General features: G+C 43.6%; 1 protein-coding gene across 1 annotated transcript; it reads left to right on the top strand.

Annotated features, from left to right (window-relative positions):
- The first annotated feature begins 18371 nt into the window (after nt 1-18371).
- Nucleotides 18372-43518, top strand: LOC146062656 (mucin-4-like). Its single transcript, XM_083174727.1, has 7 exons — nt 18372-18481; nt 19516-19685; nt 30651-30804; nt 37991-38173; nt 39898-39941; nt 40347-40456; nt 42883-43518. The coding sequence occupies exons 1-7, from the start codon at nt 18468-18470 to the stop codon at nt 42925-42927; spliced, it is 720 nt and encodes a 239-aa protein (XP_083030853.1). The 5' UTR covers nt 18372-18467; the 3' UTR covers nt 42928-43518.
- Nucleotides 43519-72089: the final 28571 nt, after the last annotated feature.

Below are 72089 nucleotides of genomic sequence, written 5' to 3'. Positions count from 1 at the left end.
TCAAAAACTCATGTCAACCTTTTTCATTGTCGACCATAGCCATGTCAGCGTTTTGCATGTGCCATTTAATCGTGGGGTTGCCGTGAATGGGGGGGGAGGGACACATTGCTCTGTTTCTGGACTTTCTTCTTAATTTATGGATTACCATCACCTGTGCTTAAACACCTTTCTTATCAATTACCCTGTTTAAAACAGGTGATGACAATCATAAATTAAGATGGAAGTCCACAAACAGAGCATTCTGTCCCTCCTGGAGAGGGTCATGTTGGGAGGTATGGAGGTGGGGGGCGCTCACCTGGTGTGTCTGGTGAGTAGCTGTGTCTTTGCTGTGTAACATGGAGAGGCAGAGGGTGTCTGGCACTGTCTGTGGGCTCACTGGGCTGGTTCTCTGTCATGTGAGTCAGTCATGTGAGTCAGAGGCTCCACCCAGCGTTACAGCTTCAGGCACACTTTGAGTGACAGATGTAGCCAAATATATAAGAGATATATATATATATATATATATATATATATATATATATATATATATATATATAAAACACATGTATTGTACTTCACCTGTATCCCGAAGAAGAAGTAATAAACTTTGAAACATTGATCCCGCATCTGCCGACTTAAGTGATTATTATTTGAGTGACGCCTCCATGTATGTTATATGTGTGTGTGTATATATATATATATATATATATATATATGTGATATATATATATATATATATATATATGTGTGTGTGTGTGTATTTGTGTGCTTAAGATTAAAATTCTGCTGAAGCTTTTACCTTCACGGGCAGGAGTTACAGCATTAAGTACTTGGAGAGGGGAGGAGGGACAGAGCCAGGCAGAAACGGTATACGGACTGATCATAGACTGACTCATGATAGACAGTCATATGGTCGACAGTCAAAAGGTCAACAGGGTGTAATGGTCATCAGGCAATAAGTTGACAGGGTTTAAAGGTTGTCAGGCAACAGGTCAACATGGTCAAAAGGTCAACATGTAAAATGTCGACATGAAAAAGGTTGACATGCATTTTTTTTTACTAAATTTTCAGCTGACATGTGCCGACAGGCAGTATTTCATGCCCTACCATCCAGTAGGGCATGCAGGGAGAATAAAATAGTTTGCCGAGGGCACCAAGTCCGAAGCAAGCGAGGGGACGCGGTACACTTAGAGAGGGTCCATGTCAACCTATGTCGACATAGACACCCTATAAACATTAAAAACGCATGTTGACCTTTTTACCATGTCAACCTTTTTACCATGTCGACCTTTTCGCTGTCAACCCTTTATCCATCTCAACTCTTTATCCATGTCAACCTTTTACCCGTCGACCTTTAGACCCTGTTGACCTTTTGATCCTGTTGACCTTGTGACTGTCTATCATGAGTCAGTCTATGTTTTATACCATAACCATCAGAAAGACTGCAGCAGTAGCAGCAGCTGTGTGAGCACAGCAAACAAACATAGATACTGTACTCGTTTTCTGCATGTATTATCCGCGATTCAGGGGTGTTTGAATAGGGGGTGGAGCCAACTTCCAGGGGTGGGGCTTAAACATGGGTCATGAAAGGGGCTGCATTTAAAGATAAAAAATTATCTGGTGTGTCAGGGGGGTTTTCTGGGTACTCAGAAACCCCCCATGTGTGCGCCACTGCCCTCAATTATAATATCCACTACATACTCCTCTCCCTGAAAATGTAATTTAGACTGGGCATTGGATCAGATCCATTTGCTTTAATGGCAAATTTTGGACACTGGGATGCAACATTATTATCTAGATCCAAGCCTCTAAGCTTCTGAGCCCCATAGCAATGGCGCCACTGGCTATAATTGGTGTCAACATTTATATCCAGGGCTGTATTTTTTGCAAAGTAAATATGCAGGGCAATATCTGGCCAAGCATACTCTGGAATGTTAGAGTTTAGATTACAGGAGGCAAAAGTATATATTTGAATGGGATATTACCTGTCTCTTGGCGTATGTTTGTGGTCTTTTCTTTTGGGGGGTATTACACATCTGCTGGAAAGCTCATAATGATGGGCTTTTGTTGATGGTCATGTATTTTGGGGTCCCTGGTCTACCTGCGGTCAATGATTTAGGCTACAGTTTTCCAAACTATGTCATTACAATCCAGCGGATTCGGCTAACCATGCTTGAGTCCAAATGGTTAACTCAAATGGACTTAGGTACTAATTAAGTCACCTGGCTCAAGCACGGATAGCCTTAAAAACTGATGAAACTCTGATTTAGCCAAATTGTTTTGTTGACATTGGCTACTTCTTGACTGAATACGCCATCCTGTTTGGGAACGATAGGCAAGCATAGCATACTGCATACTGTCCATAGCCAGCATTTGGCATTAAGAGGATTATGAGTTGCATCACTGTATGTTGCAGTTTTCTTTTCTCTATCAGTTATAATTGATTAGACCTACAGAACAGGTGGACTTATTGTACTCATTTGTGTTTACAGGTAATGGCACATCATGCTCCTGTCTTGATTGTGAGGCAAATTACTGTAGTAATGGTGGGACCTGCACCAGGATTGGGCCTGATTGCACTCGTACCTGTCACTGCCTCCCAGCATTCTTTGGTGATGAATGTAAAAATACTAAGGACGGATATGCAATTTTTAACTCAGGTTAGTTTTAATGATGAGGTTGACTATTTTTTTCAATTCCTATTTAAGCATGGAAACATACACAAAAATGTATAAAGTCAAGAGTTCCTGATATAAAAAATGTTATCTCCCAGAATGTTTCTGCATGACAGACAGAAAAAGTCATGCATACACACACACACACACACACACACAAACAAACAAACACACACAGACATGCACACAGTCGCACACATACATAAGATGGCACACATACAAGGTCACACAGAGATAATGAATGAAGCACACAATCAATGGTATCCAAAAAGTATTTTCCTCTTTGTTACATCCTACGTACAGTGGTTTCACAGACAATGATCTAATAATTATATGGTTGTCCTCAGGTAAAACACTTTCAGAAAATGCACCCAAAACCAGGAACAAGCTCATTCATTGTGTAGTTAATAGAAATGACAATAACTTATTTAAAAAAAATGATATGCTCGTACATAAGGTTATATTCTTGTCGGGGCGGGCAGCTGACAGCAACGGATTTCAGCTGCCCGCTTACTTCCTCCTGAGGGTGCACGCAAATCTAAGTGACCTGAGAGTCACATAGATCTGCGTGCACGTTCCTCATCATTTGATGGTCGGCGACCATCGAATGATGTGGGTGTTCACCCACATGCTGTGAATGTATGTTTATGCTAAACATCCATTCGCAGACCCTGCGTGCAAACACATGCTGCACGGGAGGTCGGGGGGCCCAGCATTCGCTGGGCGGATTTGGTGGACTCGCAAGGCTGCAAATTTGCAGCCTTGTGATTCAAACAGAATAACCCCTATACTGTAGGTCTATGAACAGATACAAATGTAAAAGACAGAGATGTTTAGCAAAAGCTGGCATTCCACAATGCATAATGAATTACTTGTCCTGCTACCCACCAGGGTAGACAATCACCTCCAATACAAATGCAAAAAAACTATAGAACACAGAGGACTTTAGATAACCAAGAATACTTAGACAACAGTCACTTTCTCAATGTTTTAGTCTAGACATGTTTTTAAGAATATATCAAATGTATTCATAAGTTGTATTCAGATGATTGGATAACATATTTTCCTCACTGTGCATGCGTGTAGCAGTGGTTGCTATGCTGTCTTATAAGAGCTTTGTCTTGTCTATAGATGTGAGGAAAAGGTCTGTAAATGTAACAGTAACATCTGAAACGCTCTTTACTGAACAGGATGCACATGATAAGGTACAGTATGTGCACATTATTGGATACTGTAAATAATAATAACAACCTGAACTGGTGCAGAGAAATCTTAAGTTTAAGTATCATTTTAAGTACATTTTCTTATTTAAATACTGTATTATGTGACAGATGTTATGTATGAGAGGTATCAGCGGCGTAACTATAGCACCACAGCCCCCGCCACCGCGCGGGGGGGGAGGGGGTGCCGGGGGCTGCGGTGCTATAGTTAACCCCCCCAATCCCCCGCAGACTTACCTATCTCGCTGGTCCCGGCGGCTCCGTTCTTCTGCTGAGGACCACCACAAAATGGCCACCCCCATATAGCACATAGTTCTCTGAAACTGTCTGCTGTATGGGGCGGCCATTTTCTGGTGGTCCTCATCAGAAGAACGGAGCTGCCGGGACCAGCGCGATAGGTAAGGCTGTGGGGGATTGAGGGGGGGTTTGCATGGGCGGTGGGGCGGGGGGGGGGGGGGTAGGGGTGCTTGGTGGGGCGGCGACGGGGAGGGGGGGGGGCGCCCAAAACTTAGCTACGCCACTGATAGATATATTACTTTTTTATTATGTACTTTGCTATTTTTTTAAATATCATTTTTTATTCAAGAAAACCTACAGAAAAACAATCTTCCCAGACAATAACAGTACAGTTCAGAACAAGTATACTGTACATTAGTGTTCACTCTAGGATTTGTTCAGGGCAGAGTACTAACCACCGAACAGGGCACATTTTTCTATCGGGAGGGCACATTTTACATTCAAAATTTATTATATAAATATATATATTAGAAACAAAAAAAAAATTGCACCCTGCACCAGGATTATGCCAATTACCCATTATGCCACACACCATATTTCTAATTGCACATTATGCCACATACCATAATGCCCATTACACCTTATGCCACACACCCTAATGCCCATAACACATTATGCCACACACCGTAATGCTCATTACACACTATGCCACACACCGTAAGGCCTAAGACATATTATGCCCCATAAGTGCTGCTTACCTAAATGTTCGTTGCCAACGGGGGTTGTCATGTTGGGTGCCATGCTGGTTTTATACTGGTTGCCACGGATGGTTTCATGCTCATTGCCCAGGGGGTATTGCATGCTCATTGCCCAGGGGGTATTTAATGCTCATTGCCCAGGGGGTATTTAATGCTCATTGCCTAGGGGGTATTTAATGCTCATTGCCCACGGGGTATTTAATGCTTGTTGCCCAGGGGGTATTGAATGCTCATTGCCCAGGGGGTATTTCCTGCTCCTTGCCCAGGGGATATTTTATGCTCATTGCCAAGGGGAAGTTACATGCTCATTGCGCAGTGGGCTGGAAAAGCTGATATGCTGCTATCCACAGAGGAGTTGAGCGGCGTGTCAGCATAGCAGAGGATGGGATGCTGCTGGAATAGATGACATGCTGCTTTGAGTTGAGCAGCATGTCAGCTATTCCACCCGCATTCCCGTCCCCCCGCCGCACTGTCAGGCTGCTCCCCTCCTCTGCTGAGAGTGGCTATCAGCTCTTCCAGCCGCATCCTATCCCACTCCCAGCAGAGGACTGGACTTCAACAGCACGGCATAAGGGAGCACAGTAAAACCTGTTTAAAGTGCATGGCGCTGCGTCCTGTAAAACAAACCTAGTGTGAACACTACTGTACATGGACCGACATAAAGGCCAGGGCCAGATTAACAATGGACCTGATGGAGCTACAGCTCCAGGCCCACTCTTCAATAGGTTCATTTTGTAGCTGAGGGCCAGGGCTTTCCAACGAGACCAGCACTGTGTCGCTAGCCCCCCGGGAACCGGAGATACCGCCATGCAAACATGGAACCTTTTCCCTCATATGATAACATTGGACCCACTAATTCTGACCTCCACCAGGTTCCAACGGCTGCCAGTTCCCCCTCCAGCATCACAGAAGCTCGAGGTTGATCTCAGTTGAGCTCAAATCGCTGGGCCTTCAATCTAATACCTGGCCCATATGGGTTCATTGGTTCTAGAAATATTGCGGGTAAACCAATTTTTTTCAGTTCTGAAATGTAATTTCATGGCTGTTCATGTTGTTTGAGGACAGATTTCTCTGGAACCAAACGGCCCAGTTTCACGGGACCAAAATCATTCGAAGCCTGCATGTAATTGGGTCAGTTGGTTCCGAAGATATAGCTGGTTGTTTAAATGGGGGCGGGGATGGTTTTCTCTCCCCCCTTCTACACCAGAAAATGCAGGGACTAGGCTGGTGTAGAAGGGGCCAGTCCGGGAATGTCCCTGCATGATCCTGGGACCATATTCCCGGGTAAATCCCTGCATTTTCTGGTGTGAAAGAAATACATGAATACATGAATACAGCCGTGCAGCCCCCTGCTCTCTGCCCGGCTGTCAATGGCTGTCATTTCTGCCCGGCGGCGGCTGTCCCCAAGTTACCACGAGCATGTATTCCCCCTTGGCAATGAGCATGTAATCCCACATGGCAACGAACATGGAACCCCTGGCAATGAACATGTAGGTAAGCAACACTTATGTAGCATAAATTTTGATAGGCATTATGGTGTTTGGCATAATACGTAATGGAGATTATGGTGTGTGTCTTAACATGTAATGGGCATTATGGTGTAAATTTTTAATGCGCGCCATGTCCAAACTATGGCCCTCCAGCTGTTGTGAAACTACAAGTCCCATCATGCATTGCCACAGTTTTGCTATTAGGGAATGCTAAATCTATGTCAAGGCATGCTGGGATGTGTAGTTTCACAACAGCTGGAGGGCCACTGTTTGGATATGCCTGGTGTAGTGTGTATTTTGGCTCAATCCATGTGGCACAATGTGAATGTTTCCTTAATATGTGTGGCATAACGTTAATTGTAACTCAATCTGTGTGCCATAGTGTGAATTTTGGCTCACTCGGTGTGAATTTTGGCTCATTCCATGTGGCATAATGTAATAGAGGCAAGTACAGTATTGTGTTGCATGATTTGTATAAGGGGTATATGTTGTGGTAAACTTAGGTGACCACATAAAAGGTGCTGAAATGTTGTCTACCAAGTTTCAGCTTTCAGTATTTTTTTTATGACTGCAGTGCCGTCTCACCCTGCAAGTATCTCAGGACATTGACGTCCTGCGGGTGCACCTTTGGAGTGCACCCACCAATATATCTCCCTGCATTTTTCTTATGCCAGCCCCCTGCCTTTTCCAGGCATATATATTTAGTTGAAAGTATTTACACAAATACAGACACACCCATGAGCAGACCACCCAAACAGAACACAGGTCATGCCCCCCACATTATTAGGTGCTGGCCACAACCCCTATTATTGCACATAATAGGCCCTTGATCATTCAGCTCCAGGCCCATTTAGACCTTAATCTGGCTCTGATAAAGGCTGGACGGTACTTGTGTACTAGCACGGCGCCCCGATAATTAGTCGCCCGATATTTTAATCGCATCGCATGCCATACACCCGATGGCATGCGATGCGATTTTAACTCATATTCGATATTAAATTGTATAAGCACCCTAATGGGTGCTTACAATGGTTAAATGCACCCCCACGCCACCCTCCAAGTATAAACGTGAACCCGAAGCGTGGCGAGCGGACGCGGATACCTGTGAAGCCCGCGAGGGGACGCGGATACCTGTGAAGGTATCCGCGTCCCCTCCCGGGGCTCGCTGCGCTCGCCACGCTTCGGGCTCGGTGGCTCGCTGCGCTCGCCACACTTTCTATTCTCAACTCCACGCCGGCGTGGATAGTGGGGGTATGAAAAGGTCGTAGGACGTGTACCGCCGCCCCACGCGGGCTCGCTGCGCTCGCCACGCTTCGGGTTCATGTTTATACTTGGGGGGTGGCGTGGGGGTGCATTTAACCATTGTAAGCACCCATTAGGATGCTTATACAATTTATAATCGCATCGCATTGTATGGCATTGTATGCATATACAATGGCATACAATTTTCAAATTGTATGGGCAGTATTCAATGAGAAAAATTCTCCATGTTTTTGCTTTTCTTGCCTTGGACGGAGACTTTTGCTCTCAAAAAGTGAGCAACCCTATTCAACGTGCACTTCTCGCCATCTTTCTAAGTGATTTTCGCCGTGTCTCTCCGTGTAGCAATTCTCCATCTTTTCATGGAGAAGTGGAATATGAACTTTTACAATAAAAGGTTTTTTGTTTTAATTTGGTGTAAAAAAATCAGGAATTTTAATCTGTGAAAGGGCATGCTATTTTTATTCATGTGCTTATAGCACATGAATAAATATTTACATTTTTTTTTTGAGACCCAAGTGCATGATTTTCCTTTTTTATGGCATGAAACTGTAGTTGCCATGCTTTTGACCATTCCTCTAATGTACCTAATCTAATTCTCTAGTATGATTTCATAGCTGTAATACCTAGAGCCAGGTTTTGAGTTGGATGTAAATCTAATGTACAGTACTGCATGTGCTCCCAAACTGCATGTATCCTTCAATGCAAGCTACTATGGATGAGGGTGGGGATCTGCACTGGGCATTGGAGATAAAGTATTCCTTTTTTTTACACAGAGCAGCCAGCAGGGGGCCGGGAGCCAAGCCGCTCATTAGATATTCATATATTCACTGCCCCCGATCATTACATATGCATAATCGGGTGCAATGAATACCCGGCCCCTATTGGCTCTCCCGGGGGGGGCAGCCTATGCTGCCTGGCTCCCGGGGAGCCCACCTCCCCCCCCACATACGTTCTGGGGCAGGCAGGCATGGAGACTTCCATCTCCCTGCCTGCCACCGTCCTCGGGCTCCCTGCAGCGTCACCTCATACGCCGGATTGGCTGATACTCGCCGTGAGGGGCGGCGAGTATCAGTCACATTGAATAGTGTATAAAGTGCCGTGACGGAGAATCTCCAAACATGGAGAATCTCCGCAAAAACACGGCGAGTGCATGGCGAGCGAAAAAAAATGCTCGCCATGCACGGAGAATAATCACATTGAATACTACCCAATGCCATTGTACAACATCGGCCGATATCGCGTTGCATCGCATGCGATATGGTCTGCGATGCGATGGGCGCTGTGCTAGTACACAAGTATCGGCTAGACAAAATGGGGTTGGAATATGCGTAGTAGTCATGAATTAAAGACAATACTAGGCAAAGGGTAATGTATATTTTTGTATAAAACCAGAGAAGGGAAAAAGGGGAATAGTAAGGAGGTGAGGAGTAAGAGGGATGGGGACTCATCTGAGACAATTAAAAAGGAATGACTAAGTTGACTGCTAGTGGCGTAATAATGGGACCTGAGTTGGTTGTTAGGAAAGCATGAACTCCCCTAGCCACAAATGTAAATCAGAATCAGCTTTATTGGCCAAGTACAGTATACAAGGAATTCAGTTTCCACAATTCGAAAAAAACACACAAAAAGAGCACATAAAACATAAAAACATACATCCACAATAGAATAAAATATACTGCTATTCCACATACAACATACAATCACAACAGAATACAATATACTGTAATTCCACATACCCTGGCTGACTAACTATCTCAGAAATTGAATAAGTTGACAGCCTGGGGGGAAAAACTATTCCTTTGTGTTGAGCTCCTTACAAACCGCAATCTGTACAGTTTGGCAGATAACAGCAATTGGAATAGATCATGGCTGCAAATGATCTTCTACAATGTTACCTGCGCGCTTCCTTACTCTGTTGTTATCCTGTTCAGTGGCCAAACAAAAGCACACTATTAACGACATACAAAATACTAAATTGTTGCTGAAGGTGAGTGAGTAGGCATAATGATTTAATAGAAGTACAAGGGATTGTGCAGAAACCATATATGGCCTTGCTTGAGATGAAGTGTTTGTATAAGTGAAATTAGGGAAATTTGGATTAGAGATGAGCAGGCTCGTGTTTCTGAAAACTGAGATTATCTGAATTTCTGGGATGTGAAGGAATCTGGGCTCGGGATTTTGCACCATGCTTGGGTTCCAAAATCAAAGCAAAACATAATCCAGGTGTGGGATTCTTTTGGGTTTTGTATTTAATGTACAAGGTCCTCCTGTGTTAATTTGGTTGCCATTTCATAAAGGACCATTGGAGATGTATGTGCTGACCTGACCTGTCCAATGTCCATAAACCTCATTGCTGCTCAGCTGACCTATCTGTACAGTGTCCATCCATGATCGGAACTGAACTATCTGTTCATCTACTCCATTGCTGAGCTGACCTATCTGTCTGATGACCATCCACTCTACTGCTGATGAGCTGACCTGTCAGTCCACTCCAATCCCCTTAGTGTTTATATTGGACCAGCTAGATACAGGCGGTTAGCAAATCATTTTTTAATGTAGGAACTTGGAAGTTTATATATATATATATATATATATATATATATATATATATATATATATATATATATATAGGTTCTTCCTGCACCTTGATAAAGGGGCGAATCTGCCCAGAAACGTTGGTGTTATATGCTTGAGTGTGGAGTCTTATTTTACAAGAGTGCCGCCATCCCCCCGGACCCTATATATATATATATAAACAACAAAATTCCTGGAATTGCGCTATCGGTAAGCGGTCGCCAATAACACTTAGCTCCCTACTAGCGGAGCTTCCTCTACCCAAATACTACCCCAATAGTGTTATTATTGGGCGCCCTAGTGTTAATTTAAAGATAATTTCGGTCTTTCCTTATTCTCAAGATTTTTTCAAAAGAACCATACATATAGTTTACACATATAAAAGTATTTATTAAAACATGAGTTTCTTAAAACAGGTTCTTCTTGTCATACAGGTAGGAGTACAATCTTTGGTTTTACAGATGAAATCAAATACCCAACGCGTTTCGTCTTTTAACAAGACTTCATCAGGGATAAAATCATTTTTACAGTAATCTTCGTTATAAAAGATGGTAGCTACTGTAAGAGGACTTATATTTTTCAGTATCCTGGTTAGACTAAAGTTGAAGATGACACCAGCATAGTTGATTAAAAATATGTAATTACAGGAATTGGACTTATCCTTGTATGGTCCACTTCAAAGTTCAGAATTATTAAGGAGGTCCTAAGAAAGTCCTCTTACAGTAGCTACCATCTTTTATAACGAAGATTACTGTAAAAATTATTTTATCCCTGATGAAGTCTTGTTAAAAGACGAAACGCGTTGGGTATTTGATTTCATCTGTAAAACCAATGATTGTACTCCTATGACAAGAAGAACCTGTTTTAGGAAACTCATGTTTTAATAAATACTTTTATAAGTGTAAACTATATGTATGCTTCTTTTGAAAAATCTTGAGAATAAGGAAAGACCGAAATTTTCTTTAAATTAACACTAGGGCGCCCAATAATAACACTATTGGGGTAGTATATATATATATGTATATATATATACATATATGTGTGTGTGTGTGTGTGTGTGTCATAGAGGTGCTGTACTGTGACCCCGCTTAAATGCTGTGACTCTGCAGTGTGAGTTGCCATTTGCAAAACAGTTAAATAAAAAAAAATTGTACAACCTGTGTGTGATGTACTCCACTGCATCTTTAATCACATATATTTAAGCAGTGTGAGTTGTCATTTGCAAAAAAAAAGTGATCTTTTGAATAATGTATATGTGCTGTACACCCACAACATTTATTTGCATGCATACAAATAGATGCTGGGACTCCGCACAGTGTATGTTGTCATTTTTTTAAAAATAGTTCAAATAAATTAATAATTAGTATAGTTGTTTTCTTTCTATCACGTGTGTATTATAGGTGCTTTACCCCATTATGTTCTCATAATGGGGTACAGCACCTATAATACACACACAAAAAAAAAAAAACTAAGGCTTAAGAACAATCTGGGTGACATTCTATGGGATGAGATAAATGCACATTTTTTTATCTCGCACCACATCGCCGCTATTCGCACTTTTTTAATTTGCATTTTTTGGTAATAAATCGCATATTTAATGGGATGCGATTTGGAGGCTGAAAAGTGCGATGTAGTGCGATTTGCGGCGAAGTGGTGCGAATTTATGACACAAAAAAGTGTGATTTCTTCCGCCGGTCATGTGCGAGTTTTGGACCAACCGGAGTGCGATTTACAAAACTGTCTCCGCATGACTAAGAACCCCCTAACCTATTGGCCCACCTCTGTCCCCTCCATTATGCATCACACCCCCTATATAAAGGGGCACTGGCGCCATTTCACTCTTTGATAGTCCTCCATTACAGGGAGTGGCAGCAGTGTGGCAGGCAGCATGGCCACAGCAAGGCCAGCCACAGACCAGGCCCTGGCGGACCAGCCCCAGCAGGAGGAGGTGGAGGATCAGTTGGCATCCCCATCCTATACCCAGGACCTATTCCATACCCCAGAGCAGCTGCAGGAGGGCCACATGTCAGAGGTGGAGGAAGATGGAGGTGAGGAGGAGGAAGACACTGGCATGGAGGAGGATGGGTACATGGCTGGAGTAGAAAATGAGGAGGAGGAGGAGGAGGTAGAAGCTGGCCGCAGAAAAAGTGGCCAAAAGGTCAGATTCTCCTACGAGGAAAATGCTGCGCTTGTCCGGGCTATCATACCCGTGTTTGACCGGTTACTGGGGAAAAGTCAACACAAGAGCACTGCACAGCGGAAAAGGGCTATGTGGAAGGACATCACCCAGGCAGTGAACGCTGTAAGCCAGCACAAGCGCCTGGTCAGAAATGTCAAGAAGAGGTTCAACGACATCAAGAGACAGCTCAAAAGTAAAATGGCCATGGAGTTGGAGGAGGCCACCAAGACTGGCGGAGGAAGCCCCACCACTGTCTGCTACACGTCCTATGAGGTCAAGCTCAAAAGAATCATACCCCCTGAGGTCCTGCCTGGCATGCACGTCGCGGATACCGATAGGCCGCCAACGCCATCCAGAGCTGGTAAGTATGACCACATGTAATCTTAAACATACATGCCAATGTTTTCAAACTGTAATGTTCACTTGTATTGTTATGCTAAGTAAAGTGCTGCTGTGGAAGTACATAGCCCAGCAAGGTCAAGCACAAAAAAATTGCCTGCTCCTACTTTCAAATTGGTCATAATGCTGGGCCTTGTAGTTCCACAACTGCTGATATTGATCAACACTTTAACATTCTTTCTAGCATGTATGTGGGCCAAAAAACATTGGTGTACTGGTGGTTTAGCTGCCATGCCTACATACCACAGATTATCCACCAGTTGTAAAGTGTCCAATAGTTTAATAATAATCTAACTAAAAATTCAGGTGAAAAACATATGTCAAATAATGTGGGGACTAAATAATGTAGTCCTTAACCAAAGGAAGTATTGTTCAGTAATGTCATTTCAATGCATTTTTGCCATAAATGCTTATCCATTGCAAGGTACATAATGGCTGCCCATCTTTCCTTTCACAGATTGTCCGTCCCGAAGTGCTCACACATCAAAGAAAAGAAGGCCCGTTGGAGCAGAATCTGTGGAAGCAGGTAAATGAACAAAAAACAGGCCATTACACATACAGTACACACACCCATGTCACATCAACAATATCTCACACTACATTCATCTCCTGCTGCTACATTGCAACGGAAATGAATATAATTTGACCTAGCCATCTCACTTATTATTAATGTCAATGTTACATGCAGTATCAGGGTACATGTGTAAGTACATAATACCCCTAGGTATGTGCGTTCAGCATCTCAAGCCCTTTCAAAAACAGTACTGAAGAGAGACTGGCCTATATATGCATCAGTACTTACCTCTTCATCTATATCCACAGGTACTATACAACTAGGAACACAACCAACAGAATCCTGTATGATGATGTTGGACGAAATGGACATCATTCTAAAACCCGTGGAGACCTTTGCGGCTGAGTAGGAAATACAGACGTCATCACAGAGTGATCTTCCCCCAAGTGTGGTGACTCCCAACCCACCCCCACCCACAAACACACCCCATACAGCAGCTTCTGCTGCACAAGTAGCTAACTCCTTGGTAAATTTCAAGGAGAACCAAATTGAATTTATGGCCTCCCAAAGCCTGCAAATAGGGAACATCCAGGGGTACATGCGTCACACTTTTCTTCAATTAAGAAAAATTTCAAGGAGTGTACGGGTTGGTGTAGGTACTCATGTGCGCATTGCTAATAGTATTGACACCCGTTTTGCAGATCTTACTTCTGCTGTAAGGGAACAGAATAGCCATATTGGCGGCCTTGCGCAAAGTATAGCTGCACTTAGCCAATCATGCACAGCGCAGACCAATGCCTTAATAGGTATGCAGGCCCAACTTCAGCAGATGGAAGGCAATGTCATAGGTGCAGCAGCATCTACACTGAGTAGTGTATCTAGCACTCCAGTAAGTGGCTCCCCCACTTCCCCACCCCATCGGAGTATTAGGACCCGGGGTGGCCTGGGTGCAGCTTCAAGAAGTGGTTTAAGGTGGCCTGATGGTGGGAGAAAATAGGTCATATTTTTTATTCATTTTTAATTTGCATCGAATATGCAATACATCTTGTTACATCCCCGACAGTTTGAATGTTTGAGTGACAAAAATGCAGGTTGTTTATGACATACTATACTGCAGTAAACATGTCTAAACGCATACCATTTTGTCTGTGTATTGTTTTTAAAGCAATTGTTGTGTGAAATATGACATAGTATAATGGTATATGACAATGGGATTGCTGAAAAGTAGTGTTGGGTAACTTCTAGCCCGTCAAAGGTTGTGGAACTACATATTCCAGCAAGCTCTGGCACTCATTGTTTGGACTGTAATGGTTATTCAGGGCATGCTGGCACGTGTAGTTCCACACCACCAGGTGAGCCATGTTTTAGAGCAAACTTAATTCATACATGTTACAAATGTACTTACAAGGTTGATTACAGCAAGGGATAGGTCAGCACCACCAGCTGCATCTGTTGGGCTCTGTGTATTAGGCTAAATGTGGGTGGAAACAGATGGTATTGCTAAATAATTTGTTTATGAGTACACTTACAGCAAAGGTACATGTTGGAATACAGGGCACATGTGCTTACCAGAAAAGTAACGCCTGATGATTTGTGTACGCACCAGATTCCCCCTCTGCGTACCCCTCACTACCCGAGGTGTGGTAGGTTAGGCTTCCTGCACGACTGCTGCATGTTCCTCCTCCACATAGGCAGGTTGGGACAGGGCTATGTTGTGTAAAATGCAGCAAGCCTGGACGATCATCACTACTTTTGCAGGGTGGTAAAGCAGCGTACCCGATGACCGGTCCAAACACCGGAATCTACTTTTCAATACGCCAAATATACGCTCCACCACATTGCGGGTTGCAATATGGGCTTCATTATACCGGTGCTGTGCAGAGCCCTCTGGGGAGCGCAAAGGTGTCATGAGCCAGGAAACACACCCATATCCTGAGTCACCTAAAACACAGATAGGAAGTTATTGCCTTATATGGTAAGGTATGTGCATTGTGCAAACAGGAGACACTGGGACAACAGCAATATGCTTGTGAAACTGGAAACACACACATTTGAGCAGGTACAAATAAGGACAGAGAGGGTAATATGTAAAAATGTACTTACCAAGTAGCCAGCCCTCTGGCATTTGTTGTTGGGTAAATCGGTTCCAGAGGCCGGAGTGTCTCAGAATATAAGCGTCATGGCAGTTCCCAGGCAAGCCTGCGACAACACTTAGGATTTTCAGATGAGCATCACATACAACCTGCACGTTCAGGGAGTGCCGCCCACGCCTATTGACATAGACGTGGCCCCGCACGTGCGGTGCCCTAATCCCAATGTGTGTGCAGTCTATAGCTCCCAGCACATGAGGGAATGCTGAGAGTCTATAGAAAGCCACCTTGTGGTCCTGCCACTCCAACTCAGAACGTGGGAATCTGATGTATGTCCGCCACAACTTCTTTAAAGCAAGTAACACTTGAGTAAAATGCTTAGAGAAAGTGGGCTGTGATACCCCCAAGGACCATGAGGTCACAGACTGAGTGGAGCCTGTGGAGAAATAGTAGAGGGTACACATTAATTTCTGCAGCCCAGACACTGCAAAGTTGCCTCCCCCGAAAGGGTCCAAATCATCTCTCACCTGCTCATATAAGTCCAACAGGTTATTGCGGTTCAGCCTAAACATCCCCACAACCTGTTGATCCGAGAGGGAGTCCAGGTACTGCCGAGCACGATACATACGTGGGGTATGCAGTAGTCGGGGGGCTACCTGGATCTGGTGTGCAGCTTCCTCCCTTCTGCGCAGCGCCTCCAAATGGGCCACATCACAAATGAGCAACTCCAAACCACTCTGCAAAATCTCCATGTCTCAAACCCTCACAGGTGTCCTTAATGATGTTGGGGTATATGTAGGGGTGTTTCTGAGTGAAATTGAGGGCACCTGTGCTGAAATTAACCATTTGTGCACTTTACTAAAGTGAGTTCTGGGCCAAATCGCCCAACAGAACCTGGTCTGAAAAAAGTGCGATTATTAGACACCTTAAAAGTGCGATTTGCGAAAACGCATTCCATTAAATAAGCGATTTGTATACTTTTCTGTACGAAAACATCTGGATGCGATAAAAATGCGAATTTTTCACACACTTTTGGTCCGCATGAGTTATCGCACATAATATGCGATATCCGTCCCTTAGCGCATCCTATTAAATATGCGATTTCATGGAAAAATGCGATCGCCATTTTTTTTACTAATATTCGCCAAAAAACACAAATCTCATCCCATAGAATGTCACCCACTGTGTTTAGAAATCCCGGGGAGAGTCTAGGGTGTCCTATGTGTGAGTCTGACATTGCTAAGACTGTACTTCCAGAGAAACCTCATTTTACCATGTCTGCATTATCTGCAAAATTCAGGATGAGCAGTACAAGTTAAGATGATGATGATGCCATATTTAAAATTAAGTATGCTACTGTGGAATTGTAACAGGGTGAGGGGTATCATTGTGTACTACTACCATGTGACAATAATGATGATGATGATGTGTTTTTCTGTAAGTAAGCTACCAGTGGCAGCAGTTCTTGCCTGTTGTGAAAAAGAAAGTGATTGTGATGCCTGGGCATAAAAAAGCCACCTCCTTTGGGTGTGAAATTATTTTATACGGCAGTACGGATGGTGTAATGATTAGCATTACTGCCTCACAGCACTGAGGTAATGGGTTCCACTCCCACCATGGCTCTAACTGTGTGGAGTTTGTATATTCTCCCCGTACTTGCGTGGGTTTCCTCCAGGTACTCCGGTTTCCTCCAGGTACCAAAACATTCTACAAGAGCAACTTCTCCCAACCATCTAATAACAGTTTGGTGATGAACAATGGTTTTACCAATATTTAGGTGGCTATTCGACATTCGGATATTTAGAATGTCTAGGGCTGCTGGATGACATGCCTACTAATTATAAAACATTCTTATCTTGGATGATAGTGAGTGAGATTGAAGCAAGGAGTGGCTTACACCTGTCAAGTTGGGAGATAACAACCAAGCCCAAGCAAATTGACAGCTAATCATAATAATAATATTAGTAGTAGTAGTAGTAGTAGTAACAATACCTTTGTCTTACTATTCAACCTACTATTTAAAATGTTGTTTTATTCGATTTTGCACTGTAGCTGCAGGTTGCTGTTACGCGGGTACCCAATCTTTCAGTAGTACAAGGGATGGACAGCCGTGTGATTTGCCAATTGGGTACTTATGTAGTATCTGGGCTGCCGATTTTTTGATTGTATGCCTTAAGTTAAGGCATACAATCAGATGCGATGCGATGCGATATCGCATCGCATCGCATACGATGCGATGCGATGCGATGCGATGCGATGACCCGATTTTTCCATAGGATTCAATGTTAAAATGGACTGAGTCCATTTTAACATGGAATTCAATGGGAAAAAGGGGTCCTTTTCATACCCCTACTATCCAAGTGGGCATGGAGTTGGATATAAACCTGTGGCGAGCGTAGCGAGCCACCGAGCCCGAAGCGTGGCGAGCGAAGCGAGCCCCGCGAGGGGACGGTATTCTGTGTCCCCTCGCGGGGCTCGCTACGCTCGCCACGCTTCGGGCTCGGTGGCTCGCTACGCTCGCCACAGGTTTATATCCAACTCCATGCCCACTTGGATAGTAGGGGTATGAAAAGGACCCCTTTTTCCCATTGAATTCCATGTTAAAATGGACTCAGTCTATTTTAACATTGAATCCTATGGAAAAATCGGGTCCATCGCATCGCATCGCATCGCATCGCATGCGATTTGGTCGGGTGCGATGCGATGCGATGGACCCGATTTCAAAATCGGCAGCCCAGTTACTACATAAGTACCGCCAATTGTAACACACAAATGGCCAAATGTAATATGATGGGAGAACCAGAAGTGAGAGTCTTTGGGAGAGTTTTCCCATTTTTTTAAAGCGGCAATCAATTACATGGCAAAATCAACCTGGTTTTTGATTGCTGCTTTTAAAAAATGGGAAAACTGTCCCAAAATCTCTCAATTTCTTATTCTCACACCCCATTACATTTGGCCCAAATCCCTCAAATTTGGTAGTAGTTGATATATTTTTTCATTGCGTTCATTTTTGTCATTTTCTGCAGATTCAAAGTCTTCTGAGTAATGCACCAGTGGATGTGACCTATCTGTTTAGTAATGAAAGTAACATGGAACCTATACAGTAAGTGCACCTGTCTTATTATGTTAGTAATGCGTGCTTTAAAGTTATGGGGCTAATTTATCATCATCCTTATCCTCAGATGCAGATGAGCTGTGATAATATTGGCCTAGGTCAGCTGGACAGGCTGCAGTAGCAATAATTTGTGCTGATAAGCCTGCTCTCCACTACAAGAGATATGATATAGTTTCCAGGCTGGCTGGGCATTACTTCTCCTTTTGTGATGCTGTGGCTACATTCAGAGTATGGTCCTCCTCTCCTCAAATAGTCGAGTGCATTCAGCTTCCTTTTTTGGCAGCATCTCTCCATATCCAGCTCCCTCCAGCATCTCTCCATATCCAGCCCCCCACGCACAAGGAGAGGTAACTCCCACAGAGCCGGCCCAGACACTACATCATATCTCCTGAAGAGGGGAGTGGGCTTATCAGCACAAATTGGTGCTCCTGCAGCCTGACCGGTACTCCCTACACATTAACACTATGACTTATCCACACATGGGGAAGATTGATTTGATACAGTGATTGACTGTTGCAACATTATATTATAGCTGGACAGTTCAATACGATCCCCCTCTTTTTAGAAAGTATTTTTTTTTTACTTTTTTTTTTTAAATTTTAAAGGTATATCATATACCTTTAAAATTAAAAAAAAAAAAGTTAAAAAAAATACTTTCTAAAAAGAGGGGGATGTATAACACCTGTGGTCACTTATGTCAGTCTTGTGTTATTTTTTAATAGCGCAGAGAAGTTTTACTTAGTTCTGTTATTGGTTCACTATTGTGATATCTAGGTGTGCTACAACAAGCATTAAAGATCTGCTGCTGAAATATTTTTATATCTTTAGAATGTAAAGTATTTTGCTTGCACTGGGCATCTTCTTTGCCAAAAATGCATCTTAATTGCAATGCAATGTAACTAGGACACACAAGGAAACTGCCGATTGGACATAAGTTTGCAACTGTTAGGCCTAAATAAATATGGAGACTTTTTCAATTGCATATTTCAATTTTTATTTTATTTTTATTTTACCGTTTTCAGGAACATTTCTGAGTATTCTGCAATATACATTGCCCGATTTATGTATGTGCCAAATATCACTATAATTACATTTCTGAATGATGAACTGGTGGAATATCTTCGGAATGACTCTAAAGTTAGAAAACATTCAGCCAACCTTACTATTTCTAAGGTCATAAGTGGCGAAAATAGTAAGTGTTCTTCGTTATAGAACTACAGTATGTTTTCAAGTGTTATATTGCAAAGTGTGACCAATGTCTAACTCTTAAAATGTACATCACTGAAATGTAATTATTTGACTTTTGATATTGTCCTTTATTCAGATACACATGGTGGAAGGCAGAAGAGAGTGCACATTAATTAGCATATTAAATTAAAATGTTGCTCTTTTCATAATACAGGTGTCACGTCCCGTCGCAGGGTTCCAGCAATTCGGGACTTACCTGTGCGGGCTCTGTGGGGGGGTCCTGCTGGGTCTGGTGCGGGATGCTGGCGCTGGTCCGGGGTGGCTGCACGGCGTGGCTGCGGGCGGACAGGAGGTTGGGCTGTGACTGGGAGTCTCGGGTGCTGAGTTCCCGCGGCGCCATCTTGGTTGTGGGCAAAAGGTGTCTTTTGCCCTCACTTCTAGTTAATGGCCCCAGCTGCAGGGAAACGCCCTTAGGGGTATTTCACAGGAAGTCCTGTAGCAGGAGGTTGCCAGTGCAACGTCTCCACAGTCTTGTACTGTGGCTCCAGTTCTCTGTGCTCCCTGCTACCCGTTCTAGAGACGTCAGCTCCAGCCTGTCAACCCCTGTTCCTGCTCCGGTCTCTGCATTCCACCGCTACCCGCTGCCGCACCCTGTTCTCCCGGTGGTGCATCCAGTATCCGCATCCAGAGTCCCGGTCCGCAGTCCTTACTATTTACTATTCTACAAGTGGATGCCTGTTTGCTGTGACGTTCAATAAATCTCTCCATGCTAAAGCCCATTATTCGTCCGGCACGTCTTTTATACCAGAATCCGGACGCTACTGAAGTTCCTGGGTCAGTTCCGGGTCCACCAACTACCCCGAGCGTGACAGTTTGCACTGGCCCTATGGATTCAGGAACCGGCCAAGGGACCAGTTCGGAACTATTGCATGGCATTGCTTCCCGTCTGGAGGGATTAGAGGGATCTCAGCAGCGGCTGGCCCAGTGTCTACAAGAGATCGCAGGCCGCCAAGACGCCATGCAGGCCTCTCTAGTAAACATGGCCGCGGCCCATAGGGCTGAAACTCCTAGCCCACCACCAGTACCTGTACCTGCGGTGACTTCTCCTTCTTCACTCCGCTTACCTACCCCCAGCAAATATGACGGGACCCCCAAACTGTGCCGCGGGTTCTTGAATCAATGCGACATACACTTTACGTTGCAACCTGCTAACTTCCCAACGCAGAAAGCTAAGGTGGCGTATATAGTGTCCCTGCTCACTGGACCCGCACTGGAGTGGGTCTCTCCGTTATGGGAGCGAGGGGACTCCCTTCTGGACAACTACTCAGAGTTCCTGGGCACATTCAAGAGGATCTTCGATGAGCCGGGTCGTTTCTCCTCTGCCTCTATGGAAATTATGCGTCTACGGCAAGGCAACAGACCGCTTGGGCAATATATCGTGCAGTTCCAAACTTATGCTTCCGAACTACGATGGAACGAGGAGGCCCTCATCTCTGCCTTTTGGAATGGACTTTCCGAACGTCTCAAAGACGACTTAGCCACACGAGACGTGCCCTCCAAGTTGGACGAAGTAATTGCCTTGAGCAACAAGGTGGACTTACGCATCCGAGAGAGGCAATCTGAGAGGAATAGGGGAGAACGCTTCCGATATCGGCCGACCCCATCCAGCTCCACTCCAGCCCTGAACGTTCCACTCGAGGAACCTATGCAAATCAGTCGGGCCAAACTCACGCCAGAAGAACATCAAAGACGCCGCCGTGAAAATTTATGCTTGTATTGTGGCACTGCAGGACATATGGTGGCAAACTGTTCCCAGCGGTCGGGAAACTCCCGCTCCTAACTGACCCAGGAGACATCAGGTTAGGAGTATTATCTCAGTCTCCAAAGTTAATTGAACCAACCCTGTCCGTAACCTTAGAATCACCCCTTGGTTCTAAATCAGTGCTTTCTCTTGTAGATTCGGGAGCGGCAGAGAACTTTATCACAGCCAGTTTGGTCCGTCAGCTTCAAATTCCCGTCAAAGATCTGTCACGAAGAATTTCCTTATCTGCCGTAGATGGAAGCCGCATTTCCTGTGGGTTGGTGACGCAGCAGACTTTACCTGTTTCAGTTCATGTTGGAGCCCTTCACAAGGAACAAATTAGTTTCTTAGTTATTCCGAGAGCATCTCATGCTATTGTTTTAGGTTTACCATGGTTAAGTCTGCATAACCCCCACTTTGATTGGCAAAAGATGGAGATACTGTCTTGGGGGAAGAACTGCTCCTCTACTTGTCTACCGGAGGTTAGACCACTTAATAAAATTTCAGTTATTTTGTCTCAGCAGATTCCTTCTCCATATGCTTCTTACTCTGACGTATTTAGCAAACAAGCGGCAGAAGTGCTACCACCACATAGAAGCTGGGACTGTCCTATTGATTTATTGCCAGGAAAGGATCCTCCCCGGGGCCGCACATACCCCCTGTCTCTTCCAGAAACCAAAGCCATGTCCGACTATATCCAAGAAAATTTGGCCAGAGGCTTCATTCGACCGTCGACTTCCCCGGCCGGGGCAGGGTTCTTCTTTGTACAAAAGAAGGATGGTGGTCTGAGACCCTGCATAGACTACCGTGGTCTGAATGCTATTACAGTAAAAAATCGTTATCCACTTCCGCTCATCACGGAACTCTTTGATCGAGTTAAAGGGGCCACTGTCTTCACGAAACTAGACCTCAGAGGGGCTTATAACCTCATCCGGATTCGGGCCGGAGACGAATGGAAAACCGCATTCAATACGAGGGATGGGCACTTCGAGTACCTGGTCATGCCCTTCGGACTCAGTAATGCACCCGTGGTGTTTCAGAACTTTGTCAACGAAATCTTCAGAGATTTGCTTTACAAGTCCGTCGTGGTATATCTAGATGATATCCTCATCTTCTCTACAGATTTGGAGAGTCATCGGCAACATGTCGGGGAAGTCCTCCGGAGATTGCGGGAGAATCACCTGTATTGCAAACTGGAGAAGTGCGTTTTCGAACGACCGTCCATGCCTTTTCTAGGGTACATTATTTCTGGACATGGCCTAGAGATGGACCCAGGAAAAGTGCAAGCGATTCTGAATTGGTCCAGACCCACAACCTTAAAGGCCATACAACGGTTCCTGGGCTTCTCCAACTATTATAGAAAGTTCATTAAAGGCTTCTCCTCCCTGGTTGCGCCCCTAACCGCACTTACTAAGAAGGGTGCGAATCCGACTCAATGGACCCCCGAGGCCGAATCTGCCTTTAGTTCACTAAAGCATGCCTTCACCTCCGCCCCAATTCTAAGACAACCTGACATCAGTAACCCCTTCTACTTGGAAGTCGACGCTTCCTCGGAGGCAGTGGGGGCTGTGCTCTCCCAAAGAGACGAGGATGGCAAGTTACACCCCTGTGGGTTCTTTTCAAAGAAATTTTCTCCAGCCGAGAGAAATTATGCTATTGGGGAGCAAGAGCTCCTCGCCATGAAATTAGCCTTAGAGGAATGGCGGTATTTGTTAGAAGGGGCGAATTATCCAATTACCATCTACACTGACCATCGAAACCTGCTCTTCCTCAAAAACATCCAAAGCCTCAATCCCCGCCTTGTCCGATGGGCCATGTTCTTCACTCGTTTTAACTTCACCCTGACTTTCCGGCCAGGATCTCAAAATCAGAAAGCAGATGCCTTGTCCCGCTCGCTATCCTCTGATGAAGCGCCACAAAAGATCCACCCAGTTCTTGAAACCAAGGTGTTCGCCACGACTCATGTGAAGCCTCCAGTGGGCAAGACCTACGTCGCCACCCACCTTCGTAAGAGACTCATTACCTGGGCTCATGGGTCGCGATTCAACTGTCATGCCGGTGTACATAAAACTGTCGACTTTCTACGAAGGTTCTACTGGTGGCCCACGCTCAAATCTGATGTAACAGCTTATATATCATCCTGTATCAAGTGTGCCCAACACAAGGTGTGTCGACAACCCCCAGCTGGAGGGCTGCTGCCGTTGCCCATTCCCCAACGTCCTTGGACGCATTTGGCGATGGACTTCATCACTGATTTACCAGACTCCAAGGGTTACACCACAATCTGGGTTGTCATAGACCGCTTCTCGAAGATGGTCCATTTTATTCCGTTAAAGAAGTTACCCTCCGCATCCGAACTTGCCCAGCTTTTCATTTCCGAGATTTTTAGGTTGCATGGACTTCCTTCTGAGATCGTTTCTGACCGCGGAGTCCAATTTGTTGCCAAGTTCTGGAAAGCTCTCTGCTCTGCCCTTCGAGTTAAGTTGCAGTATTCAACGGCCTACCATCCTCAGTCTAACGGCTCCACGGAACGTGTAAACCAGGACCTGGAAACCTTCCTTCGCATACACATATCCTCATCCCAGGACGACTGGGTAGAACATTTGCCGTGGGCTGAGTTTGCCCACAATAATACGTATCACTCGTCCACGGGGCATTCGCCATTCCTCGTCGTCTATGGAAGTCATCCTAGAGTTCCCGAATTTTCACAGCTCCCCTCTCTGGATTTGCCTGCCGTTACCAAGTCTCTCCGACATTTCACTAAAATATGGAATAAAGTCCTGTTAAACCTACAGAAAGCATCTTCTCGCTACAAGAAATGGGCCGATAAGAAACGAAGAGTTGTTCCTAGCCTCTCTATAGGGGATCAAGTATGGTTGTCCACAAAGAACCTCCGTCTGCGAGTGCCATCCATGAAATTTGCTCCTCGATATATCGGACCATTCCCTATTACTGAGGTTATCAATCCTGTAGCATATCGACTCAAGTTGCCTCCCTATCTCAAAGTTCCGTCCTCCTTCCATATCTCGTTGCTCAAACCTTTGGTCTTGAACCGATTCCGAAAAATCCTGCCTCGTCCTCCGAGAATCTACACTGAGAGGGGTGAAGAGTTTGAAGTCAAGAAAATACTAGACTCTCGTTTCCGTTATGGTCGGTTACAGTATCTCTTGGACTGGAAGGGGTATGGTCCAGAAGAAAGGTCCTGGGAGTATGCTTCCGATGTCCACGCTCCTGCAGTGATAAAGAAATACCATCTTGAACATCCCGAAAGACCTAAAGTGTGTCCAGAGGCCACCCTAAAAAGGGGGGGTACTGTCACGTCCCGTCGCAGGGTTCCAGCAATTCGGGACTTACCTGTGCGGGCTCTGTGGGGGGGTCCTGCTGGGTCTGGTGCGGGATGCTGGCGCTGGTCCGGGGTGGCTGCACGGCGTGGCTGCGGGCGGACAGGAGGTTGGGCTGTGACTGGGAGTCTCGGGTGCTGAGTTCCCGCGGCGCCATCTTGGTTGTGGGCAAAAGGTGTCTTTTGCCCTCACTTCTAGTTAATGGCCCCAGCTGCAGGGAAACGCCCTTAGGGGTATTTCACAGGAAGTCCTGTAGCAGGAGGTTGCCAGTGCAACGTCTCCACAGTCTTGTACTGTGGCTCCAGTTCTCTGTGCTCCCTGCTACCCGTTCTAGAGACGTCAGCTCCAGCCTGTCAACCCCTGTTCCTGCTCCGGTCTCTGCATTCCACCGCTACCCGCTGCCGCACCCTGTTCTCCCGGTGGTGCATCCAGTATCCGCATCCAGAGTCCCGGTCCGCAGTCCTTACTATTTACTATTCTACAAGTGGATGCCTGTTTGCTGTGACGTTCAATAAATCTCTCCATGCTAAAGCCCATTATTCGTCCGGCACGTCTTTTATACCAGAATCCGGACGCTACTGAAGTTCCTGGGTCAGTTCCGGGTCCACCAACTACCCCGAGCGTGACAACAGGTTGAGTATTTCTTATCCAAAATGCTCGGGACCAGAAGCATTTTGGATAACGGATTATTCTTTATTGTGGAATATTTTTATATTTGAATGATGTATCTTGAGGTATCTTGCATTTTTGTTGTACAAACACATCAAATACATGAAATACACACAAATACAGTATATTTTATTTGTGCATGAAACAAGGTTTTAAAACATGAAACAAAGTTTGTGTACTATCTCAGGCACTGAATTTGAATGCCAATCCATCATTTTCTTGCACATATTTAGTGCCAGTTACATATCATGTCCCCAGTAGTGCTAGTTACAGATGTACCAAGTAGTGCCAGTTACAGATGTACCCAGTAGTGTCCGTTACATATCATGTCTCCAGAAGTGCCAGTTACAGATGTGCCCAGTAGTGTCCGTTACATATCATGTCTCCAGAAGTGTCAGTTACAGATGTGCCCAGTAGTGTCCGTTACGTATCATGTCTCCAGAAGTGCCAGTTACAGATGTGCCCAGTAGGTTTTTAGCAAAATTTAAAAAAAAAGTATATTTTGAAAACTATGTTTTTTGGAATAATTTGGATAAGGGATACTCAACCGGTAATAACATGCCTGTATTTTCCATTCTCTCCCATGGGGTGCTACAGCTGGCAACCATGTATAAATAGGTTTTTACTAGAAGAAGAAAATAAGTGATCTGCCTGTGTTTCCATCAGAAGCACATAGCTGATCACACAGGCCCGTCCATGCACTGCTTTCATTGCCTAGGGGCAGAAAAAGAAATGCAGACACCAGGATTTGCAGTGAGCCCTGTGTTTTGCCAGCTAAAACTGATTTGCCAGCTAAAGTATTCCATAGACATGATATTATGTACACTCTAAAGGTGCATACACACTGGGTGTTTTTGCCCAGCGTGTATGGATAACGATGTTGGGGTAAATCGCTGGGCTGAAAAACACTCAAACTGAGCATTTTTCATCCGTTTTAGAGATTTTTCCGTCCACTCCGCCACGCATCCGCTGTTAATACCAGCAGATGAGCAGCCGAGCCAGCAATAATATGGAAGCGCGCATCAGCACTCACTGCTTATCGCTGCCCCGTACATAATAGGCAGCTTTCGAACTGAAAGCAGCTCAAACGAGTAAACTGAACTGCTTTCAGCTCAAAGTTGCCCGCTGTGTATGGGCCTTAAATTACAGTGGAGTAAAAGACATAAATAAAAAAATTCTAAAAGAAATAATAAAAAATGTGCCTCCCAATTTTTATCACAATTTTTTATTTTCTATACTGTATTATTATTATTATTATTATTATTGCTGTTGTTGTTGTTGTTACTAATACAGGTTGAGTATCCCTTATCTGGATAGCTATTATCTGAATTATAACAAAAACCGGAATGGACTTTTTTTTGTTAAAACCCCCTGCCCTGCTGCCCACCCCACTGCTCAACCTGCACTTACCTTCCATTAATCCCATGTGCTACTGCCTAACCGAAGCATTGCGCAGGTGCACCAATGATGTCATGACTAGGGGCGTAACTAAAACTTTGTGGGCCCCATAGCAAAATCTTGAAAGGGCCCCCCTTCAACTTTGTCACAATGAGCATAATGGGGGCAGAAGAAAGAGTGAGAGGAGCGAGAGACAAAAAGGGTGTCACAGAAAGAGAAAAAAGAAAGAGATAAGTGAGAGACAAAGCAGGTGTCAGGAAGGAGACAGAAAAGAGGGAGGAGTGAGAGAGAGAGAGCAGTGGTTAGGAAGAGAAAGAAGGTATCATGGATAAATAGGGAAATAGAGGAGTGTGAGCAGAAGTAAGAGAGAATGTCAGGGAGGGAGAGAGAGAGAAAGAGGGGACCAAGAGAGTGAGTGTCAGGGAGAGAAAGGAGGAGAGACAGGGCAGGGTATCAGGTAGAGAGCTAGATGGAGAGATATTGAGGGGGGGGGGGGGGGGGACTGTAAGAAAGAGGTATGGGCAGCATAGGGAAAGAGATAGGGAGGAGAGCAGAAAGAGAGAGATTAGGGGCAGAGATAGAGAGTTGAGACAGAGGGGGGTAAGTGTTGAGAGAAGGAGAGTGGACAGGGGGAGAGAGAAAAAGAGGATAGACAGCAGGCTAGAGAGGGTGACGGGGCAGGGGGTGAGAGAGTGGGGGGCCATGAACATGAACTAAACCATTGTGATTGAAAAACATCAGTTTTTATAACTACAAATGCCCCAGCTGCTTCAGAATAGTACAGAAATACCCCTTGACACCATCTTCCCCCTTACACATACAGTATGTGCTCCTGCCCGAACCACCTCACTCTCTCTCACATATACCACAGCCACATCAGTATGAATTACACACATATGCCCAGCCCTACACCAAGCAACCACACTCACACAACCATACACCCCAAACCTGCACCCTCCCTCACGCATCCATACCCCAGCCCTGCAACAAGCATCCTCCCTTACACACCCATACCTGCACTCAGCACCCTCCTTAACACATCTATACCCCAGCACTGCACCCAGCACCCTCCCTAACACATCTATATCCCAGCCCTGCACCAACACCCTCCCTCACACACCCATACCCCAGCCCTGCTACAAGCACCCTCTCTTACACACCCATACCTGCACCCAGCACCCTCCTTAACACATCCATAGCCCAGCCCTGCACCACTCACCCTCCCTCATAAACCCATACCTGCACCCAGCACCTTCCTTAAAACATCCATAACCAGTCCTGCACCATGCACCCTCCCTCACAAACCCATACCTGACAGTAATCACTCCTACCCCCCCCCCCCCCCCCCGGTTGCACTGTGGGGGGTGCAGGGACAACAGGGGTTTGAAAGATTTCTGATTGGAAAACTGCCCCCCTTTCTTCTACCTGCGGGGGGCAGGCAGTCTGGTCTACTGGACACCAGAAGTGTTGCATTGTCATCGGCGTTAGTAGGTACAGTAGCACCGGGTCTCCGGCTCTGTGTATACCACTGTCGATGAAAGGTACCTGGGCGGGCAGCAATGTTTTAAAAAAATAATAAAAAGGGTGCAGGGGATGCCTGCTGAACCTTTGCCCCCCCCCCCCCCCCCAAGCCCCGGGCCCCTTAGCAGTTGCATCCCCTGCACCATCCATAGTTATGCCACTGGTCAATTATGCATTGCACCCATGCAATGCATAATTGGGACTACATATGCCTCTGAAATTGGACACTGGGGGCACCTTTTGACCAGGTGAGTATGAAATTGTGTTTCAAAATATTTTTACAGAATAATCCCTTATCCAAAATACTCACGGGCTTGAGCATTTCGGATAAGGGATAGTCAACCTGTACCTTTTATTCCCATGGTGCCGCAAATGCATCTTTAAAGCCTTAAAATTATACAATCAGAAACTTTGCAAACAAAAGAGAAAAAAGTGTAAAAGATATACAGCACAGTAAAAAAATGGCAGAACATGGGATAAAAGCTGCACAAACATACAGTAGTATCGACAAAAGCTGCACCATCTCTACCCAACAGATCAGTACCGTTTAGAGTGGCCAGTCCTGGGATTTGGCCTTAAAAATGCCGGGTTTTGAATCCCAGGATCGGACCTTCCAATGCCGGATTAGCCTGCACATGCGCAAATCCAATGCCGGGCATCTGATGCTGCCAGGCTGCTACTGACCCTGGCTGTGCGCAGTGTGACATGATGTCAGAGGCCACGCTGAGCAGTCTGACTGACGATCACCACACATCCTCCTCCAGTTCCTCTAATCAACACCTCACCGCCTCCGGCCCAGCTCCTGACAGCCGCATGCCTGTGTCCTCTCGTCTACAGCCCACCACCTCTAGACCGGTTCCTGATAGCCGCACGCTCAGGTTCTCTCCTCTGCACCGCACGGCCCGGCTCTTGCCCGTTGCAGCATCCAGCTCCTGCCTGCCTGTGAGTACACTGCAGGACAACTGGTTTGGGGTGAGAGTGGGGATTAAAGTTCATCATGGCATTGATGAACTCAATCACGGGTATCCTGGGAATCCCGGGATTGAGCATTTTTTCATCCCAAATTCGAGGATTGAAAAAATGTCCCGGGATTGGCATCCCTAGTATCATTGTTGATCATGAAATGAGGGTTTATCTGGAAAGTGTAAAAGCAGATAAGGGACTATGGCCCTTATTCTGGTTCACTCACAAAGGCAAATTCCTTCTTGGATGGAGAAAAACCAGGTGCACTGCAGGAGAGGGGGGGGGGGGGGGAGATGTTACTTGTGCAGAGAGAATTATTTTTGGGTGGGGTTTTACTTCAAAGTGAGATCAATATTGCAGTGTTAAAATAAAACAGTCAGTATTTTCCCTGCACAGAAACAAAAACTCACCCAAATCTAAATCGCTCTGCACAAGTTACATCTGCCCCACCTACACTGCACATGGTTTTGTCCATTTGAGAAGGAATTTGCCTTTGCGAGTGAACTGGAATAAAGACCTATGTCACAGATCTGAGATTCTGGTGAAGATATATCAAGCTTATGAAAGAGTGAAGAAGTGTCTCAAAGCAACCATTCAGGGTTGGGTATGGTTTAACGGGCATGTTCTATAAAATGAGAGGTACTGTAGAATCTATTTAGTTACTATGGGCATGGTCTGCACTTATCTATCCTTTTAAAAGGCTTGATACATCACCTCCTCTGATCTGTAACTGTTGTCAGTAACTTGCTATGATTGCCACTCAATTGAGCCCATAAACCAAAGAAAAAAACATCTACCTGGTCTCTCTTAAAAATGATTACACTCTGCTGTCTAACACACTTACAGTACCTTTGTTTCCCAATCATTGCCACCACTAAGATGTATCCAGAAGCTACCCAGTCCAAATAAGATATAATCAGTTCTCTCTACACATATACTGCACAAATAAATCTTAGGTCAATCCCAGTTGTCAATGCCAAAATAACCTAATATAACAAAAGTTAGTACACTGACAATTCTAATTCTGTTAGCAATGAGATGCTCAAAAGGTAGGATCACACCTCAATCTGATAACTGATTCACTGGGAATAACTGAGGAAGGGGGGGGGGGTATTCAATTAGTTGCAGTAATTTATGGTAGCTAATTGATTCTCCGGGGGCTATTCAATTGGCCCTTATTGTGAAACCGGCACATCCTAATTGGATTAAGGTTGTGAAACCAGCACGTCCTAATTGCACTAAGGTTGAGAAGAACATTGTCCTCTTCTTTCCTCAGTGACCTTAGATGAGCTGAGGAACCTGGCTACCTGTGTTTCGCATTATTATACGCTTAATAATGCAACATTTGAATGTGTTTCAAAATGCGTCGACAAATCATACTGCATGAATAATGGCATCTGTAATCTCACCGATGGACAAATAAATTGCACGTAAGTAGGTCTCTTATAATGTCAATGCACTATGTTGTGTGCTAATGTGTATCTGCTTCTAATGCTTCCCAACTTTTACCCAAGCAAAGTGAATACACAATGGGTCAGATTTAGAGATGTACACAATCCTGATGATTTGCATACATTTACACTGTCTTCAGGACTGCGTACATGCACAGTGGTGAATTTCCCACTAGGTACTCGCCTAAGGGTGACACTTGTTGCAGGATGGCACAGCATGCTGCCCTGCATAAGTGCCTTGCTTAGTTGCTGGCCAGATAAGGCACAGTGATTTTTTTTTTTAGTAGTCTTTGTTATTACATTTTTTTGTTTTATAGCTGGCAGGAGGTAAAGGGGCAACGATGAGTAAATTGAAGTTGAGAAGGAAGCAGGAGGTTGGGGGTTGCTTTGGCAGTCTGGAGACATTGCTACCAGTCCCAACATGAACAATGCTGTGATGTTATGGGGCGACCAGTAATGTTGTGTCTAGTGGTGGCCCGACCCCCAGTTTCACCTCTGCATGTGTGGGGTCCGTACTGTGTATATCCACTTGTGAAAAGTAGATATTATCCCAATGATCATGCACAACTTTGGAAAGCCCCACAAGTTTATGTGCACATACACCTTTGACCACCAACGTATGCTCTCAAAACATCAACGTGCGAATGCCAAGATTTTATTGACATTTAAATCATATGTATTTGCTCTTAGTTGCATTTGTTTGGCTCTGCAGGTGTTCAGTGTGAAAAATCCATCAGGCCCATCGTGTCTAAACTAACTGTCATGATCCTGCTTAAATCCTGTATATATAGCTGGTCATGTTTGCTCTTCAGTTGCAGTGGTCTCTAGTATTCCAGTCCTGCTGCATCCAGTTTGCAATCATGCTGACATTCAGTGGCATAGATAGTGTAAGACAGCCCCCGCTGCTGCTTGGGGGAGCTGGGGCTGCGTGGGTGCCGGCAACCGCCCGGGCCCAGCACACTGACTGAGTCTGACATGCTGCTGTCTTTAGCAGCAGCGCCGACAGCATGTTCCCTCCCGGCTCCTAAACACCCTGGGGGTGGTCAGACTTTAGAGGGGAGCTGCAGAAGGGACCAAAAAGGGGCAGGGCTAATGAACGGAGGGGGCAGGGCTTTGAGGGAGCAAGAGTCAAGACTGACTGGTGGAAAAGAAACAGGAGAGAATGAGCTGCCACCTGCCTGAACTAGGTGAGTAACATGTGAATGTACTGAAACTGGTGTGGGCATATGTACAGGAAGCACTACTACTGTCAGCAACTGGTGTGGGCATTATATATAGGCAGCACTACTACTGTCAGCAACTAGTGTCGGCATATGTACAGGCAGCACTACTACTGTCAGCAACTAGTGTCGGCATATGTACAAGCAGCGCTACTACCATCAGCAACTGGTGTGGGCATTATTTATAGGCAGCGCTACTAGTGTCGGCAACTGGTGTGGACATATGTATAGGCAAAGCTATTACTGTTGGCAACTGGTGTGGGCATATGTATAGGCAGAACTATCACTGTTGGCAACTGGTGTGGGCATATGTATAGGCAGTGCTACTAGTGTCAGTAACTGGTGTGGGCACATGTACAGTCAGCATTAATACTGTCGGCAACTGGTGTGGGCATATGTATAGGCAGCGCTACTGCTGTCAGCAACTGGTGTGGGCATATGTATAGGCAGTGCTACTTCTGTCGGCAACTGGTGTGGGCGTTACATTTAAGCAGCGCTACTACTGTCATCAGCTGATGTGGGCGAATGTATAGGCAGTGCTACTACTGTCGGCAACTGGTGTGGGCATTATGTATAGACAACTCTACTACTGTCTGCAACTGGTGTGGGCATTATGTATAAGCAGCGCTACTACTGTCAGCAACTGATGTGGGCATATGTATAGGCAGTGCTACTTCTGTCGGCAACTGGTGTGGGTGTTATGTTTAAGCAGCTACTACTGTCAGCAACTGGTGTGGGCGTTTGTATAGACAGCACTACTACTGTCAGCAACTGGTGTGGGCCTATGTATAGGCAGCCCTACTACTGTCAGCAACTGGTGTTGGCATATGTATAGGCAGCTTTATTACTGTCGGCAACTGGTGTGGGTGTTACGTTTAAGCACCTCTACTACTGTAGGCAATTGGTGTGGGTGTTACAGTGTATATAAGTTATGCTACTACTGTCTGCAACTGGTGTGGCATGTATAAGTTAAGCTATGTGCAGTGGCGGATTCAGGAGGGGCACCCCCTGTCATTTTGTAGCTGAGGACCAGGGCTTTCCGTGTCTCTAGCCCCCCAGGAACCGGAGATATCGCCTGGCAAACCTGTAACGTTTTTTCCCCATAGCATAATATGGGACCCATCAATTCCGACCCCCACCCGGTTCCGACGGCTGCCAGTTCCCGCCCTGGCATTACAGAAGCTTGTAGTTGATTTAATTCAATTCCAAATCGCTGGGCCTTCAATATGATACCAGAGATATTGCGTGTAAACCGATTTTTTTATTTTTGAAATGTAATTTCATGGCTGTTCATGTTCTTTGAGGGCAGATTACTCTGGAACCAAACGTTCCAGTTTCACATGACCAAAATCATTCAAAGCCCACTCAAAAGTTCTTCAATATAATACTTGTCTCATGTAAATGCATCAGTTGGTTCCGAAGATAAAGGCGGTTAATGAGATAACTGGTTAAAGGGGGGAGGGGTGGTTTTCTCTCCCCCTCACACCAGAAAATGCAGGGACTAGGCTGGTGTAAAAGGGGCCAACCTGGGAATGCATTTTCTGGTGTGAAAGGGGTATTATTTCAAATAGCCGGGACCTGCAGTGCTTTGAATACAGCCAGGCTCTGCCACTGTCAGTGGCTATCACTTCTGCTGTCCCCCATTTACCACGAGCATGTATTCCCCCTTGGCAATGAGCATGTAATCCCACATGGCAATGAGCATGGAACCTCTGGCAATGAGCATGGAACCCTTGGCAATGAGCATGTAGAGAAGCAGCATTTATGTAGCATAATTTTTAATAGGCATTATGGTGTTTGGCATAACACATAATGGACATAATGGCGTGTAACTTAACGTGTAATGGACATTATGGTGTAAATGTTTAATGCGAGCCTTTGGTGGACAATGTCCCTGTTTATGAAGTGTATTGTGAATTTTGGCTTAATCTGTGTGGCATTATGTGAATTCTGGCTCAATCCATGTGGCATTATGTGAATTTTGTCTCAATCCGTGTGGCATTATGTGAATTTTGGCTCAATCCATGTGGCATTATGTGAATTTTGGCTCAATCCGTATGGCATTTTATGCATTTGGCTCTATCCGTGTGGCATTATGTGAATTTTGACACAATCCATTTGGCATTATGTGAATTTCGGCTCAATCCGTGTGTGTTATTATGTAAATTTTGGCTCAATCCATGTGGCATTATGTGAATTTTAACACAATCCATGTGGCATTATTTGAATTTTGGCTTATTCCATTTGGCATCATGTGTAAGGGGCAAGTATAATGGGGTCTAGTAATTTGTTGCATAATGTGTAGAAGTTGTATATGGTGTTGACACGCCCCCTGTTGAGTGGCCACACACCCTTTTCCGGAGCGCGCCTTCGGCGCGCGCACAACTACATCCTTCACTTTTGTCGCCATGGTGGGCCTGCATACTTTGAATGCCAGGGCCTATTTTTAATTCCATTCCCACCCTCTCCTGCCGCTCTCTTAGCATGTACACTGGCACCACTAACACCGCCCCTCCCCCACCCAAACCCTTTTTTATCATTGGTGCCCCCCCTGTCATTTTATCCTGGATCCGCCCCTGGCTATGTGTAATGAGCATTACAGTGTGCTGCATATTGTGTAAGGGGCTTCATGATGTATGACATAATACATAATGGGCATTACTGTGAGTGGTATAATGTGTTATGGGCATTACGGTGTTATAAGTACTTTTATATGGCCACGCCCCTTTATCGTGAAGCCACTCTCTTAAATTTTTCTGGCTCGCACTCTCCCTATTTTGACTGTGGTTGTGGGGCAGTCACCTGGTATAGGGTACCAAAATGGCCAGTTACGCCACTGGTTCTGTTGTGCTACTGTGTGGTGTAATTTGGAATGGGACTACTATTGTACTGACTCTTGGTAATAACAGAGGTGCATTTTTTTACACCAATATAAAGAAATATATTTAAAATAAGTATATGTATATACACTGTATATGTCACCTAGCAATGCTCCACAACGCTTTCATGCTGCTCAGCCACTGGATGCATGTTACAGACCGATCTGCACTGGCTAGATATATAAATAAAGTGCAGTACATGTTTTTGTCTTACCAAAATGCCATGTGGGAAAGGGGGGGGGGGATTTCTAGTCATGAAATTGTGTGATTTTTTAGCCATGAAAATTGTGCGAATTTGGTAAAATGTGCGATTTAGTGTTAAAAAACAAAAACGCCGTGAGATCCCCCTCCTGAGCATAACCAGCCCCAGGCTCATTAAACCGGACCTGGTTCCAAAAGTTCCACCCAAGCTTCACCTATCCAGGGCTGAAGCCCGGGGCTGTCATTGGCGTCCGTGAGCTTTGGACACCGGCCTGATAGGGTTAACTCATTCATACATAACATTGCTTTATACAGATGAACTACAAGTGCTAGCAGGCCTCCCCTGCATGCTGGGACTTGGCAAACCACAAGACCCAGCATGCAGGGCATTAATGGGCCCACTGGGACTTGTTGTCCACCTGTTAAAAGAAAAAGAGAGAAAAGTACAACTTTATTACACACACGCCTCACTTTTACACCAATATACTTACAGAACCACGGTCCAGCACTGTCTCTCTCCTCCACAGCCCTAACAGCGGGGTGAGCCGGCTTCCTCTGTCGCTTATGACAGCTTCTATAGCGATGTCCCAGCACTATAGAGGCTGCTAGCGTGGTTGGCTCTATGCGTCTCCATGGAGATGCTTTCAGCCAATCAGGGCTTAGCTATGCGTCTCCATGGAGACGAATAGAGCCAATCTTGCTATCAGCCTCTATAGCACTGGGACAGCACTATAGAAGCTGTCAGAAGTGATGGAGGAAGCCAGCTTACCCCGCTGTCAGTGTGGGGTGAGCTGGCTGTGGAGGAGGGAGGCAGAGCTGGACCGTGGTTCTATAAGTATATTTGTGTAAAAGTGAGGTGTGTGTGATAAAGTTGTACTTTTCTCTGTGAGTGTGTTTTTTTATTTTAACATTCTTTTTACAGGTGGACTATAAGTCCCAGTGGGCTCATTCATGCCCTGCATGCTGGGACTTGTGGTTTGCCAAATCCCAGCATGCGGGGAGGCCTGCTGGCACTTGTAGATCACCTGTATAAATCAAAGTTATATATGAATGAGTTAACCCTATCAGGCCCGTGTCCAAAGCCCACGGATGCCGGTGACAACCCCGGGCTTCAGCCCTGGATAGGTGAAGCCTGGGGGGGGACCCCTTTATTGGGAGGGTCCCCACTCCCCCAGGTACCCCATCCAAGGCTGATCAGCCATGGTGCTCATGGCACGACCGGGGGACCTTATGTAAAAGGTGTCCCCCGGCTGTGGCCTGACACCGCGGGCTGTTGGAGCCCGGTGATGGTTTCAAAGTATGGGGGACCCCCAGATTTTTTGTCCCCCAGATTTTTGGAACCAGAACCGGCTCAATGAGCCCGGGGCGGGTTATGCTCAGGAGAAGGGCCCCCACGCCGTTTTTTTAAAAATTTTACACTTACTTTAACAAAGAACCATACACAGATCTCAATGATCTGTGCACGGTTCTGTCAAATTCGCCAGTCAGAACCTGGTTTATTTTTGGGCGATTTTTAGACAATTTTTTGGGGTGATTTCTAAATTCGCACACCATTAAATTGGCGATTTCTATATTTTTCAATGGAAAAACATCTGGATGCGAATTGAGAAATCGACACTTCTGAATGTTCGAATTCACGCCAAAAAGTGCGATTTTGCTGCAGTTCGCATTCCATAAAGTTGGCGATTTCGAAAAAAAGTGTGACTTTGGCCGTTTTGGCGAAAAAAATCGCCAAAATAAAATATTCGCACCCTATTAAATGTCCTCCTAAGAGTGAAATAAAAGGATTAATCAACTAAGTTGGAGCATTTCTTCTTAGTGAACTATGTGACAGCTATCTTTCAATTACTCATATATTATATATAGACAGTACATTTCTTCAAAATTTCTTCATGTTTATGTATAGTTTTCTCTCTTTTTTTTTTTTTGGTGTAGGAAACTTGATATACCCAGAGCATATCATTTTAATGTAAAAAGAGGAAGACTCACACAGACCATGCATGCATTTTTTATTTTTCTTTTTTCTTTTATTAATACAGCAATTGTACAAATTACAAAGTGTACATCATCATTTCATTATCAGCTGACCCTTATTAAGAATAAGGTGTACAATATATCCCTAAGAGGCACTAGAACTCTTGAATTATTTTGAATTTACGGCTACAGTCATCCGTTAGTGCAGCAGCTAGCCAGAGAGATTCAGTGTGCAGGTACAATACAAAAAAATCCCCATGTTGTTCCCCAGATCAAGTCTACTATATACTATTCTCCGCTACTGTATATCCTACAGACTGTCGTGTTCTCCAGTGTCCACAGTCCACTCGTCTTGTTGTTCCCCAGATCAAATCTGCTTTATCCCATTGTCTGCTATATTCTACAGCCTGCTATATTTCTTCTGTGACTCTGGTCCAGTCCTCTGGTTATTCTCGGATCAAGTCAGCCAAATTCCATTACCTGCTATAGTCTACACTCTGCTAATTCTCTCTGCACAAGTTACATCGTCCCCACCTGCAGTGCACATGGTTTTGTCATTTGAGAAGGCATTTGCCTTCGCAAGTGAACCAGAATAAGGGCCATACTGTATGATCGGCTGTACAGAGGAGTTGGGTCATGGAGCAACGCAGTGGTGATGCTAAGGCACAACATTGTGGCCTTTGGGGCAAATGAAAACCTGGACCTGCCCGTTTTCACCACTGGTATCTTATTTATGCGTAGACGACTATGTGTTATTATGCTGATAGCACTACAAAAAAAGCTCTTTTCACTTATTCACAAAGAAATAAATGTATTTCAATGTATTCTATTTAAAATAAAATGTATTATAAACTATTCTAATAACCTTTCCACTTTCCGTATTTATCTTAGCTGTCAGCCCTTCGCTATATATATAACTTCTGGAGAGAAGTGTGAGAACCTCTCCTTAAACTTGAATATGTTCTTTGGAATGTTTTTTGGGACTTTGGCAATTCTCCTGCTGATTTTCCTGGGCATCTGGTTTGTAGTATACTTCTACCGCCAGAGTATACATGACGATGACCAGACAGATGAGTAAGTAACATTTGTTTTAGTGCTTGATCTGTATTTTCATTGTATAATACCTGTCACACTAATGATAACAACTGGTATAGTCCAGCCTATCATGCATTACTAGAATGGAAGTGCACTGTAGCAATGGTATCCAGATAATTACTTACCATACAGCTAACAGAACTCATCTCCTGAATGGTACCCAGGTTTGGACTGGCGTAGAAATATACTCTACAGAGGAAACCCCCTGGTGGGCCCCCCAGTCTGAGTGCCACATACTCCTTGGGTCAGAAACTTGGTGGAGCAGGATAGTCAATGAACTTGAGTGTTTAATTGTTTCTATGAAACTCCACCAAGATTAGTCATCCTGTTAATCAGAGCAGGTGGTCCTGACACACCCCTATTATCTATTTTATGAAGGGGCCCTCTTCTTTCCATGTCTTGCTAATGGATGGCCAAGAACCTCTCTGGTGGTTATGCTACTCATCTTCTGGTAGCTGGCAACACCCCATAGGATTTGGCCTTGTATACCCCTTAAACATCACAAAGCCAGGTCAGACCTGAAATCGCGATGCAAGCTCTGACCCGGGTCTGGCACTTTCACATTAAACCTGGAATGCCCATTGTACAGAGGTTGACCTGAATTTAACCCTTCTAATGACCCAGGATGAATTCCAGGGTTGGTCGACCTGTGTTATAAGCTTTGGTGCTTTCACAATGCACCTCTACACGGGTCCACCCGTCACCAATACAGCAATAACCCCAGTCCGAGGTGCAATTCATTTACCACTCCTACACTGATGGTACCTCAAATAAATTATGCTTTTATAGATCACAAATCATATTCTAAAACAGAACACACAGTAGTTTAACCTGCTTTCAAACATGTATATATGCATGTCAGCATTTTGTCTGACAATATTTTGAGAATATCATAATATAGACCCTGTTAAATGTAGACATACAGTAGGCACATTTTTAATTTTGACTGTCAGAATTTTCATCTCAAATAGGTAACTGCACAAAGTTTAAACAGTCAAACTATACACTTTGTATGTTATTTATTTATTGCAGCTATGAAAGTACCTAGGGCTACCATGAAGTGATTAGCACTACTGTGGCAGGGTTTAGCACTACCATGAAGAAATCTAGTACTGTAGCGTGGCAATGAGCATATGGTACAGATCATTAAGGACTCTTCTCTCAGTAGGCAACCTAACTGTTGTGGAACTATACATGCCAACATACTCTGCCCACAGTTTTAACATGCCCTAACAGCAAATGTATGGAAAATGCATGCTGGTATGTGCAGTTCTACTGCAGTTGGATTGTCAAAGGTTGAATTGTTGCCATGTGGGATGTTTTACAGATCATTGAAACTGCTTCTTTGCTGTGTCTGCATTTTGCTTGTTGACATTTTGACCGTCAACAATTCTTTTTTCATTGTCAACTACTTTATGTTAACATTCTGTAAGTCAACATTTTGGTTCAATCTTATGATTCTAAAGATTTTAATTGATTATACTTTGACTGCATCATGTAAACATGTACTGAGCTCTTAGATTTTAGGTTTTCATTGCATAAGAGAAACTGTACCTTAAGAAATATTTACTATACAGTATATATGACTTCCTTTACTCTTTTCCAGTATTTTTGCTCCTTATTTTAACATATATAATTTATTTAATTGTTTGCCTTGGTTCTTAATCCACTTCTAACAATATACATTGTGTCTCTTTGTTCAGGGTGTATCAATCTCGATTTAGCTGGGCAGCATCCCTATTTCCATGTAAGTGCAACTTTATTTACTGTACTACACTTATATTTTTTTTAAGGTGCTAAAATGGGATGTGGTACAAAATATTGACATTCAAAATGTCTGTAGGGCCTGTATGCCGTCGTATAGAATGCCAACATGGATATTATGTTGACGCAGACAATGCCAGAGACCAGAAACTAATTCTAAACCTAATTCTGTAATGTCAATATTATTATCGACATTCACAATGTCAACATTATTGCCATATTGTGATTGTTGATATGTTAACATTCAACATAATGACCATGTCGGCATTCTGAATGTTGACATAAACGCTACATACTATTAAAATGTATTTTCAAATATAATTACTTCAAAATGATCTTATTAAGATTACCGAGAATTCAGTTTTGTTGGTATCAATTTTTGTTGTAGCTTTTGAAAGGCTGGAAGAATTCGACAGACCAACTTTAAGCATAGAAAAAGACGCACCCCAATTGGATAACTGGAAACCACAGCTGAATAATATTGACAGTTCCATAGAGGTAAATATATTACTGTACGCTTACTGATAATTTAGTACAACTGTTTCTCACTTCAGATGTATTTAAAAAAAGAAACCGTACAAATTGTGTATGTAAGAATTGATGGCTTCTGGTACAACACTGATGGCATAGCAGTTAGCAGTACTGCCTGAGGTCATGAGTTCAATTCCTACTCCCGTGTGTGTGTATATGTGTGTATATGTATATATATATATATCCATGTTGTGAGGATAGCACTCTCCACTTTCATATGCCAACAGCCAGGGTGCCAATGCCAGAAAGCTACCACACTCCAGGTACTTCCATATCCACAAGAAAAAATGCAGACACTCACCGGACTTGCTTGTAGCTTTTTACTAAGTCACCTTAATTAGTGCATAACAGTGGGTACAGGTCGACGTTTCGGTCCTATGCTGGACCTTTTTCAAGACCCTCTTCCTGCCTTCTCCACCACACACTGGAGAAGGCAGGAAGAGGGTCTTGAAAAAGGTCCAGCATAGGACCGAAACCTCGACCTGTACCCACTGTTATGCACTAATTAAGGTGACAGTAAAAATCTACAAGCAAGTCCGGTGAGTGTCTGCATTTTTTCTTGTATGTGTGTATATTTGTGGGATGGTGCCTTACAGAGATTATAGTCTATAGATCATGGGTCTTCAAACTGTGGTCCTCCAGATGTTGTGAAACTACAAATCCCAGCATACCTTGCCACAGTTTTGCTATAAGGGAGTGTTAAAACTGTGGCAAGGTATGCTGAGTTTTGTAGTTTCACAACATCTGGAGGGCCACAGTTTGAAGACCCATGCTATAGATTCAGCTTGTTAAATATCAAAGATGCACTGATTCATTGATTTTTTTACCTTGAATAAGAGACTCTTAATAAAAACTTTTTTATGGACTTTGTCCACACATGTCATTTGGGTAATGAATTGATATATGGTTAAAGTTCTATTTAGGGGACTATAATCTCTGTCAAGGTGCTATTCCACAAATATATATATATATATATATATATATATATATATATATGGGCAAAGATTGACCCAAAGGAGCGCCCTATTTGGTATGGCAGCTACTTCACAGATCTCCCGTTAGTGGGAGATGTAATGCAACAACAAGGAAAGAAAAGAGAGTGGAGAGCGCCAGAGGTTTACCAACCACCTTAATGATATGAACAGTGCAAAAATCACAGAATACAATATAAAATATTTTTTATTAAAAAATAGATGATCACATCAGGATTTCATCATTAGAATGCAGTTTCAATAACCCAAATATATATATATATATATTGTTCGTATCCTCTCTTGCCAACAGGGGAGTTTGTGGGTGAGGCAGCCACTAGTCACCATGATTATGATAAATTACATAACAATCACGGCTTGATTGCATACATACAGTACAGTATAAGTCAGGGATATGATTTTTGCACTTTTCAAAAAGTGTAATGGTAAAGCTAAAAGGTCAGTATAGAACTCAGCTCCTTTTGCGGTTTCTTAGTAAAATAACAAAATTGTCCACACTCCCCCAATCTTCTCAATATGTGGCAGCCCCGTCTCTCAATGGACCAATGGAAGAATTGGTTTAGGAAATCTTGGTAAATCTGGAATGAAAACTGGTGGCTAATGGTGAAGTAATTCTAGCACAAATCATTAACGCTAGCATAATACTAAGCGTACCATCTTTATGGTGTAAATCTCTCATGTAGTATGATCTTTGGGGTCTGATCTGCGGTCAGCTCAGAGATGATTATGTGTGGTCTCCATCAATATGCAGGAGAGTACCGATAAAAATGCATAAACAGAACAAAGTCTTTAAAGTCAGGTCAAACATAAGAAATGTGTTCATTCACATTTACTATAGATTCTAGTTCTGGGGCACTGGGGCTTCTGGTTCTGGGTTGGAACCAATTAAGGTACAGTAATTATCACATGTACCTAAACACTTAAAGAGGGTATATATACTCCTCCATGTTTAATGTTATTTTAAACCCCTGATAAAGCCCTGGGTGAAACATGTTGGGACTAGTTTCCTGTCATGGGATAACCAATGGGGAGCGAACTACAGAACTCCAGTCATCTCCAGATTTACACACATTTGCTGTAATACTATATATAATTGTTTTGAACTTTTTGGGTGAAATTTAATATGATGAGAAATTCAGAGAGAGATTTGGTAAGAAATCTCCAGTTTTTTAAAGCGGCAATCATTTACATTTCAAAATTAAACTGGTTTTGCAGTGTAAATGATTGCTGTGTTTAAAAAAACCCTGGAGATTTCTTACCAAATCTCTCACTTTCGGAATCTCTCATTCTATTAAATTTTAACCCTTGTTTTATTGAATAGAATTTGCTTTTTCATCTCCATAAAAAGTTAACCCCTTCATGACCTTTTGTTTAATTATTATTTTAACTGTTATCTTGTAGATAAAAATAAAACGTCCGGAAATTAAACCTTACTCGAATGAATAGAAAATCAAAAGAAAGTTCCATACGCACACTGCCCTCTTCAAGTTGATGGAAATATTTGCACACTGGCCAGTACAAGGCTGTGACAAATGTCAGTGTCAGACAAGTGTTCCTTACCAAGACATCTGTGTTAAGGAAGTCATAAGCTGCACAATTATGATACGGGATCATGTAGCGATTTCAGTTCTGCAAGGGGCAATATTTCTGAAGAATCTGACCGGAAATGTATATAAGAAGGTCAATAAAATGCAGTGCAATAAGATAATGTTATAACGCTACATCCAACAAAGCAGGCATTGCTCCAGTATAATGAACTGTTTCTTTTCTTGTCTACCATGAAAAATGAAGAAACTATTTTTGTATCTGCTTTATAATGATTTTTAAAATCAGTATTTATCTTAAACAAGTAATCTATTACCTGTTTACTAATGTTTATGGTTTATTTTTATACAAATTTAATAAATAAAATGTATTGAAATTATTTTAATTTTGTAGTGAAATTGGAATACATTTTTTTGTCCATGTCTGTCTGTGTGTACAATCCAGCCTTGGTATTAAAAGCTTCTGTAAACCATAAAATAATTGTACGTGGAAGCAGAAAATAAAGACTGAAAAATATAATTGCTCCAATACTGTATTTATGTTTTCCCCCTGTAGTAACATGGAAACAAGAGATGGAAGACAAAGCACAAATATCAGATCCTATATCAGATCTATCAGATCCTATATCAGATCTATCAGATACTATGGGGTAAATTTACTAAGATGGGAGTTCTAAGAAGCCAATCAGATTCTATCTATTATTATATATCTAGAAGGTGCTAAATAAATAGGAAGAAATATCTGAATGCTGGTTCCTATGGGAATCATCGCATCTTCAATATAACTTCCATTGGTACTTGTTGGCGCCCAGATTTCCTACGTATGGCACCGTAGAGAAATCGCATCGCATTGCATCGCATCGCATGGGCCATTATATAATGGCAAGCGATGCTATTTTTTTATGTAATTTTTTTCTATGCTCATTGTACCCCACTATATCGCATCGCATTGCATCCCATGTCCCGCAAAATCGCATGCAATTTTATAGGGTGTGCGATGCCATGACATTAGGTATACAATAATATGATTGTATGTCCCAAAAATAAGTTTAATGCACCCCCCCACTATCCACGCCAGCCCAAAACGTGGCGAGCACAGAAATCCCCACGAGGGTGGCGTACTCCGACCTTTTCATTCCCCCACTATCCACGTTGGCGTGGAATTGATTTTATATAGTGTGGAGAGTGCAGTGAGCCACCGAGCCAGAAGCGTGGCGAGCGCATGCAGATTACTTCACATGTATTCCGCAGCCCCTCGCCACGCTTCGGGCTCGGTGGCTCATTGTGCTCGCCACACTATATAGAATCAACTCCACACTGACGTGGATAGTGGGGTAATGAAAAAGTTGGAGGAGACGTTCCGCCGCCGCTCGTCACGCTTCAGGGTGGCGTGGCTAGTGGGGGGGGGGGGGGGGGGGGGGTGCGTTAAACCTATTTTGGGGAAATACAATCATATTATTGTATACATTATGTCATGGCATCGCACAATCTATAAAATCGCATGCGATTTTGCGGCAGATGCAATGCGATGCGATGGCCTGGGGCAGAGAGAGCAGTGAATAAATTACATAGGAAAATCGCATCGCATGGCCCTAAAATGGCCCATGCGATGCGATGCGATTTTCCTACGCAGAATAGCCCACTAAGCAAATTTCTTAGTGGGCGCCGTTCTAGGAAACAAGTACCCTTCCATTTTTATGGAAGTTTACCCCTATTTTGAATATGTTCCATTAGTGAAATAGAGGCTGCCATGTTGTGATCGGAACCAAGTAATTGGGTTATAGTATGGCAGACGTCAGTTTATGCCCGATAACAAAGTGAGGTCTCAAAAGGAAGGGTTAAAGGAAATTATTTTTTTCCAGACCTCAATAGTTGCTTTTAAGCTCTCTAGTTAACAGGTATACTTTAAGGTAAAGATGTGTGCCAGACCATTTTTGCTGGATTTGGCTTGAAATGTTGTTTGGCTTTGGCTTTTCCAAGTCACCGTGATTGGTTTTGATTTGGATCTGCATCTTTTTTCACGCACAAAAAAAGCTAAAATCACAGAATTTGGGCCTTTTTTTGTTCCTAGATTATTAATCTTGAAATAATATTAATTTCTAGTCATTTCCAGTAAAATTTGACCTCCTCACATCCACAATATTGTTTTCACCAATATTATGGCAAAGGGCTGCAGCAAGATGGATAGTTACTAAGTAACAGAGCAGTGGCACATTTCTGAAAAATTGCCACAGTGCCCTGGGGTACAGTGCAAACTATATTTATATTAAATAAATATTTTAATTTTTTAGCTTCCAGCTCAGTTTAAGCTTATAAGGCTTATAGATGCACATAAACAAAGCACACGGAACAGTTGGTTAGCTATGGGTATCGGGAAGGCCCTGCCAAATGACCCTTGTTCTGTCCATAGATAGTTGCTTAACATTTACATGTATTAAATGCTATATAGCATACATTTTCTGGTTTCACAGTAATATACAATTTATAAATCAGAGGGTGCATGGCCGATCAGAAAAACTGAAGCATATTGCCAGATGAATGATACTAATAAGGACACTTTGCATGCATTCTATAAGGACATGCCAAGAGTCCCAGTCCTCTACACCTTGCCGGTGTACATACCTGTAAATACTCCCAATAACCTCCCAGTCGGCCGATCATCTCAGCCCAGGACTCAATCTTTTATGATGTTTCCAGGTTCATAGACTTTTACCTTCAACCCATACAGGACCAGACTACGTATCTTAAGGACAAAAACCTCTTTTTTGGAAAATTTGTGCACCCTGGAGAACATTCCTGAACAGAGTTGGATGTGCACAGCTGATTTAGTGAGTCTTTATACAAATATACCCCATGGGAGGGGAATGCTTGCAGTGGACACTTTGCTTGGAGAAATACTGGGGTCCTAACTTACAGTATCTTCATTACTTAAACTGCTTAGTATAGTTTTCATTGTAACTACTTTATGTTCAATGGTGAATTCTTTCTGCAACTCCTTTTGTTTGCCCTTAATAGAATAGTGCACCTCTGTGTCTTCTAATGTCCAACTCTCTACTGAATGCTGCAGTAAGTTCAGTAAGCAAAGCATTACGCTCTGTTATTTGTGTGCAGTATTTGGGATGCGGTCATTTGGTCTACAGCATGATGGTCGACAGTCATTAGGTCGACACCATTAGATCGACATGGGAAAAGGTTGACATGGGTCTAGGTAGACATGGGAAAAGGTCAACATGGTTGTAGGTCGAAAGGTCATTAGTTTGACAGGTCGTTAGTTCGACAGTGTCTAGGTCAACAGTCAAAAGGTCGACATGGGGTTTTTCACTGTTTTTTGAGCCATGTGCCGACAGGCGGTATTTCATGCCCTACCATCCACAGGGCCGCCAAGAGACATCCTGGGCCCCGGTACAACAACTTCCTGGGGCCCCCACGAACGGAGCTACCCGCGCACTCTGCAGACCTGTTGTTATGCCACGGCTTCCAAAGTAGATACATGTACAAAAATTTACACTAATGTCTATTACACATGTCACACGCCCATTACATATTATACCACATGCCATAATGCTTATTACACGTTATGCCACACTGTAGTGGCCAGTACATATTATACCATACACTGTAATACCTATTACATATTTTACCACATGCCACAATGCCCATTACACGTTATGCCACACACCATAATGCTCATTGCATATTAGGGGGTTAACATGCTCGTTGTCATGGGATTAACCTGCTCTGCCAGAGGTTAACATGCTCTTTGCCATGGGATTACCCTGCTCTGCCAGGGGTTAACATTCTCTGGCAGGGGGTAACATGGTCTTTGCCATGGGATTAACCTGCTCTGCCAGGGGTTATATGCTCCGCCAGGGGCTACATGCGCTTTGCAAAGGGTTACATGCTCTGCCAGGGGTTAACATGCTCTTTGCAAAGGATTACATGCTCTGCCATGGGTTACATGCTTTGCCAGGGGTTAACACGCTCGTTGCCATGGAGTTACAGTACATGCTCTGCCAGGGGTTACATGCTGGATTTCAGAGTTGGATCTCAGCCACAGCAGCATGCAGGGAGGCAGCAGACACAGAGAAACCAGCCACCCACCTTTCACCTTGGAACATGGCTGGGGAACCAGGTCTGGGACTGCTGGGCTGGAGACATGGCACGGCACCTGCTGCTGCAGATGGTAGCTGGGATGGGGAGCGAGGAGGGCTGGATTCTGTGGAGTGGGTGGTACTCCCGTGTGAGGTGGCCTCTCTCAGACCCAGCTGCTTCCAGCACCCAGGGACTTCCTACCCTAAGTATCCTCCTGTCGTTGAGCCACGGTAAACTCCAAACTCACATGGCGGCTCTCAGCAGGCCCTGGAGTCGGAGAGCGGAATGATGCTCAGAAGGACCTCTGTGATGCTGCTGCCCCCACGCCAGCCCACGTCTGCCCACATCTGCACTTCTAATGCCGCCGCTGAACATCTGACTCTGACGCACTCGCCACCAAATAAAAAAAAACTGTGTGTACAGACCAGAGCCCCCCTGACAGGCCCAGGCCTGGGTAAATTGTACCTGGTCCCAACCCCTCTCGGCACCCCTGACCATCCACTAGGGCATGGTGGGAGAATAAAATAGTGTGCCGTGCGTAGCGAGGCACCGTGCCCGACGCATTGCTAGCACAGCGAGCAATGCTATGGGATGCAGTGCACTTTTAACTGTGTCCATGTCGACTGTGTTGACATTCAGGTAAAAAACTGAAAAACATCATGTCGACCTTTTGACTGTCGACCTAGGCATTGTCGAACTAATGACCTGTTGAATTAACGACCTGTCAAACTAATGACCTTTCGACCTATAACCATGTTGACATTTTCCCATGTCGACTTAGACCCAAGTCAACCTTTTACCATGTTGACCTAATGGTGTTGACCTAATGACTGTCGACCATCATGCTGTAGACCAAATGATCCCAACCCCTGGCCCAGGGGGCATTTGGCCCCCTGGCCCAGTCCACCAATGCCCACCCCTTCCCTGGTCTAACCCATCTTGGCATACTTGCGTTTGGGATTCTGACTACGGTATCGTTGTTGATGTCTGGATTCCATCAAAGGTCTCCTGGCAGTAGTCAGGATGGTGGTGTCTGTATTGTGATTACCAGCATATCAACCACTGTGGTGTGAATGCATCCTGTGTTGATCAGTATGTTCAGCAATCTAAATAACAAGAGTGAGTGCTGCATTGCAGACAGGAACACAGTTGCAGACAGACAACTTTCTAGGGTTGTGAAAAGTGTAAAGGTCTGTGTATTCTACTGGAGAATTTGTGAGGCGCCTTAGCAGGAGTTGTTTCCCCGGAGCAGCTGCTTAAATATAGGGGTAGTCACTCCCTATTGGATTGAACAACAGAAAAAACGAAAAAGAAGCTGCGCTACAAGTACAATGAATGAAGGACTCTGTAAACAATAGATTATTTCCTTTTATATAGACTGAAAAACACACATAAAATTACATTACATACATATACATAAAAAAAAATTTAAGAAATGAATAAAAAGGAGGGTATCTCACTTAACACATTTACTGGATCCAGGGGTACTGTAAGTATTGGATGATATGTCCTTTTTAAGGTATGTGCACTTTGCTTTACCACCGTTATGGTGCCACTTGGATGACCGAATGTCCCAATTGTAGGAAGAAGAAGAAATACAGGTCCTCACTATTATGTACGGAATCTTGTATAGTTGCCGCTGGAGGAATCTGTGGGGTTACTCCAAAGAATGGGATATGTGGCTGAACCCAAGCCCCTTCCTTTGTCACGGGGGCCCCAATTGTCCACTGGAGGGTTGGGTAATGGACAGCTCTATGATCTCTGGATGAATATAACCCTATGGGCAGCTGTATTTCCTAGGGCTCACTCAAATCTGGGTGATGTAGTCTCTCAATTGAGAATAAGTCCTTATCGGTCCTCGAGGGGTCCCCGGAAGTTGGAACCCTCTAACAGGTGACTGGATGGAATGGCTCACCTGGAGGAGGCTGCTTGCGGGTTATCCGAGTTGGAACCACATTGAGTAATGGATGGGTCTTGGGACAAGCGAGTGGCAGCAGACTGGTGGGTGGCAATGTGGAGTACCTCTTGGTCCGGTCCTGGAAATTTAAAAAGCAAACAACTGACGCGTTTCACCACTGGCTGTGGGTTTGTTACAAAAAAACAAGTTTTTTGGAATAATTCGGATGCGGGATGTACGGATACGGTATACCGTACCTGTACAACTAGAATGGCTTCTGAAACTCTCCTATGTCCTCCTCTGTCCTCCTCTAAAATAAATTGTACCATGACTTGGCTTTTATGTCCTACATAATTTGAGAATGGAAATCATGTAATGAGTGTGTAAGAAGAAATGCCATATCAGTCCATTACAATTAACTATTTTTACCATGTAGCGTGTATGCTATCAAGTCTCATTGTTGACGCTACCTTTTAAACGGGTTTGCAAAATGGTTAGAGCAACCACATTCTTATGACATTATTTTAATCTATTTGCTTATCTCTGTGTATTATCATATGTCACAGTAATTTAAAACAAAGGGCCTTATTCTAATTCACTCTTTCTGACAAAATCCTTCTTTTTTTTTTTTCTTTTCAATATTCTTTATTCAATTTTCAATATAAAAAAAGAAAGTTACAACATTTAACATACATTCCACATACAATTAAGGTTACATATATGCCGCATAGATACAGTTTGCTATCTTGGTTTTGTTGGTTATTTCCAGTTATCGATTTTACACAGGCTTAAATTAGCTTGCTATTCCTTGCCTCCCCTTTCCCGCCCCCCTTGTGTCAAGTTTTTTTCTTTTGTTTTACGTGTTTGTGAGCATGCAAACAGTTACAGGGGACTTCAGCTGTTATTTCCCATTTTCCTCCTGTCGTTCTCCCTCTTCCCTTCCCCTCCCCTCATCTCCCGTTATATAGTGTGTGACATTAGTGTTATTACTCGTTCTATTTCTTAGTGCGTCACGTTCATCTTTACAATAGTTTACCAAATTTAAACTTATAATAGTGTCTAGTGTCTACTGAAGTTATCTTAGAATATTTATTACAGTGAACAGGTGATTACTTAGAGGGTGAACTTTTTCTGTAGACCTATAGGCAGGTATTCAATGCTGTTTGCGAGTGGAGACAGCGAGCAGGTCTTCTTGCTCGCTGTCACCACTCACCCTGACAGCATTCAACACACCCTCCGCATACGCCAATTCCCCCTCGCTCCGTTTTTTGAGCGAGGGGGAATTGGCGGATGCGGCACCAGAAGACGCGAGACTCGCGGCTAAAAACTGCGAGTTTTCTGCAGTAGCCGCGGGTCTCGCTGTTTTGGGGAATTCTCGCCGTCCTGTGATGGCGAGGATTTCCCCAGAACGTTGAATAGAGCGAGCGGCCGGTGCGGGGCTAAACAGCGAGGATCGCTGGTTTTCTGCAATCCTCGCTGTTTAACCCCCTCGCCGGCCACTCGCTGCAGCATTGAATACCCCCCTTAGAGTCATTATTCTCGCAGAACATTTCCCTTATTACTGTAAACGTGATATCTTTGAAGTGAGGAAAAAAAAAACACCTACAGTATATGTGTCTTGTTTTTATTACTACAATCACGTGAGTATTTAGTGTGAATTATATATATTACCATCTTTGATGGGGGAGAAAAGATCTTTAGCTATTACCACTTTTGAGAGGAAGAGTAGAATATTATTTATGAATATGCTTAATCTGGCATATATTGCAGCATCATCCACTGGCAATCTTAGTTCCTTTGTTTCTAGATTACTTAAATGCTCTACTGTGCATAGCTTAGTATTTATTGTATAACTGCCACATAACACCATCTACTTCCCAGGGTTTATACATTTTTGATCTGCACCAGCCGTCCCATTTAGCATGATATACAGAAATTGCATTTTGTTCATGAAACATGTATTTCTCATGTCTGTGTACTTCGTTTGCTAGTACGGCCCATTTTGCTATTTCTGGTTGTTTTGGTGAGAACCATTCATGGGCAATTATGACCTTAGCCAGTGTGAACATGCACATGACATATTGATACATCTCTTTGGACAAAATCCTTCTTAGATGGACAAAACCATGTGCACTGAAGGGGGGCAGATGTAAAATGTGCAGAGTGAATTAGATTTGGGTGAGTTATTTTGTTTCTGTGCAGGGTAAATACTGACTGCTTTATTTTTACACTGCAATATAGATCTCATTTGAAGTAAATCCCCACCCAAATCTCATTCTCTCTGCATAAATAACATCTGCCCCACCTGCAGTGCACATGGTTTTGTCCATCTAAGAAGGAATTTGTCAGAAAGAGTGAACTAGAATAACCCCCAAAGTTTACAGACAACATTCACTAAACAATGATACGTACTGTACGTGTTTAGTTTGTATATACTGAACTATAATGTATACTCCCCAAACATAAGAGTTGTCACTCAGTAAATCCCAGAAACCTTGACCAGATTCAGTGCTTACTTCAGTATTTAATTTGTTGAATGCATTAAATGCAAATTATAGCCCTTTGTCACTGGCGCAATAACCTGCGTTATTTCCAGGTTAATCCAGGTTGTGGTGCAGTGGAAAAAGGGATGGGTCACCTGAAGAGTGAAAGGCCTAGGATGGTTTAAGATGGCAGCAGAAGAACAACACGATGCACACTGGTGAAGTGTGAATGGACTTCCCCACCCCTTCACTCACTTCTACTGATACAACACTACATAGATCTGCTCACTTGTATTGCTGATTATTTTTTTAGTACAAGTAGCTTCATGTAGTTACAAATTTCATACTTTTATTATGCAGGATCAAATAGCATAAAGTAGGGTTTTTAACTGGAATGCAAAAGGTTATGGGTTGGAATCCTGGGTATGGCAGTGTATTTGTGTAATTTATTAAAGGGTATTTTAATGAAATAACAAAGAGCTCTGAAATGAAGTGCATGAATGTGGCATAAAGATCCTTTCTGTCCATATCCATTTTCTTGCAGTGCTCTGCAAAATATAAAAGCATCTTCATAGCATGGTGCTTTCTCTGGGATCAGTTTTGTCATGCTCTTTCCCCACATGGGAATGTACCTTATGTCCCTAGTACCTTTATCTGGCAGGGGAGGCACTTACGGATCTGGTACCATGTATGATCTAAGTTGAAACCTTGTTCAAAATTTCCTGTCAAAAACTCTATTTACAGTAGGTGGAAAAGGGATATAACTAATACATAAAACTAAATCATACCATTGCATAACTCCAGGCATGTCTGCCTCAATAACCTAATGCTCTTAGCCTATGTTCTCCTTTAAACTGCAATGATTAAAATTTGCCTTGATTCCCAATCATTTGATTCCCGGTCTGGGTACTTATGTATTATAACGGCGCCCGATTTCATCCAAATCGCATCCGATATCGCATCCGATTTATCGGCCGATTTGCGGCCGATTTTCTGCCGATTTTTGGCCGATTTGATCTGCGATGCGATTTTGCACCCGATTTTCGGCCGATTTTTTGCCGATTTTCGGCCATTTCCTGATGATTTGCATGTTATTCCATCCTTGCACACCCCCAGGTACTATGCGATGGTATGCGATGTGATTTTCGGGAAAATGCCCCTGATTGTACAATTAAATATCGCATAGCAACGCATGCCAGCAAGTGGCATGCGATGCGATGTGATTCGCAATGTTAAATGCACCCCCATTGTTAACGCCACCCCCACTATCAACGCCAACCCGAAGCGTGGCGAGCACAGCGAGCCCGCGAGGGGCGGCGGTACGCGTCCTCCGACCTTTTCTTACCCCCACTATCCACGTCGGCGAGGAGTTGATTTTAGATAGTGTGGCGAGCGCAGCGAGCCACCGAGCCCGAAGCGTGGCGAGCGCAGCGAGCCCCGCGAGGGGACGCGGATTACTTTACATGTATTCCGCGTCCCCTCGCGGGGCTCGCTGCGCTCGCCACGCTTCGGGCTCGGTGGCTCGCTGCGCTCGCCACACTAACTAAAATCAACTCCACGCCGACGTGGATAGTGGGGGTATGAAAAGGTCGGAGGACGCGTACCGCCGCCCCTCGCGGGCTCGCTACGCTCGCCACGCTTCGGGTTGGCGTTGATAGTGGGGGTGGCGTTAACAATGTCGGTGCATTTAACATTGTAAGCACCCATCAGGGTGATTGTACAATTAGAAATCGAATCGCTTCACATGCATCGCATGGCATGCATCACATGCCACTATATTGCATGCGATGCACTACGATGGTATTCGGGGGTGTGCAAGGTGTGCAATAATGGAACAGCATGCAAATTGGCCGGAAAAAGTGAAAAATCGGTCGAAAATCGGCCGAAAATCGGCCGCAAAATCGGCCGCAAAATCGCATCCGATTTTTCCATGCGATTTGCGGCCGATTTGCGGCCGATTTTCGGCCGATTTCATGGGCGCCGTCAAAATACACAAGTACCCCGGTCTGCACTGTATTTGCCTTTACTACACCTTCTTTTTACACTCTTTATCTTAGATTCTTTCATTCTCTCCATTTTGAGATTATGGCTCTGAACAATACTAATGTACTGGAGCCAGAGCTAGACAGTGCGGCCTATATTGACCCTACCCACTAAACTGGAGGTGTGACCACAAACTCTGGCAGTGCTCTGGGTAGCTTAACATTGTGAATCGTGTTTGTCCGTAGTGTCTTTTTGTTGCTTTGTTTAGCTCTGTTATAGCTTTATTGGCTGCAGGGTGCCTGTTTAGGTACCCACTAAGTTACATCATACCACCCAACACGATTCTCTCCAGGCGGGACAGAATGCTCTATTCCTGGACTTCCCTCTTAATTAGTTTACATCACCTGTGCAAAATGCATGTGCAGATGCAATGTGGGCAAAGCTCCACTGATACACACCTAGTTATGACATGCAATGAATTATGTTTGGTCCTCCGGTACTTGTGTATTATCACGGCGCCCATCGCATCGCATACCACTAAATAAGGTATGCAATGGCATGCGATTTTCCCGTCAAAATGGAAAAATGTACAATTAAATATCGCATCGCATGCCAGCAAATGGCATGCGATGCGATCGCATGCGATTTTTAATTGTACAAGCACCCTGATGGGTGCATACAATGTTAAATGCCCCCAGAATGTTAAATGTCCCCCATTGTCAACGCAACCCCAACTATGAACCCCAACCCTTACATTTGCAAGAAAAAGTATGTGAATCATTAACTGGATTTCTGCATAAATTGCTCATAAAATGTGTTCTGATCTAAGTCACAACAATAGACAAACAAAGTCTGCTTAACCTAATATCACACAAACAATTATATGTTATCAAGTTTTTATTGAACACACCATGTAAACATTCACAGTGTAGGGTGGACAAAGTATGTGAACACCTAGGCTAATGACTTATCCAAAAGCTAATTGGAGTCAGGAGTCAGCCACCCTGGAATCCAATCAATGAGACGAGATTGTTTTATTCTGCTCTGTCCTATAAAAAAAAACACACCAGTTTTGAGTTTGCTATTCTTCAGAAGCATTGCTACATGCGAGGAATTGAGGAAAGACACAAATTTGGTCATCAAACCCACCGATAAAGGCGGAGGTGTGGTTTTGATGACACTGGATATGTATAAAACTGAAGCAAACAATTTATTGTCAGATACAATAACTTATGAAGTCTGAAATCAAGATCCTACAGATATCTTCTCAAAACAGTTATTGGAACACCTTGAAGAAGGCCTGGAGAGAGACATCATAACACAAAAATAGAATTCAAGTTCTTTTTCCAGATAGATCCAAAGATACAGTACCTACCTTTTATTTTTTGACAAAAAATCATAAAAGTGTAACCAATCCACCAGGCAGACCGATCATTTTGGGTGTAAATTCAATTAGCTCAAATCTTTATACAAATCTAATACACCGATTTATTTTTATAGGAATTAGTAACCCAACAGAAAAGTTATTTAAAAGATACTACAAGTATACTCCAAATCCTTGACCAGATTGAGTGGAAAAAAAGGAATACATCTTGGGGGTTATTCTAGGTCACTTGCAAAGGCACAATCATCAATCTTGAATGGACAAAACCAAATGCACTGCAGGTGGGGCAGATGTAACATTTGCAGAGAGAATTAGATTTGGGTGGGAACCTGATATCTATATTGCAGTGTAAAATAAAGCAGCCAGTATTGCCCAGAAACAATAAAACATCCAAATCTAACTCTCTCTGCACATGTTACATCAGCCCCACCTGCAGTGCATATGGTTTTGTCCATTAGAGAGTGATTGTGCCTTTGTGAGTGAACTAGAATAACCCCTTTTGTGTACAGCTGACATCAAGTCACTATACACTTGTATTGAACATGAAAAGGGATGTGACCATGTAAGACACTTCTTATCAGCAGATACATCTTTAAAAAACTCAAAATTTCATTATGGAAAATATAATTATTTTTGGTACAAAGGAACATTTTACTTACAAAAATGTGGGACAGCCATGGGGACTCCCCTGACCCCCAGCTACGCAAATTTATTCGTAGCAAAATGGGAGGATGATTCCATCTGGCCACAGCATCAACATAGCGAACATCTATTAGTCATATAAATTCATTCAGCGCTTTTTTTTACTGCACTAATATTTTAATCCATAAGAACTGCCTTTTAAGCGCAGAACCACAAAGCCTTTGATTTTATGTCTGCAATAATGTTCCAGTATACAGTACTATTACCACTGGGTGACGCAGATGCAGTACTAACCTGATAGCTACACTATTGTGGCCTCTTATGCATTCTATAATAATGAATTATTTTATATTCCTTATTCAGACATATGAGAAAGAACAAAGCAAACATTTCCCCAAAAAATATTTGATATGAAAATCCTATTAAGCAAATCTACAAACAATTGAGTCATTCATCTACTGCAGGTTGCAAATTAATCCTTGAATAGAAGTCAACTTGAGAATTGTTAATCCTTACATTTTGGACACACCTAGCCCAGCAAATACAATTAAAATGTACTTGTACATTATCATTTTTATTGTGTCAGATTTACATAACTGACACAACCCTAATATCCAGGTACATTCCCAAATTTTATATATCTAGTGGTAGGTGTTAAATTTGTTTAGTAATACTAATCCTTAATAACACTATTTCTATAATATTTTAATTAAACCCCATTTTTTATTCTCACTTTCTATATATAGCTTCTGCTTCCTATCACTAATATTTATTAACACTATAGTATTTTTACTTGTGTGCCGCACTGGACTTTCTGGCTTATACTGTTTTTTTAGGGGTGCCACACCCTGCACCTAAAAATAGCGCTAGGGTCCCCCAATATACAAAGAAGCCTTGATGTGGCTTGGGGCTTAAACCATACATTAGCACAAATATATGTAACCAATATCTTTGAATTCTATTATCATGTAGTATTCAAGACTGGTTACTAATACCATTCAGTAAGCTGGAGGGAACAATGCATTTTTTACATTTCCAAGTTTCAAAGACTTGTTCTTGGACATGTTTGCCACTGGAAATGTCTCTATTCTGTATTGACCAATGTATAACTACTGTAACTTACCCTATTAATGTTAGAAAAAATGTCTATTCTTCTACAGGCTTTATATGAAAATATTTATTTAAAATATAACAGTAATTTCATTTTCAGAATGTGCATTATTATGAAATATAGTGATATGCTAACTGTAATGCTTCAAACATGGCTGACACCAGGGACGGATAGGCCATAGGTCTTACAGGGAAGATTCCCGGTAGGCCGGCACACCTGTGAGGCCACCTGTCAGTCAGTGATTTTTTTTAAAGATGTGATCCTGTCCAGAGTAGGTGCCCAATCCCACTCCTTTCGTCGACACAACCGGTTCACAGAGTAGAGTACCTGAAGATGCAAATACTCATCTAAGGTGGCTGCCCATCTACATTCATCTGTTACAGGGACAGGAGTGGGTGATATCTGGTGGCTTAACTATTTCTGGGATCTTTCTGGGCTCCACTGTGGGGAGGAGTAAGGATATATTTGATTTTTCAAGGATTTTGGTAATTAATTGTTTTGTCTTCTTGATGCAGGTTTTGGGGTTTGGTTTCAATGTCAGTGGAGGGAGATCATGTATTATATGAAATGTGGGGGTTTGCGGTTTGTCACAGCAGCCTAACGGTATGGGGGCCGCTAGACAGACAAGCATATTGAAACCAATAGCTTCCAAACAGGTATAGTGATGTATTAATCATGCCTATTTTGGTTTTGGTTCCATCTATATTTAGGGCCTTATTCTAGTTCACTCTTTCTGACAAAATCCTTCTTAGATGGAAAAAACCATGTGCACTGCACGGGGGGGCAGATGTTACTTGTGCAGAGAGAATTAGATTTGGGTGGGGTTTTACTTCAAAGTGAGATCTATATTGCAGTGTAAAAATAAAGCAGCCAGTATTTACCCTGCACAGAAACAAAATAACTCACCCAAATCTAATTCTCTCTGCACATTTTACATCTGCATTACATTACATTTTGTCAGAAAGAGTGAACTAGAATAAGGCCCTTAATTCTTATGTTGCACATCTTAAATGTACTCCTACTCATGAGCTCTCCATCCTGATATGCTGCCCACATGTTTTTAGCTTTCATCTAATGTTTTAAAGAATATATATATATCTTATAGTAGAAAGGGAGAACCGGAACTCCTGAATGATCTAAAAGCTGCCTGGGTGCCCTTGTTGGATCAATGCAATATGATACAGTGAAAAGCAACCCCAAGCAGAGACGGAATCACCACAAGTCACTCCAGGGCTTGAGAAGGTCTCAAAATTGAATGCAACATTTCGTGGTGCATACCCTGTTGTCAGCCATATTCCATACCAATCTTCCGTGATGTATAATTTTCTGCACTCTTTAGCTTAAGAAAACCATTATGGCTATAGTTAATGTATGAATGTTTCCCTTAGACTTATTTATGAAGCCTCTGTGCCACAATCAGTTTCTGTTCTAAAACTCTGTAATGGAAACACTCTGTGCTGCCTCAGTCTGTTTGTGCCTAAAATGGCGTCTCTGTGCTGCTCTGGGCATCTTGGTACTTTTGAGTGCCTGGACCCATAACCTATTGTAAAGAAGTGTCTAGGGGTACATTGGTATAGTGGAGGTATGTAAACACCACTGGAATATCCTGATACTATAGATACTGTAGATCAGTTGCTTAAGCAGTGAAAGGTAAATGAAGATGTATGCAATGCTCAGCCATACTAACTGTAATACAATGATTAGTAATGGAATGGAGCTTGAGTGGAACAGGGCTTTGTTGCAGTAACCAGGCAGTGACTGCTTGATACAAGCAGGTAGTGGTGCAGGATGCTGGAACAGCTGTGATGTAGATAATTAGATCTCTAACTGGAACTAAGCAGGAGAAATGTGTCTCCCACTATGTCACTCCAACACAATGGCAAGATGGTACCATGAATGTACAGTACAGGTAATATTTTTGGTAGCCATCTTGGACGGAAGCCTCCTGTCAGGAATCAACATGGAGTCTGCACGGTAGTGCACTCCTTTATATAGAGTTTGTTACCATAACCCCGGATTAGCGATGTTTCCCATTGTTCACACTCCTTTTCACTGCTGAAATGTCAGCACACACCCATCACTCTCTTTCCTTCCCGCCCCAGTGTATCAGGCATGCAGTTTTTGCAATTGTCTGCAACATTTATTACTGTTATCCTAATAACATCGTAAGAGGGTGTTGCACCCCTAACCCAGACTTTTATGAAGCTACATCACTCTAGATTTAAAACAACCTTCATATATAACATGCTGCTTGCCATGCTTCCAGATAAATCTCTTGAGAAACTCTGCCAATCATGGTCGGTTGATGTACCAGACGTGATCACTCCAGCAGTATTACTCTCGTCCTACACAACTTCTCTCAAAATACTGCATTCCTCTTACCTTCAAGAGGTACATTTCAAAACAATACATCGCCTCTATATAGCCCCGGCCCAAACCAAATACATGTACCCAGATGCCACGGGCGAATGCTGCAAATGCAGAATGACCAATGCAAAATTCCTCCACTGTATGTGGGCCTGTTCAAAAATCTTAAAATTCTGGCGCAAGGTTCTCCATTTCATCAGCTCACTCTTAGACCTCCCCCTCCCACCCGACCCGTTGGCCTGTCTGTGCCTTAATTTTAAAAACTGGAAGATCCCACTTCCTTCTACACAAGTCATCCCCATCCTGTCCATCACTCTGACGCTAGCAAAAAAGATTATACTTATGCATTGGACAAAAACCTCCACCCCATCTTTGTGCAAACTTAAAAGCAAACTACTCCAAATATTATTATTTGACAAACGATCATTGATGCTAAATCTCTACGCGACCAAAACCTCGTTCCTTAACAAATGGAAACCCTTCATAGACTCTCTAGACATAAATCAACGTACTCAAGTTATGGCGTGTTTATGAAAGACGATTGATATATGCTCCAAGAACCACTCAATACTTATTTTAGGCGTTGACCTGGTACATTCCCCCCTCCCCCCTACCTACTCTCCCCCCCCCTCTCTGTCTTGTCTTCATACCAATGTTATATTGATTGTTCTGTTGTGATGTTAATAAGATACTTTACACTATTTATCGGCTACACAACCAATACCTTAAATATGTCACGGCAAACTATAAACCGTAGGAATAGTTTGAGATATATACAATGAATAACCAGCACACTGCCGATAACAGTTTTTTCTTCCCACCAGTTTGAAGACATATGACAGTGGAAACTGCATGACTGTCAATTTACCCATTTATTGTTAATTTCAGATATTGATTGTTGTATTGTACCATACATCCTGTATTTCCAAAAACAATAAAAATTGTTAAAACAAAGAGGGTGTTGCAAGTGCATACATCATTAATACAGTATCTAACACATTTCATTGTAATAATATTTAATGGTCCTCTATATTGCATAGAATGAAATCCCAAGCTAATCACTTAAAAAAGAAGCAGATATGCCAATTAGCAATGTGGGTAAAACTAAATATAACTAAAATGGAAGTAGAAGTCTATAAACATTGTCTCTCAATACATCTATTGAAAACTGTTCCTTAGAGCAGGGGTTCCCAATCTTTTTCTAATCACGGCACCCTAGAGTATCCGAATTTTTCCACAGCAGCCCTAGGCCCCAAAAAATATATATCAAATTAAGTAGATTGCGTTTATATGTACTTCTTAGGTTCAGTTATGTGGTAAATTGTACACATTTTATGATTGGCAGCCACCAGCACTGGTTTTGTCCAGAAATAATTGATCATAAATAATTTGAATTGGTCCTGGCCGACCAACCCGAGGCACCCCTGCAAGTGTCCCGAGGCACCCCGGGAGCCTAGGCGCACAGTTTGGGAACTACTGCCTTAGAGTCATTTTTCATCGTACAAAACAATGCCTTCTCTGGGCTATAAGCTTGTGGAATCTAATGTGAAATTGGAGGCAAAGGTCTTCACAAGTGTGGGTTTGTCATATCACCCCAGCTCAATGACTGTTTTAGAAGAGGTAATGCAAGGGTAATATGTGATAAAAATACAATCTATTTTATGGAATTCTCCTCTACTTAAATCATATATGAAATTACATATAGACCTATGGCATTGATTACATTTTTAAGATTGATCACTAGTCATCATCAGTAAATCACTAGTATGGAATGGACCACCAGCTGGGTGTTGAGGTTGATACCACAATGTGCAACATACTGTAAAGTTAATACATTTTTAATGACAAGAACTAACAAAAGAATGAGGAAATTTCTTAACTTATCTATTGCTGTAATCATGGAAATGAGTTGTGACTATAAATAGCAGCCTTTTATTGTACTGTAAATATGTATGTTATTGAAGGTATGTGCAGTGCCAGATTAAGGTCTAAATGGGCCTGGAGCTGAAAATTATCAATGGCCTGTTATGCGCAATAATAGGGGTAGTGGCCAGCACATTATAATGTGGGTGGCGTGACCAGTGTTCTGGTTGGGTGGTCTGCTCATGGGTGTGTCCCTATTTGTGTAAATACTTTCAACTAATTATATACAGATTGAGCGGGCCTCGCTCTTGCAAGGGATGGCGGAAGATTCGCCATCTGCCATCGCTGCCATCTAATCTGCGAAAGGGGATGCGCGCGTCCCCTTCCGACGGTGCCTCCCCGCTGTCCCACCTAACCCTGTCCGTCTCCCTGGAGCGGCGACGGACAGGGTTCCTGCCGCCCGGAAACTGAGACGCGCGTGCGTGTGAGACGCACGTGCGTCTCAGTCAGATAGTCAGATGGAGGGGGCTGGCATAGGAAAAATGGCACAGAAAAGAGGGAAAATAGAAGCTGTACATATACTTACAGGGTGCCCTTCAAAGGTGCACCCGCAGAACGCCAATGTCCTAAAATGCTTGCGGGTTGACGCAGCACTCCAGTCATAAAAAAATACTGAAATCCAAAACTTGGTAGACAATATTTCAGCACCTTTTATGTGGTCACCTAAGTTTACCACACCATATACCCCTTATACAAATCATGCAACACAGTAGTAACCCCCTTATACTGTACTTGCCTCTTACACATTATGCCACGTGGAATGAGACAAAATTCACACTATGGCACATGGATCGAGTCAAAATTCACGTAAAGGCACACAGATTAATGCAAAATTCACATTTTGCTACATGGATTGAGCCAAAATACACACTATACAAAACGGATTGAGCAAAAATTCACAATATCATAAAAATTTACACCATAATGCCCATTGCATGTTAAGCCACACACCATAATGACCATTACGTATTATGCCAAACACCATAATGACTATTAAAAATCATTCTACATAAGTGCTGCTTACCTACGTGCTCATGTAAGGTAGGACTAGGTGTGTGGACCCAGTTGCCGTGATTTCACAGTTCTGCTGGCCTCCTGCAGGCTAAGGCTTCACCAATAACAGCCACGTTTGTAGGGCTGAATTACAGTAGGTCCAGCCCCAGATGGTGCAGCCTGGTCTTGAGTGGGACAAGGTGGCCCGCAGGAAGTGGGACACACGGCAAGGTGGGGTGAGATGTAGTACACACCCAGCCTACCAATGCGTGGGAAAAGTAACCCCATAGGTGCAACAATGCACTAAGGTGGTAAATACACAACAAACCCCTGACTACTTCGCGCAGAGAAGGAATGACCCCTAGAGGGCAAACCTGACCCCCAGTACGAGCTGCTGCAACAATGCAGAGATGGTACAGTACAATTTCAATAAAAGAAAAGCTGCAGGCAGAACCCCTGACTTATCTGGGATGATGGTATCACTGCAGAAGGAACTCAGGGGACTGCAGAACAGGAACAAGCAGGGAAGGAACACTGATTGGGACCAGGAACACAGACTCTGTAGCACAAGCAAGGCTGGGCACAGGATGCTGCATACAAGGGCTGGGACCGGGCACGCTCTGGAGCAGGAACCAAGACAAACAGAACTGCACTGGGAACTATAACCGGCAGCGTCTGCATGCTGAGAACCTAACTATATAGCCTTGCATGCAGCCACACTCAAGAAGCAGGATATGCATGAAACCCAGAGAGCTGGATCAGCAAAACCCTGATCCAGGGGAAAACATACAAACTGTAAACAGAATATATTAACTGCACATTTACACCGATCCACTAGAGGCAGATCGTAAAAGCTCATTGCCAGGGGTTCCATGCTCATTGCTATGTGGGTTTACATGCTCATTGCCAAGGGGGAATACATGCTCATTGCCCCTTGGCAATGAACATTTAATCCCATGTAGCAGCCGCCGGGCAGAAGTGACAGCCATTGACAGCAGCCTAGTCCCTGCATTTTCTGGTGTGAGAGGGAAAGAAAACAACCCCTCCCTCCCCCTTTTAATCAATTGGCTATATCTTCGGATCCAACTGATCCATTTACATGAGACCAGTATCATATTGAAGAACTTTTGAGTGGCTTCGAATTATTTCGGTCCTGTGAAACCATTTGGCTCTAGAGAAATCTGCCCTCAAACAACATGAACAGCCAGAAATTATATTTCAGAAATGAAAAACTGGTTTACCCACAATATCTCTGGAACCAATTAACCGATATGGACCAGTCTGGTATCAGATTGAAGGCCCAGCGATTTGGGTTCAACTGAGATGAACATCGAGCCGGAGGAGAAGCTGGCAGCCGTTGGAACTGGGTGGGGGTCGGAATTAGCGGGTCCCATGTTATCCTAGGGGGAAACGTTCCAGCTTTGCCCTGCAGTATCTTCGGTTCCCGGGGGGCTAGTGATTGGGGCCGGTCTCGTTGGATAGCCCTGGCCCTCAACTAAAAAATGGACCTATTTGGAAAGTGGGCCTGGAGCTACAGCTCCATCAGGCCCATTTTTAATCCAGCCCTGGTAATAGGCATCACGGTGTGTGGGGTAATGGGCATTGCAGTGTGTCAAAATGTGGAAATGGCATCATTGCAGTGTGTGGCAAAATGTGTAATTGGCATCGCGGTGTGTGAAAAAATGTGTAATGGGCATCGGTGTGTGGCATAACATGGAATGGGCATCGCAGTTTGTTGCGTAATTTGTAATAGGCATTACTGTGAGTGGCATAACGTGTAAGTGACATTACGATGTGCAAAATCAAGAATAGAATTGGAGCAAAGGTTAAAAAATATAAGGCGTGTCAAGGGACAGGCCTGGAGGCAGGTCAATGGGTGGGATGTGGGTGGATCAAGAGGCGGGCCACTGTCCGGTAATCTCTCAACCAAAAGGTGGTAACCCTATATGTTGACCATTTTTAGGTGTCAACCTAGGCATTGTTGACCATAACCCTTGAAATTATGTAAAGTGTTCGCACTTAAAAAAGTCTTCTTTAGTAAATATTCTTTTATAATTAATAAAAAAAAAAACTAAATGGAAGAGAAGCTGTAACAGCTGTTTGGTATTACTATAGAGGTGTCAAGGTTATTTTTTGCTAAGCAAAGTAATATTCGTAATGCATACCTCCCAACTTTTTGGATGAGGAAAATGGGGCAGCTGCGTGTGCCCAAAATTAGGAGTGTGGCTTCTCGACAAGGGGGCATGGCCTGCAAATTACATCATCCCCGCATGGCCACGTCTGTTTTCGCCGCTGTGGAGGCCTGACCAGCGGTGCTGTAAGCTGCTGGCCAGCCCCCAGCCTCTCTGCTGCGAGAATAGATTCACCAGATAAGAGAGGGCCTCCTAACTGCCTGCTCCCACCCCCCCCCCCCCCCCCCACTGCTGGACAATGTCGGCGCCGGGTGGGATGCAGGAACATCTCCAAAAACCAGTTGGGAGGTATGGTTAATGTATAAAGCCTTCAAAGATGCTTATAGCACCCAATGAGCTTCTATCATTTTATAGAATGTACTTGATAAGTGATATCTAAACTCTAATGGGTAGGTATAGGCAACTTTTCCATCTGTTCGCTTAAGGCACAGGTTTTCAAAGTAGGTCCTCGGGACCCAACACAGTTGTTTTGCAGGTCTCCTCACAGAATAAGTGAAATAATTAGTTCCACCTGTGGATCTTTTAAAATGTGTCAGTCAGTAATGAGTGCACCTGGCTTAAGAATATAGTGTTGATTATTGATAGCTCCAACGTTGATGCGATAAGTCAGGCATTGATGGAGAACCATGGGTGGATTTTGTTTTGCACATGAGCAGTCAGCTGATGCTATTATACCAACTAAACTAATGATAATCAATGGCAACTGTAATCTGCTGTAACCGCTGTGACTACATACAGTGTTGTAGAGAGTTGGCTGGGGCCTCAATAATTTTTTGGGGGACGTGCCGGTTATTATAGGAGGTTTGGCCAAGCCCAGACTTGCCTACCCTCCCGGAATTGCCGGGAGGCTCCCAAAAATCATGCCCCCCTCCTGGCCCCCTGGGAAGGTGGGCAATGCTCCCGCATTGGCAAGGCAGCCCCCGCACCCCCTTCCATGCTGCACAACATTACCGTTTAAAAAAAAAATATATGGCTCACCACAATGAAAAAGTCAGCATTGGGGGAGGAGCGATCAGTGTTATAGATTCCACCCTTTCACAAGTGGGCAGCAGACCCAGACTCCTCTAATACCACTTTTGCACTAGAATCCCGGGTCGAACCCTGTATTTTGACCACAGGAATTTTTCAGGTCAGACCCTGCTTCAAACACCATTTACACTGCACTTCAACCACGTTATTCCCAGGTCAGTGCTCTTTTATACTTAAAACGGGTCAGCCCTGCTTTTCCCTGTTGATGTACTTAAATATTGCTTTTTTGGGCTGTTTAAGATGAGGTCACAGGTCACAGCAGCAAAATATTAGTTATCCATCTGTTCTTCAGTGATCCACTAACTAACACAAACTAGTCCCTCTACATGCACAGAGACTCCTGGGTCTCAGAAACTAGAGGATATATAGTAATTGCATGGTAAAAAGGAAAAACATAGAGAGAGAGAGAGAGAGAGAGAGAGAGAGAGATTGTCAAAGATACACCTTCTTAAAGATACATAGGGCCTGATTCAGGTGGGGGTCTGTGAATGCGCATGCGTGGATCTGCGCATGTACAGACTCCCTGTGCAAATGCCTTTGGTAAGTATCACACTCTCCAAGGCGTTCGCATGGGCAGAGGAGGGCGGGGGAGGCAGCAGGCGAACACCCAGCGGCCCCATGAACTGACATTCCCATGGGATGCAGGTGATGTCACATGACGTCAGCGTCTGCCCCCAATTCAGTGATCAGCAGCCATCTGACAGGTAAGTATTGACTTACTTTTCTGACTGAAAGCTGCAGAAAGTTGACACTTGGTCTTTCCGATATATCTTTTTCCACATTTACAGTATATAGATCAGGTGTGTAGTGAGACGTCATGCAGCTTTTAATAACCCATGATTTTTTATGTCCCAAAATCTGTGCCATAATCTTCATCTACACATTGCCACGTTTTGCACTTATTGCATGGGGAAAACACCTTAGCTGTTTGTAACCAATTTATTTTAACAGTTGACTTAAGGTGATGACAGATTTCAGAATGACAGCTCACCTAAACACTTATGCTGCTTTCCCACTGCCTACACGGGTAATGACCCGTTTTTTTTAAACGGGTCTTTAAACGGGTAAAAGCCATAAAGACCCTTTCCCACTGCAGCTTTTAAACGGTAAATTACCGTTTAAAAGCTGTTTTTGTCACATTCACACTTACCCGTTTAAAAACCCGTTTAAGCAGTGTAAAGATGGAGGGGGGATTTTTAAAAAAAACGGCGTGGGGTCCCCCCCACTGCTGTAACCAGCACCAGGCTGAAAGAGCCGGGGCTGGTAATAAAAAATCAGGAAACCCCGCCAATAGGGGTTCCCTGATTTTTTACAACCAGCCCCAGGCTCCAGGTCCGGGGCTGGTTCCCAAAATACGGGGGACAAAATGACTAGGGGTCCCCCGTATTTTAAGAACCAGCCCCAGGCCAAACCAGCCAGCAGGGTAATGCCACAGCCGGGGGACACTTATTATATAAGTTCCCGCGGCCAAAGCATTAACCCTACCGACCAGTCAGCCTGGCCAGGGGCCCTGGGGGACTGTCCCCGATGCCCCTGGGCGGTGGGCATCGGGCTGATGGAATGGTGTAAAAAATAGAATAAAAACTATTGTCTTTTACTGGTGAACTATGAGTCCCAGCAAGCCTCCCCCGCAAGCTGGGACTTGGAGAACCACAAGTCCCAGCCTGCGGGGCAGTAAAGGGCCCGCTGGGTCTTGTAGTTCCACAGTAAAAGAAATAGTACAATAAACACACTGACACACGTGAAAAATAAAAGTTTAATACATACATAACACATACATACTGATACTTACCTATCTTGAGCCTGTAGGTAGCCCTGGTCCTGATGTCCTGTGTCGTCTTCTGGATCCATGTCGACCGTCGCTGTCCATGTCGGCGATGGCGTCGGCGGTCCGGAGTCCGAAGAAATCCATGTGGGAACCTATGGAAGGAAACCATACTCACCTGTCCCAGGGCGACGTAGTCCAGGGATGGGTCTTTGCAAAAAAACAAACCGACACGCGAAACCAGCCCGGACAGATGAGCTGCACGGTGTTTGTGTACATCGTGCGGCTCCGCCTCCCGAATGCCGCTATTGGCCGCCTTGCGGCCTAGCGGCCAATCAGGAGCTGGCTGGTTTGGCCTGGGGCTGGTTCTTAAAATACGGGGGGGACCCCTAGTCATTTTGTCCCCCGTATTTTGGGAACCAGCCCCGGACCTGGAGCCTGGGGCTGGTTGTAAAAAATCAGGGAACCCCTATTTGTCGGGTTTCCTGATTTTTTTAATACCAGCCCCGGCTCCTTCAGCCTGGTGCTGGTTATGGCAGTGGGGGGGGACCCCATGCCGTTTTTTTTTTTAACGGGTAAAGGGCTACCCCTTTCCCACTGCTGAAAAAACGGCTTTTAAGCGGGTAAAACACTGCTTTTTACCCGTTTAAAAAAACACGGTATTTTTAAACGGGTACAGCAACCTGGAGCTTTCCCACTGCAGCTGTACCCGTTTAATAAGGCAAAAAAATGGCATTTTACCATGTAAAGCCTGCAGTGGGAAAGGGGCATTATTGAGGCTTGGGAGGAAGAAAAGTTTGTAGCAGGGGGTGGACAGTTAGTACATCCCAATGTTTAGTTAACATTTCTCTTATAGAAAGTAGTAATGTAAGAGACATTTTAACTAAACATTGGGATGTACGTGGACCCCTTGCTACAATGTGGCTCTGTCCAGTATACTCCTGGCAGTAGAGGATGATGTGGGGTATACTGTACATGTGATGTGCTGCATGGCCATAACCAACTGCCACCACCAACTGCCAATCCTCAGTGCACAGCAATATCACTGGCTTTTCCTGGGCAGCAGCTGATGTGGACACAGGAGAAAAGACCTCTCAGGTGAGATCAATTTTCAGGCTATTAATCGCTGCCAGTGATTCTCCGAGTGAGTTATCAGTGAGTGGAGCTCAGCGCACAATTACATCTGTGCTTTTTCTTTCTCTTTTTTCCCCCTTTTTTTTAAAAATCTTGATCACCTTCTGCCTCCGGTTACAATGAGCCGTGGAGAGTTATCCCAGCTGATTGGAAATGAAGGTCAGTAAATGTTTAGTAAATTAAATCTTAGACCTGTCTCTTCTCTAGCAGTTGTCCTTTGTAGTGGGAGGGATTATAGTAGTGGTGGGTGGCCAGTGTCCCTGTGTTACTGGCTGGCACCTCCCATGCTGTCAGTTACAGATCAGGAACCGCTAAGCATTGGGGCCTGCATCCATACACTCATACTGTTACAGCTCTGTTTTTCAGTTGTATAGTAATCTAATATATAAATCATGTTACTGCTGGAAATCTTATTGTACACTAGCAATATCTGATCTTTACATGTCACATATGGCTATTTGTTATATCTACAATATATGAAATATCATTTTAGATGGACCCAGCCCGAACATCAGAGGGACATGGCTGAGGTCAGGACACCGCAGACCATCCCGTGGGAGTCGGTCAGCAAGAAGATCTGGACCAACATCAGGAAGAGGAAGAACTGGACGAAGAGGAAGAGACCATCAGGCAGTTGCAGAGAGAGTAGAACACCTCCTGCTGGACAGCATCATGCGGCTCGTCCTGTCCCATCTCCCCACCTACAGCAGGCGCACCATTGCAGACGGAGAGGAACCAGAGTACTGCTCCATCTGTATCTCTGACATTGGGGTAGGTACAGAAATGGCTGTATCGCACTGTCACCACACCTTCCATGTCCCCTGTCTGACAGAATGGCTACAGGTAAACAACATCTGCCCTCTGTGCCGCACGAGACTCTTGAACCCAGGTCATTTCTCCCACCTTTACTGACGGCTCCCCAGCAAAGCAGAACAACCAAACATAAGATCATGGTCTAAAGCGGTAAGTTCCTGTATCAAAGTTCAAAAGTTTTTACACTTTTACAGTGTTTTTTTCAATTTACAGTTTTTGTATTTTTCTAATTATTAATAAGACTTGTCACTGATCCCTCCAGTTCCAACAATTGTTGTTACACGTTTACAGTGTTTTTCTTTATTTAAATTTTCTGTTTTGAAACTGGAGGGAATTGATGTGAACAAGCTGGGGATTAGGGCTACTGGCGACACCCCAAAAAAAAAAAACGACATTGAGCAGCCACCTCATGGGTGTGTTGGAAGAGCTGCTAAGCTGCTAATTATTTTTGAAATGGACAATTAAATCCAACTCATTGATTACTTAATACTTGAACATTTAACATTTAAACCATCGCCGGTACTTCAGCTAGTAAACCTAACCCTTTTCATTGCCAATAAGTCTCCAAGTCATTATTTAAAATTAGTTTATTATTTATTTATTACCAGATTCTTATATAGCGCATACATATTCCGCAGTGCTTTACATAGAATGTTTGAATATTCACATCAATCCCTGCCTCAGTAGAGCTTACATTCTATATTATATATCTTACATCTATATTCCCTACCACATGTAAACGCACACACGGATATTGTAGGGTTAATTTTTAGCCTAAAAGAAAAAGGGGGTATAATTGAGCACTTGGGTGGGCTCAAGAACAGAACAGGCGCCTAGTGGGGTGTTGTGACGAGCTGCTCCCACATAGGCGGTGCTTGTACTTTTAAAACCAGCTCCGGATTCTAAAGGTTGTACTGTTTTTTCCTACCACAATTTATCTCCGTATCTCATCCCTGGGTTTAACTTTGGAACTTTCTCAGCAATATACCAACATTTGGGACACCACCACCTGCATACTGTGGATTACAAATACCGCATACATCATGAGGACACTCCCTTGACTAAAGGATTGCATTCACCCTCCAGCGATATTTCAAGATCCTGCATGGTTTATGGACTCCCTTAATTCGATCATGGCCAAATCACCCAGTGGGAAAATGAGTTATTAATCTATATAGGAGATACACAAGAACAAGCAGGACTCCAGTACTACTAAGTTACATAGGGCCTTATTCTGATCGGTGCGGCCCGATCAGAATATGCAGCCGCAACCGTGCAGGCGAATCCCCGCCTTCCATACGGATCGCCACCTGCCGTCCGTACGCGGATATGTGGCGATCCGCATGAAATTGGACGGGGATACGCCTCCTCCGTCTTGGGAGCAGACCCTGCATTCGATGCAAGAAAAAGAAACAATTTCACCTATGGCGCTGTAATCTCCAAGCTGCACAAGACAGAAAGATGATGGTCACCGGACCATCCAAGGGTAGACAAAAGAAAACAAAGTCCTGTCTCCTTGCGCTAGGAGTGTCCCGATGTTCTTCAAATCTCAAATATGGAGATATGGAAAAATAAACAGAAAATATACAAAGATATAAGTTCCTTGTTTAAATGCAGTACAAATCTCCCAAGGTGTGTAGAGGGACAATAAGAAAAGGTTGTGTTTTCAACAGGTTCCAGTCGATCCACCAAGGGGAATCTTTACGGGGTCACCCCACAAGTGCCTTATAGACAAATGCTTACATGAATGCTTACATAAACATGTATGGGCGACTCATATAAAGGTATCTTTCTCGGATCTGCGATATTTCAAAGCTCCAAGGATTTCCTCCAAGTTTCAATTGCATATATATGGAACAAAATAGAAACCAAATCTATTGAGTTATGGATAATAGTATCCTCATATGTGCAAAGGACCAATCAGAAAAGGTGTATTCCCATAGGTTCCAAACGACCCCAATGCACAGGGTTTTTTAAGGGATCACCCCACTCGTGCCTTATAGAAACAAATGCTTACACGTATGCTTACATAAACAAATTAGGGTGACTCATATAAAGGTATCTTTCTCCAGATGAAATATACTCTCCAATACTCCAGATAAAAAAAAATATGTTTAATACTCCACAAATAATAAAAAAGAGGCTCACATTCCTTCCAGTTATACAAATCTCACACTAGGTGGTACCCGGGTAAAGTGCGGACAAAACTGTATCGGAGCGATATGCCTCTCAACAACAATAATAGACACTTAGAATCAACGCGTTTCAGCACTCTGCGGTGCCTTTATCAAGATGTGTCTAGATGAAAAACATTTTTAAAAAATAAATTTAAAATGCCAAAACATAATAAAATATCTATATAGAGATAAAATATTGAAAAAGGGCGCACATACCAAAAGCAGGTCCTCCGTTTTGTATGTTCCTGTGGGGGACTGTCTCCACAGTTTCCTCCACGTGGAGTTAGAAGACCGGCAGAGACGCCAGAAATCATTTCCTGCCTTTATGACGGCGCCGAGACCGGAAGTACGCGTACGCGTCACTTCCGCCTCACTCGTCCGTCTTGTGTGCGGCTCCCTATCTGGTCTGCAGTAACAGACACGTCCGTTCCTAGCTGACTTGATGTGGCGGCGACCTTTTTAATGCAGCCCACATCTACTACCGCTGAACGTCTGTTATAAAGATACGGATGCAGCGGCGGCCATGTTTGATCCTGGCATATTTGGGCAAAGATACGTCTGTAGTAGCCATACATGTCTAATACATAAATCTGTGCCTCCAACATGAATTTAAAATGTTTCAGAAAGGATATGTAAACCGTAGAGGAAGGTATGAGGATTTAAAAGGACAAGATGAAGATCTATATATAAATAACGGTACTTTATAACGGTAGCCATTTTTGTTAGGGGATATTATGCCCTTTCTCTGATAGAATAAACGTACCTATACCCGAATACCATCTAGTTTACAATCTCGATAAATAATAAAATAACATCAATATCTGAAAAAAATAAGCAAATGAAAATATGAAAAAAATATATATATGACAAAAATATATATATATGAAAGGAGGTGCACACACATGGAATAAAAATGAAATTAAAATAAAATAAAAAGAGAAAAATTATAGGAGAAAAATTACAAAAATTACAAAAACCACCTTAACTCAAAATCAACATTTAAACCTGTGGGTGCCAGAGTTTTACAGTCAAAAATGCATCTCATTTCAGTTTGAGCTAATCTGATATCTCTGTTTTTT

Source organism: Crinia signifera, chromosome 3 (genome assembly GCF_055691185.1).
Source record: "Crinia signifera chromosome 3, ASM5569118v1, whole genome shotgun sequence".
Classification (NCBI taxonomy): Eukaryota; Metazoa; Chordata; class Amphibia; order Anura; family Myobatrachidae; genus Crinia; species Crinia signifera.
The sequence above is the reverse complement of the archived record's forward strand: the minus strand, read 5'-3'. Positions and strand labels throughout refer to the sequence as shown.

Excerpts from the sequence above, each read along its gene's own strand:
- LOC146062656 (XM_083174727.1), top strand. Across the intron at positions 39,942-40,346 it reads GGCAGCATCCCTATTTCCAT|CTTTTGAAAGGCTGGAAGAA; the intron begins GTAAGTGCAACT and ends TTTTTGTTGTAG. Across the intron at positions 40,457-42,882 it reads ATATTGACAGTTCCATAGAG|ATAAAAATAAAACGTCCGGA; the intron begins GTAAATATATTA and ends GTTATCTTGTAG.